Here is a 72,089-nt window from a genome sequence, read left to right on the forward strand (position 1 = left end):
GAAAAGACTTCATATAGATTGGCTTTTCTCAAAACATTGTCCAGTCAGCTGCTTGGAGCTTCCATCGTCGTGGTTTGGTTGGGGTGATTGCAGGTGAGGATGTAAGAGTGATTATGGCTGGTAGATGATCGCTTCCATATAGGTTATCTATGACGTCCCATTTAAAACCGTTAAAGATAGAAGGTGAACTAAAAGATAAATCAATACAGCTCATCTTTCCTGAGCTTGGGGAGCAGTATGTTGATTTGCCAGAATTCAACAAACAATATTGCTCAAAATAAAATCTTCTATAATTTGTCCTCTTATGTCTTTTCTCGCTTCCCCAAAAACCGGAATGCGCTTTAAGATCCCCAACTACCAGATAGGGCTCTGGTAATTGTTTGAACAGGTCCAATAAATCATGAAGGGTTATTTTAGGTGTGGTTCTAAATATACAGAGCACACCGTAATCTTTTTGTAAGAGAGCAACGTGGCTGCCGCAGCTTCAAATTTAGTTTTTATTTTCACTTCACGAGCTGCAATGCCACTTTGTACAATGATGGCTACCCCTCCTGAGAGCCTGTTTCCCTGCTCTCGGTCACGGCGAAAGACTTTATATTTTTTTAGTACACTTGTATGGTGAGGACCTAAGTTCGTTTCCTGTAGGCACATTGCTACAGGAGAGAAAGAATTTATGACCTCTGTTACATCACTAAATTTATTTAGGAGTCCTCTGCAATTCCAGGGTATTAGGAACGCATATTGATTTATGTGTGTGGGGTCGGGATACGCTTAATTGGTTTTCGCTCCGTGATTCAGGGCTTTTCTTTATTAGCACTATCCAAGGAGTTCCGCCGTCCCTGTGACATTGACGGCACGGAACAACCCTGGCTCGCCTCCATTACGTCATCAGAGGCGCTCTAGGGTCGTGCAGACTGGACGTCGGCACTTTTTTCAGACCTCGCCTCGTGGGCAGAGGCCTTGAGGCTTGCCAACTCAAGGGAAGGCATAGCCTGCTTTGCGGCTGGTGGGGCAGCGTGAGCTGCTACCACCGGGGGCGAGGATAGCTCCGTGCCAGCCTCACTATGTGTGGTCTGGGCAGGTGCGGGAGGCCGGTGGGGTGGATCGCCCTGTCGCACCACATCGGCGAAGTTCATGTTCGGTTTGAGTGAAAACTTGTGTTGGGCTAGGATGCGGTTTCTGGCCTCTTTGAATGAAATGTTCTCAATTGTTTTCAATGGAATGATTTCGTTTTTTCTCTTCCGTGAGGGACATGATCTAGAGTATGCAGCATGCTCTCCTTCACAGTTCGCACAGCGAGGTGCAGCTTCGCATACTTCAGAAGTATGGTCTTTGGATGCGCATTTCCCGCAGGTTTTGCGCCCACGGCAACTCTGGGAGCTGTGCCCAAATCTCTGACAGATCCGTGGGTTGAAATTGAGATGGGGATGTCTTCAAACGACACGATATTAGGAAGTTTGCACACTTGAGCTTTGCTTTGGATTTCTAGCAGTAGGTCACCGCTAGCAAGCTTTGTTACTTTATAGCTAGTGCCTATGGCTTCTTTCAGACACTTTGCTACTGAGAACGGAGATATCTTTCTAGCCGGTTTTTCCAGCTTTTCACTGTGTATCACATGGTACTTAGGGAAGTCTGCTTTGGTTGTTTGGAGAAAATCAGCAGTGACATTGGTCCGCCCTCTTTTCTGAGGGCGATCTGGTTTGGAGAGAGGAGGTGCCATGGGAAAAATGTACTATTAAGGCGCGGTGCCAGCCACCCACCATGGAGTCCTACAAGGGGGCGGGAGAGGAACTTGTAAGGAAGTCCTACCCACGCCAGCTGTACAGCGCAACTAAAACCAAATATGGCTGAACTCGGGACAGCTCGCCAGACAAGGTTAACCCTAGCCACCGAGGAAAAAAGGGAAAAACGCAAGAAGAGAGGAGGAGACAGGAGAGTTGTGAGAAAGGAGATAGGAAAGTAAAAGATATAGGGGAGGACAGGAAAAGGCGACTGCCGATTTCCCCCGGTCGCGTCAGGGCAGAGGTGCCGTCTACGTGAAGCAGAGGCCAAAGGAGTGCGTTGCCGCCGCCGAGGGGCCGTAAAGGTCCAAGCACCCGGCATTGGCTCAACTGCCAGGATCCCTGTTTCCCCGGACACGGCTAAGGCGCGCACGACTACACGCGGGAGGATCCAGCCCTCGTGTGCTCGGGTACGTGGTGTCGCAACACACCAAACGCCTGCAGGCGCAGACGCCCCTGCAGGGTTAAATCCGTTTTGATCTGCCCTCTTGGACACCTTGTTCCAGCCCTGCTGTACCTGTCTCTCGCATACTGTGATGATGATGATGTGTGTTGTTTTATGGCGCAAGGGCGAGGTATGGCCAAAGAGCACCATGACAAACGTAATGTTAACGGTGCTTTGTGAATGATGCAGGCAATGAATTAGACAATGAATTTCTCATGGTATATGTGATATGGCTGTAAAAAGACCTAAAATCGGTCGCTGTGGGTGGCGTATAATATATACTTGATAAAATAATGACACTGGTTAAGTAAGTAGTGCTGTGGGCTATGGTAATGGAGTTTCGTTAAAGTCATGATGCAATAAAACATTACATTCACACTTTAGCTTCAAGAAAGCATTTGAGTGCAGGGCTGTTATACGTGAGCTAAAAATTTCCTGGCCAAATGATCTCCAGAGTGTCTGTTTCAGCTGAAAACTCTAAAACTAGTTTCGGATTAAAATGTGGTTCATTGCTGAGAAAAAAATTTGGGTGAAGAGGAATATTTTCGCGATATGCGGAAATGAAATACTTTCTCCTCTGTGCTTCTATTGCAGGGCATTGAATAAGAACGTGCGGGACTGCGAGATTTTGGCCGGATGTGAAGCATATTTGTATATCGTCTACGTATACGGAATAAAATACGGCCGGTGGCAGTGAAGCACGTAGGGTGTACATCTTAACGATAAAAAGAGCGCAGCTGAGCACGCCTCGCTGGGGTACATCACTTTCCTGCGTAAAAGGACGTGACAGTGCATTACCGACTTTTACACGGAAGGTACGATTTGAAAATTAGCTTTCAATAGCGTTCAGCATATTTCCACGGATGCCCATTCTCGACAAGTCTCGCAAGATCCCGTATCGCCATGCCGTGTAATACGCCTTCTCCATGCCGAGGAATATCGATAGGAAAAACTGTTTATCAACAAATGCATCGCGGATATTTCCTCCAATGCGCGCAAGATGATCGGTTGTCGATCGTCCTTCTCTGAGGCCACACTGATTGGGATCGAGCATATTGGTGAGTTCAAGGAAATGTATGAGTCTGCGATTAACCATTTCTTCGAAAAGCTTACAGAGACAATTTGTAAGAGCTATGGGACGGTAACTTGCCGCCAAGGAAGGGTCTTTTCTCAGCTTCAGAACAGGAACTATGATCGCTTCCTTCCATGTGGATGGGAGGTATTCCGCAGCCCAAATTGTGTTAAGTGCGAGTAGTGTGACGTGTGTGTCCGCATGTAAGTTTCTGATCATGTCATACATGACCCTGTCAGGTCCCCGTGCAGAGCATTTGCATGTGTTCAAGGCAGCTCTCAACTCGGCAATACTAAAAGGCCAATTATACGGTTCATTCTGTCTGCATTTTCGCATGATTGCCTTACGTTCTTCTATTTCTTTATGTTTAAGAAAGGATTGGGAATAGTGCATTGAGCTCGAAACTCGCTCAAAGTGCTCCCCAAGTGAGTTTGCCTGATCTTGTATGGCCTTGTGTATTTACCAAAGGGAGTGAATATGTCTGTCGCCCTCTTATTCTATTAACCTTATTCCAGACTTTGGCCTCGTCTGCATATGAGTTGATGCCCGATAAAAACTTCTGCCAACTTTCTCTTCTGGGTTGTCGGTGCATTCTCCTGCCTTGGGAATTTACTTTCTTAAAGTTGACAAGACTCTCTGCAGTGGGAGAAGTGTGTAGCAGCCTCCATGCTTTGTTCTGTTTTTTACGAGCGATCCTACATTCGTCGTTCCACCACGGGACCCGCCGTTTGCATGCCAAGCCGTTTATTTCTAATATACATTTAAATGCGGCATATATTATGAAGGCTGTAAAATACTCCACAGCAGCATCAATTCCTAGCGAGGTCATGTTATGCCATGAAACACTAGTGAGAGTTCGTAATTTCTCCCAGTCAGCTGTATTGATCGTCCACCTAGGAGCCTGTGGTAGATATTCGTTTTCTTTATGTGGTTTTAGCAGTGTAGGGAAGTGGTATGAATGAATGAATATTTGATGTTTATTGGCGCAAAGGCCAGGTGTGGCCAAAGAGCGCCATGCTAATGTTAATGAGTTCGCAGTGGACTAATGGGTTCTGTGATCTTAATGTGCCGTTGCTGTAAAGTGGCCTAAAGAGTTGATGCAAATTCCATAAAATTTACGAGTAATAAGATAATGGGAATGACTACTGCCGTGTACTAAACACATTAAAATGCATTGAGAAAGAATGATGCAATATATAAAATATGTGATTGTTTGGATGTATAAAATTGTCTAGAGCACTTCTGCCTCACCGGAGCCCTTGAAACCCAAGGGCCTAGAGATATGTGCTATACAGATAATCTATCTTAGCGATATCCTCTGGAAAGAGGATGCGCTACGAAATGAATGGGCTTGCAACATGTAGCACATCTTTTATGAAAGCGAGGAGTGCTTTGGTCTTAAAAAGGAGGTTTTACACCAAGAAACATGGCCGGATGCAGAGGGACATGATGGCTGCATGCAAAAGGAAAATGTTTTCTCCTGTCTCTTTTGCCTTCCCGGCACTCCAAGAAGACGAGGAGGAAGGAAAGCCTGTCACCGCATCTACCACAGGTTGGTGGCTCGTTACCGGTCAGGAGAAAGTTATGAGTGCCGAATGTGTGTCCTATTCTTAGTCTAGTAAACAGGACGTCTGTTCTTCGTGTTTTCGTTGTTGGGTGCCAGAAATCTAACATAGGCTTAATTACGTGAAGCTTATTATTCGTTTCTGCGCCTCACAAGCCTTGTCAGTGGCTTCGCAGTTTGTTTCTGAGGAATGGCTTCATGTCTGTGGCAGGGACTGCAGCAGAACGAATACCCTGCGATGCCACTGATTTGGCCATCTCGTCAGCAAGCACATTTCCCTCGATTTCTCTATTGCCAGGAACTCAGCATAATACTACATGTCTATGTGATAAGTACAGGTTACATAAGTGTGTGTAGAGTTCATTGAAGACAGGCTTTGTATGCTTTTGTAAAGAAATGTGTGCTTTTAGAAGGCTTAACGAGTCAGTGAATATAATTGCTCTGTCAAGTTCTAATTCCTTTATGGATTTTACCGCAGACAGTACTGCATACGCTTCTGCAGTGAAGATACTTGTTTGGGGGTTTAACACGTCACATTCAGGAAAAGATCATGATTTGTGGTGTTTTATGGTGCAAGGGCCTGGTTTGGCCAAAGAGCGCCATGACAAGCGGTAATGTTGACGATGTAATATGGAAGATGTGACTTGGCTGTAAAGTGGCCTAAAAATAGTCGCTGTAAAGTGCGTAAAATCTATGTGCTATAAAATTATGGCGATGACTAATGACGAATACTATGAACATTAAAATCCATCGTAGAAGATTGATGTAAAATAGAAAATGTATAAGATGGTAAAATTACTTGGAGCACTGCGGCCTCGCCAGAGCCCTTGAAACACAAGGGCCTACAGGCATGTGCTATACGAAAGAGCTATCACAGCGGCACCCTCTGAAGAGAGGACCCGCTACGAACATTTGGGGCTAACAACATGCAAGACAACATCTTTCAGAAAACTTAGGACTGCGTTCATGTCAAATAAAGGTTCTGGGCCGAGTAGCATTGCAGGATGTAGGGGGATGTGCTGCCGGAATGCTAGAGAAAAATGTTTGCTTCTCTCAGATTCGGGTGCCCGACACTCCAGGGGGCGTGGAGGACGGTCAGCCTCTCCCCGCATCTACCGCAGGTTGTAGGATCATTTTCACTGAGTAGAAGTTATGCGTGCCAAATGTGTGTCCTATTCTGAGGCGACAGAATAGGACATGTCTTCGCCGTGATTTCGTTACGGAGGGCGAAGAACCTAACTCTGGCTTTATCACTTGCAGTTTGTTATTTACTTCTGCGTGCCACATACGTTGCCAGTGGTTTCGCAGTTTCCTTCTTAAGAAAGGCTTCAGGTCTGTGACAGGGACCGAAGCAGTAGGATTAACTGCATGCAATGAAATTGATGTGGCCATCTGGTCCGCTAGAACGTGACCCTCGATGCCCCTATGTCCAGGCACCCAGCATATAATCACATGTTGGTTAGATATATATGCTTTACAAAGGACGGAGTAGAGTTCGTTAATTACCGGATTTTTGTGGTTACAGAAAGACATCAAGGCCTTCACAACACTAGGAGAGTCCGTATATATAACTGATTTCTGGAGTTTTGATTTATTTATATGCTTTACGACCGACAGCAGTGCGTAGGCCTCAGCCGTAAAGATACTAGTTTCCGGATGCACTACGTCGGCTTCCGAGAAAGATGGACCGACGGCCGCCTAGGACTGTGACTTCGATGCGTCTGTGTAGCACTCCGTGCAGGAGAATTTTGCTGGAGTTCCCGGAAATGCATTTGGATTTCAATCTCTGGAGCGTGTATTGTAACTTGCATGAAAGATATATCGCATTGTATCAACTGCCACTCCCAAAGAGGTAGCAGCTTGGCTGGATGCATTAGGCGAAGCTCGAGGAGTGGAACATGCATTTCTTCACTAAGCTCCCTCACACGCAGCGAGAAAGGCTGTCTTACGGAGGGACGATTATGAAAGAGTGTAGCATATGTCATCTCGTTAACGGTATTATAACACGGATGTTGAGGATTAGAGTGGACTTTCAGAAAATATGTTTGGCTGATGTTTGTTCTCTGGATATGAAGTGACCACTCATTCGATTCTGCATATAAGCTTTCAACGGGACTTGTCCTGAAAGCGCCCGTGGCTAAGCGGATACGTAGATGGTGAAGAGGGTCTAGCATCTTTAGCGCACTCGGGGCGGCAGAATGATAAATCACGGCACCATAATCTAATTGTGAGCGAGGCTCGTACAGGCGTTAGTGGTTAGTCGAACAACGTGTGGATTACCGTACCAAATCCTGAACAGGGAGGAGGAAAAGCAGGCTAACACAATAATCCGAACCGCTTTCAAAGCTGTTCTGGGCATGCCTAAATGTACTTTAACGGAGCACATGTTAGCTTTGGGAGTGCACAATACTTTCGACGAACTGAGGCAAGCCACCCTGATGCGACAGAGGGAGCGCCTCAGGTTCACAAAAACTGGTAGGGCAATATTGGCTAGACTCAATATCCCAGCATACCCCATTTATGTCACAGAGCAGGCCGTTCCTCTCCCTCCTTCAATGAGATCCGAAATTACAGTAGCCCCAATTCCAAAGAATGTGGATCTCGAGTACAACAAAGAAAGGCGCAAAGCACGCGCACAACACATTCAGTCAGCGTACTCTAATAATCATAGGTACAACACGTACTACACGGACGCAGCTCTGTATGCAGAGGCGACTGGGCAGCGGTACCAAAGGAGCTACGGCCTGGCAGTCGTGAACGCTATCAGCCAACAGCAAGTTACCGCGTCGGCCACGGCGGGATCCCCTACCTCGGCTGAAATATTAGCAGTGGCGATCACACTCGCTCACGCGGAGCGTTCGCAAAGGGACTCGGTCGTGGTCACGGATTTCCAGGAGACATGTCGCATGTTTCTCAAGGGGCACGTGACTGCGGCTAGCCTCGCGATAATCCCCAAATCCTTCAGCCACCATCATCGCCTACTCTGGTGTCCGGGCCACGTGGGGGTACAGGGGAACGAAAAGGCTAACGCGTTAGCTCGAGGGTTCACTAACCGAGCGACGGCGTCCTCTTCTAACCCCAACCACCCGCATTATCCCTCACAAAATTCCACCAATTTAAATGCCAAAGACATCCTTGCTCATCAGAGTGGAGTCCGCAGAAAATACCCGCCACCTCACCCACAACTTAACGGGGAAGAGGCCGCCGATTGGCGTAAAATACAGGCCGGGGTGTTCCCCCATTTAAAATTGCTAAACGCCATGTATCCCACTCGTTATAGGGCCAACTGTCCTTGGTGCGGTGGTATACCTACCCTAATACACATAACCTGGGAGTGCACTAAGCACCCTCATAGGCCAAATACCAGTAGGACAATGGAGCAGTGGGAGGCACAGCTCGCCCGCTCCGACCTGGCAGGAGAAAAGTCCTTAATTAGCCAGGTCAGGCAGGCGGCAGAGGCCAGTGGGGCCCTGGACTGAGAGGCTGCGACCACCCCTCCTTCAAATCTTTACATTTGAAATAAACTTTCTCTCTCTCTCTCTCTCGACCTCCGGTATTACTTGTCCTCCCGCCCTCTCGACCATGACCTTGGGACGCTCGTACTTGACTTCCATATTCTTTCGTTTCCTGCCCGCTCCTGTCGGTGGAATTACCAGCAGTTCCGACTTGGCCGGCGAGCAAACGAGTCCAGACTCATCCAGCTGCTCCTCGATGGTGTTGACCGCTTCTTGCAGAGTTGTCTCTATGTGTCCATCGCTTCCTCCCGGTACGCATAGCGTACCGTCGTCGGCGTAGATTGTGTGCCGGACTCCCGCTACTCTTCCTAGCCGGTTGGCCACCCCGATCATCACAAGGTTGAAGTAGCGGGGAGATCACCGAGCCCTGCGGAGTTCCGATGCTGCCCATCTTCTTCTCTTCGAGCCGCATGTCTCCCCCGCAGATTTCGGTGCTACGTTCCGTCAGGAAGTCTTTGATGTACTGGAACGCCATCATCTTACTGAAGAACGAGATCATCGATGATACGACGGGCACCAATGACAACAGAACCATACTCGGGCTGGACTTTCAGAGCGCCTTCGATAAAGTGAGGCACTCGGCTATCCTGGCCCAAGTATCCAGGCTAAACATGGGCAGGAGGGCATCCACTGGTCCAGCAAAAATGGCTTTGGCATCAGGAAACGCCAAGCGTCCTTTCATTGCCTTGTAGTTTCGGCGCAGTCCCAGAGCAGATGTAGTATGTTTGTATTCTCGTTGTGCGCGAGCGTATATCGCTGCGAGAAAGAATTGCGAGCCCATAAATATTTGGCAACAATGATTCGCGTGTTCAGCCCACCGATTTGCATCCGGTGGAGCAACACCGTCTTTAAACACGCAATTCCTGCAGAGATGACGTAGAGGTTATATGGAAAGCGTTCATGGAGCATACGTTTTATTAGCGGATCTGAATGCGTGAGAAGTCGTCGCTGTCATGTGGCGATGTGGTTAGTGCTGCGTCGGATGCGTCAACGCTGACTCTACCCAATGAGTGGGCAGAGATTCTGGTATTCGGTTGTGATGATTTCGCCAGCACTTGTGCGCAGGTATTTCGAACGCGTGAGGAGAGTGCCATGTTTTGTGCCAAGTGTCGCATTATTTTCAAATTTCCTCTTTGAAACAGGCGCTTCGTGCATAGGGAGACTTGTGCGAATAATAACGATAGGGCAAGTGCCGGCCAACGAGAGAGTTTATTAGCAAGTTCGGCTGATACAGCCATGGAATGGCCTTTGCTGCCCTATAGGCCCACGGCCATGCCAGCGGGCACTAGTGGTCCTCTGCGCCATGAAGCCAAGAATTATAGGGTAAATGAAACCGGTGAAACTACGGGCAAGCAAGCAGATGGACATAATGAGAAGGAGAGTGTACAGAAAATGCTGAAGCACCTGGTAGAGACAATGGGCGTGATTGTCGGTGGTCTGAGAAATCCGGCCACGAAAAGTGCCCTGCAGATGCTCGCTGTGCTGGAGCTGCTTATCGCAGCTCTTTACCTGCTATAAAGGTTTTGTTTGGCGCTTGTGCTTATCGCGCATGCGAGGCCCACACACCTGCTTCGTCCCTCTAGCGCCTTTATCTTTAAGTTCACTTGAATTGGTGACTATAGATTGATACGGAACCTGATCGTGGTTTCATGGATGAGATTTCTGAATGTGTCTCATCAGAATGTTGAACTTGCTTTCACCGTTGCGCATCCCCCTTTCTTTGTCATCATCCTCCCTCATCACACCTTTATGTCCCCGTCCCCCTTTCCCCTGTGCAGAGTAGGAGGCTGGTGCGCGTTGGCTCAAGCCGACCTCTCTGCCTTCTTTAAAAAAATAAATAAATAAATAAATATATATATATATATATATATATATATATATATATATATATATCTGTGCATACTTAGCAGAACACGATGACGATGGAACTGTCCATCGCCTTTCTTCTTCCTTACATGGAGATCTTTAACTTACACCCAATGCACGGCTCAAGGGCGTCTTGCATTTTGCCACCATCGAAACGTGGCAGCCGTGGCAGGGACTTCATCCCGCGACATCATAATTAGCAGTGGAACGCCATAGCGACTAAGTGTACGTAAATAAAAGTGTTTTTCCCACCGTTAAAGAGGCCCGCGAATACACGCAAGATTGCAGTAAACTCTTCTTCTCTCTTCCTCCTCGGGGTTCTTCTTTCTTGGTGTTTTCGTTCGTTCTCGGCTTTTCCTAAGCCGCTGCACTGTTTTCTTCTTCGGTATTCCGGCACTAAAGATGCTGGATGTCAATACTATGAACCGAATTTATTTACAGTTGATATTAACGAATGCGGCTGAGCAAAGCCATCGGAGCAGTCTGTCGCTCCGATCGGGCGCTTGATGAGATTGGTCCATTGTCTCTCAAGTCTTAGACCACACTGGAAGCTCTCAGTATATACTAAACAAGGAAAAATTGAAAAATTGTTCATATTAACGAATGCGGTTGAGCAAGGGCCTCGGAGCAGTCCGTCGCTCTGATGGGGCACTTGACGAGATCGGTCCATTGTCTCTCAAGTCTCAGACCACACTGGAAGCACTCAGTATATACTAAACAAGGAAAGCGAGTTGATATTAACGAATGCGGCTGAGCAAAGGCCTCGAAGCAGTCCGTCGCTCCGATCGGGCACTTGACGAGATCGGTCCGTTGCCTCTGAAATCTCAGACCACACTGTACCATTAAAGTATGTACTAAACAAAGAAAGCGAGTTGATATTAACAAATGCGGCTGTGCAAAGGCATCGGAGCAGTCCCTCGCCCCTATCGGGCACCTGACGAGATCGTTCCGTTGCCTCTAAAGTCTCAGATCTCACTGGAACCTCTCAATATGTACGAAACAAAAAAAACGAGTTGACATTAACGAATCCTGCTGAGAAAGGGCCTTGGAACAGTCCGTCGCCCTGATCGGGCACTTGACGAGGTTGGTCTGTTGTCTCTCAAGTCTGAGGCCACACTGGAACCTCTCAGTATGTACGAAACAAGGAAACAGAGTTGATATTAACGAAGGCGGATGAGTAAAGGCATCGGAGCGGTCCGTCGCTCCCATCGGGCACTTGACGAGATCGGTCCGTTACCTCTCAAGTCTCATACCTCACTGGAACCTTTCAGCATGTACGAAACAAGAAAAACGAGTTGATATTAACGAAGGCGGCTGAGCAAAGGCATCGAAGCAGTTCGTCGCTCCGATCGGGCACTTGACAAGATCGGGCCATTGTCTCTCAAGTCTCAGACCACACTTGCAGCTCTCAGTATATACTAAACAAGAAAAAATTGTTCATGTTAACGAATGCGGCTGAGCAAGGGCCTCAGAGCAGTCCGTCGCTCTGATCTGGCACTTGACAAGATCGGTCCGTTGTCTCTCAAGTTTCAGACCACACTGCCCTCTCAGTCGCGCACATTCTCCCTCCCAGCCGCGGGACCATGTCTCCGGGCTGCGCAACCCACACCGGCGGTGACCGCTGCTTCTGTAGAAGACTCCCTTCTCCAGATGCCGCTGTAGCGGCGGCATGTGTGATTTATGGCGCTCGCAAAAACCAGTACGCGAGAACCGCTCCCTTTTTCTCGCCACATTGCATCCGGCCACCGCCTTCTTAAAGCAGGCGTCTTCAGGAAGTGGCTCGGGTGGGAGCCCACCGCACAGCATTGCAAGACAACAGCTACACAGACACCGAGAGAGCCCCAGAGAAGACGATCAAGCAGGCACTTCACCCAAACAAAAAGAATGCATACATAAGTTAACCAATGCGAACATTCACAACGACCTTACAGTTGCCTCGCGACTTGTCGCTTTAGGCATATTGCGTGTATTTCCGGGGCTCTTTCATGCTCGGAAAAGCACTTTTATGTAGCACGTATTGAGCAAAAGAAAGCGGCAGTTCTTCATGTTGCTCTACAATTTCCTCATTGACACGTTCAATGTAATTATAATACTTGAGCAGTTACTTAATTCATTAGGACTAATTATGTTATTAGGCGTAATGAAAAAAAAACAATCTCACTATCTCTAAGAGAGGGCGAACAAAATTACCTTGGTTGTGTTGAGCTACGCGGACATTGCATACCCTTAAACCTTGGTGCATGATAATTGGGACACGCTGTATGTGTATATATATTATGGGGACACCGACCGCATGGTGACACAGCGGTGCCACCATCATCATCATGGGAGCGGGGCTCATGCGCGCGGGCCACGCGCAGCGAGCCTGGCACGGGGAGCTGCTATCAGGAAGCTCGGCTTTGCGTTCAGCTGGTCTGCACTCCGGACAGTAAATGTTGCCCTTTGCATGTCTCCCGCACTCTGTCGTCTCTGAGAGCTTGAGCTGGCCACTGGCTCAGAAGCCAAGTCCCTGAGCCCACAATATAAGCACGAACGAGATAAGAAGGGAGCACCAGGTGCTCGATTTTTGTTAGTCTATAAAGCGATCAGATGTTGAAGCTAATAACAACATCGGGGAAATGATATATATTGCTGAAGTGCACTCTGCTGGCATACAACCGCCGGACGGCTGTTCTTGTTAGGTGATATTATTACCGAAAGCATATATAGCGTCAGCAAAACAAGGACGGACGGGAGACAACACCACAATGCGCTCCCTTCCGTCCCTTTCCGTCGTCTCCCTTCCGTCCTTGTTTTGGTGGCGCTAAATATGCTTCCAGTTTACCAACACGCCCAACAAATGGCAATGCTGATATTATTACCCCTGTGGTTAAGTTTGAATAAAATTTGTTGTGCAAATGGCATTCCGCTTAACTTGGAGCCTTCGCACTAATTATAATATGAACATCACGACTGACTTCCAGGCTACCACGGCCGCTACATGATTCGTGGAAGCAATTCCTTAAATTGTTTTAAAGCACCAATTTGCATGAATATCATACACGGTATAGCGTAGCAGTGTGAGACGCCAGCAGCGACAACTTAGCAACGTCGGTTGAACTTGCGCAAAATAACCTTCTTCACGTAACTTAAACGGCACCCAAGAAGAGATTGAAACATGTACGAAGGCGAAAACTGAAGTTTACGTCTTTGAATTCCACCAAAGTCATGTCGCCTAACATTATTCCATAAGTTACGTTCTTCTGAAACTGGGCGGTCAGTTCATTCAAAGGTGTTACTAGTAAGCGTATCGTATAGACTATCGACATAATGTTTGCATGCGACTTGGTAAAACGTTTTCGTTCCTTCAATTACTTGCCCCTTCTCTCTCGTAGGCCAAGGATACGTTGGTGTTTCCACAAATAAATGCTTTGGTAGCGTAAGGGGGATGGTCACTGAATTTCCATGTTCATCCTTTACTGCATTTGGTGACCCTTATATTTAGAGAGCGTTTCTATACTTAGTTTTTAACGGCTTGCGCAGCTAGTCATACGTGGTTGTTTCTGAGTCAAAGACTTACTTTTTGATGGTCGGATTTTCTCGTTTTGCCGCTGTCACGTGCATCAGGTATATTGCACTGTGCCTTCGGATAATGGCAGTAATAGTAGCATTGAGGGGCTCTCCACTGTCTTATACTCTATATTACAGTCATATTTTACTACCTTGACGTAGCGAGATTTGCTAAGCAAGGATCACGGAAAGCCTTTCTTACACCGAAGATCCGTGTATACGCTGGCGTGTACAGGTTCCCTCTGCACTACGCTTTGAAGGATTAAATTCTTCATCATGTTGTATTTCGTGGCGGAGATTATCTGGAATGAGAAGACATCATAACTTGAGATCGCTGAGTTGATTTTGCTTTATCTGTTACCATGGTGCTCTCCTCAGGAGTGTCGTTTCTATGATTCAGCCACAGAAATGCTTGCTCCTAATGCTAACACTATTTCGTCGAAATCATAGAATAACCTTGATAAGATGTTTATCTCTTTATTTTTGTTTATTTTGTACAGACTTTACGCACCATCAACTCTTTTATTTCTATCTGCGGAAGGCGAAAAGGTTGCCTCACTGCTTCTATTTGAGTTTGTGGTAAAAGATCGTTTCCTAGCCTTTCACCCATTGTGGGTACATAGGATGAAGTGAACAACAACAACTGGGCAAAATTACTGCAGCCAATAGCCTCATTATTTTCGTGATAATCATAGGCACTGGTGTTTTCGATGTGATGACATATTGAATAAACCCATACTGCACGGTGAACAGAGATTTACCATAAGACATTGTGTTTTTCGCGATTTTTGGTATTCCTTTTAGAGGAAGTCGTGAGTCGTGTATGTAGCAGCACCATTGTGATCGCCATCATATTATAACGCCAGCGAGCCGTGCGGCCGTCACACCTTCCTGTTGCATGATGCCAAAGTACTGGCCTTCATCCGACAGTCAGTCACCGCTTTCCGAAGGCAGCGATCGACGACTAACTAGGTGGAAGAAATGGGCCACGCACGACCCTCGGCGGCACGAAGCGGTCCACATGACGGCGTTTCGGGCTCCAGTCAGCCGAAGAGTCCTCCACGCCTCGCCCACCCGTCGGTCTCCTCGTCGACACCAGCAGCGAAGACGGCGACGGCCCCACCCGCCCATGCACCCCGCGTATGCAGCAGGCAGCCGCCGTGCTCGCTTCGCCGATACGTTGTTCCTCGCGTCCGATCTGTCCTCTTCGACTGAGGAGCAGAGTGAAGACGACGAGGTGCCGTGGGCGCGGACGCTGTGCGTTGCCCTAGTGGCGTTCGCCGCGGCGCTGCTGGTTGGCACCGTGGCTCTGGTCATCGTCTCCCGTGGTGTGCCGACTGAGCAGCGCCGTTCGGTCGGCTACGAACACCTGCTGCGCGCACCCGCTGTAGCAGGTTTGTCGAGAGGATTTTTCTTTCTAAAATATTAGGGGGGGGGGGGGGGGGAGAACCTAGTCAATACTTAGTCGTTCGATCTAAGGAGAAAGGCCGTGCGCGTTCGTTTCGCCAATGGGCATAAAGTATATTGTATTGATGTGTGGGCGCTTGCTGGATGTCTGGAACTGAAGTAAACTTTAGAGTACTCAATGTGCTGCTCCAGAAAAAAAAAGTTAAGGCAGTAGACCTAAGTTATTCTTTTGGCCCTGCAGTTGTTTACTGGCACAGAACTCTTCCACAATAAAGACAATTTTAGTTAGACTTGTCGACCTTTTGTTCAAATGAATGCGCTGGCCGCCTACGCGAGAGTAGACAAGAAGCAAGCGGTGACAGCGTTGTTCCTTGGCATCGGCGGGGGAAAGTGGTGCGGTCGTCAAATAACGCGCTAGTATCCTTAAAGGGACACTCAAGTGAAAAATGATTTCTTCTGCATCAGTAAATTACCGTTCTACAACACCAGAACACCACTCTTACAACGATAATACGTTTGGTAAGCCAGAAAAAGCGCAAAAACGAAATACGGCGGGCGACGCCTACTTGAGTTCCCGCACCTGGGGGCTGTGACGTCTTGGATTTTGATGGCATCTTCTAGGGCCTACTAACTATATATAGCGGTACAGATTGACTACATTGTGTTCTAAAGGAACCAAATATTAAACATGTCAAGTTTCGGGAACCTTTATTCAGCCAACGCGGCCCAAATGCGAAAACATACTTTGGAATCCCTGACGTCACGCTGACGTACGGCGCTAAGGTTTTGGCGCGAAATTCAAATACTCATACTTTGACCTTCATTTTCTCGTCTAATAATCAAACTATTTTTTTTTAAATGAATGCCTACAGGGTTCTCAAACAATGCTTCATTAGTCTAAACTGATTTATTGTTTTGCTATAGTGTCCCTTTAAAGGGTGCGTAACACACTTTCCGGGGACTATTTAGTTATGTTTGTATCAAACCGTTCTTGCGCCTACCTGAGTGACTGGGTAGGCCATGGCCGAATGGTTAGCTCCTCGGGCTGCTCAGTTGAGGAAGCATTGTTAGAAACCAAGAGTCGGCCCTACTTGGGTTACTGAGTAAGCGGCAATGTGGGCATGGGCCGTGTAAGGTAAATATAGTCCAAGCTGCTTTTATTCCACTCTGCTGGCGTCAAAAACATCGGGCGGTGAATGACAGCGTTGTTAGAACAGGCGAATAAAACGCTCTCGTTTACAGCAGGTCACTTTTGTTTGCTGTGCTTTTGTAGTTAAAAAGAGCATAGCTGACAAACACGAAAACACAGCAATATACACTGATTCACTAAGCACACTGAAGGCTCTACACGCGAAATCCGAATGTGAACCCCTGATAGGGGATATTTTAAACATGGTAACGTTAAACAAATACGGCCGGACAATTAGGTTTTGCTGGGTACCAAGCCATGTCGGTATACCGGGAAATGAAGCAGCGGATAGGTGTGCATGAATGGCAGCGCGCAAATACATAACAAACACGGCGCCTCCATATCGGAATAGTATCACTGCGATTAGGAAGGCCTTGACGGCCAAATAGCAACAGACATGCAACCATTGCTTAAGCAACAAGCTACATCTTACTAAACCCGTAATTGGTGAGTGGAAGTCATGCACTCAGCAGCAACGGTTCTATGAGGTGATCCTGTGTCGACTTCGGATTGGACACACGCATTTAACACACAACTTTCCCCTCCGAAAAGAAAACCCGCCTAATTGCGAAAAATGCAATCAACCTCTTACAGTAATACATATCCTTATAACATGTCCACAGTTTAAAACCAAGCGACGGAAGCTTTTACATAACCTATATAATTTAAACATACCTTTACACCCTGCCCTATTACTGCCAGAAGACCCGCTAGTGCCATTTACTAACCTGTTCCACTTTTTTGAGACAACTGGTTACTTACACGAACTATAATGCAATGCAGGTTTGCCTGCTCTAACCTTGCGTTTCCTTTTGTCTTGTGACTGGCGCAGCATAGCCTTAGTTGCCTTTGTGCCATTAAACCCCAACTAACCAACCAACCAACTTTTGTTTGCTCTAAAGCGAATCGCATTGCCTTAGTTGCTAGATCTTTAAAGCGAATCTTTTTTTGGCTCTCCTCCCGATTTTTCGGCCGCGCGTGCCGCTGGGTTTCTTGCAACACCACCAGATGGCACTCGCCTGCGCGCGTCCGAGCTGGCTCTGCATCGCCAGTGTTTTATAGTTTGTGCGCATTGCACGTGCTGTGCTTGCTTTCCTATCCCACATAAAAGCAGGTGCTGGGGCGTGGACGCCGCGCGCTAGGCTGTGATACTGTAAACAGTACAATCGTCCATAGCCCGAAGACAGCGCTTTGAGCTGGCCTCTTACCAGCGCGCTAGCCGCATATGCAGCAGTAGTACTTAAGCACGCGCCAGCAAAGTGGATCCAAAGCGTGTGCTCAGCGTCGAGGACTCCCAGCATCGGAAGTAACGTAGCGCAAACGTGGTGCCGACCGCGAAATATGCACAGAATTTATACATACAATTACAATATTGAATTAGCTACAAGCCCCTAATTAAAGTTTAACACTTCTAGCTCGATGCGATGTCCCATGTCAGGCAATGATAATGCTCAACCCTCTCAAAGATTGAGCAATGACGCACAACAACGCCTCAAGCAAACACGAGTCACTGGGTGTTCTGTAGACTACGCAGACACAGAGTAGTGGTGCTCGCAAGGTAACATTTTACATCCACTCGCCACTAACGTATTGCACTAAACACTGAAGAAAATACATATTCGCAGCCAACATCACTACTAATTATCGTACAACGCAGCATACAGCACACAACGCTTCGCATACATCGACTGCCGCCGTGCGTGGGATCGGCCAATTTTTCTTCTCTAATTGGCCAACCAGAGGTGAGGAGAATGCAGAAGAGAGGCCATCGGTGGGGTCATGCTAGCGCAGTGAAAGTAGATAACCGGATATGGAGGTTGGCCGGGCAGCAATTGACCCGCTTCTTCTCGCTTAGCTTTCGGTGTCTGCTTAAAGATCGCAGCGGTGTGGACCGAAGGGTAAAACTGCAGTTAGAACGTATCCTCAGGGAATAAAATTTGGCACAACGATGTCGTGTATGCCTTAAAAGTGCTAGACAACGTTATAATGCCACGCTAATGTTTTTTTTTATTATAAGCAAGTAAATCCATTCTCCCTGGCAGCTCCTTGTACCCAGTTCCAGAGAGAGCGGCGGGCAGCCATCTTCTCTTCATTTCGGTGCAGGAAAGTCTCCAGGTACTAAAAAAAAACAGAAACCAGTTTTGTTCGGCATATATTATTGCATGTTTACTGCGTATACGCCAATTTCACGCGCTGAGTTCGGGCGGTTTTGTGACGTCGCATGACAGACAGCAGAAATGGGCGCGGCCGGACCACGTTTATCAATCGCGGAGGTCACTAGGATAGGTGATGAAATTAGGAAATACGCAGGCGCGAGATGGACTCAATTGGTGCAATACAGGCGTATAATTGGAGAGATCGCAGTCAGAGGCCTTCGGCATGCTTTGGCTGTAAAATAGGCTAATGATGATGATGATAATAATGACGGTGGTGCTGATAATGGCGGTGGTGATAAATGCATAGGATCAGATAGAGCTGTTTTTCTTTTGTACGGTCTCGTCATGCATATTCAGAGGGTATACCTCATATCAGATGAGAAGCTTTGGCGGTTTTCCTGACGCAGCGTGAAAGACAATCAAAGTGGAGGTGGCCCGAAAAAATTCTGACCAATCGGGGAGGGTTGATTGCAAAAATGGACTGGAAAGGTTTCCAATAGCTTTACAGTATAGAGCGTCATATGCGCCGCGCTTGAACCAACCTCTTTCCCTTCGCCATGGGTCATCGTAGAAGCAGGACAGGGCTGCTGCCGTGGTTCAGTGAAACTCTTTGTCGCCGACTTTTTTCACTGGGCCTCTGCCAGCAGGTCTGTGTCTCTCTTCGAAGAACGTCATCGCTGGCAACATCGCTGGCTCTAGACGAAAACAGACCCGTGTAAATTTATCCGATGCTGGGCAGAATCGAACTCGCGTCACGAACGTTCCTCAAGGTGAACAACGCGACGGCTTAAAATGCACTAGTCATGTGCCACTCGCTAAGCCCTTCCCAACTTGGGTCACTTAGCATGAGCCACTGGGTGTGCAGAAAGCGAAGCACGAACAGTGGCGCGTGCATCTCGTCTCGGAAGCGAACCGCGGACATTTCGACAGTGCGCCACTACACAGATGGCGCTGCGTGAGCATGAAGAAGAGTGACGGTTGAGCCAGGTTGCCGCATGACGCGTTTCTCGGTGTTTGCACGCACTGGCGCGCCACGCTTTTCGGGGGTCCACACAGGGTCACACACAGGCGCCGGTATAGACGTTTAGAGTATTAGAGTAAAAAAAGTGATCTATACGATCTGATCGCTTAGAGGCATAGACCGCTGTACAAGATAGAAAGGGGACCTATACAATAATAGTAGCATGAAAAGTGTGCATAGCCTACCTCAGTGGGTAAAGCGGGATAGGTGACTATTGCTCACCGCCTTGTTTCAAAGGGAATGCTAATAAGTAATGATCATCATCATCATAAGCGCAAAACAAGAGTGCCACTGCAGCGCACACCACATATGTAACTCGTTTGGAGCATGACGATACGTTGCGTCGCTACGTCGTTTCAATGCTAACGCGTCACCGGCGACATCCATCGTGAGATGTCAAAAAAGATTATTTCTGAGGTGTTACGTGCCAAAACCCAGATATGATTATGAGGCACGCTGTAGCGGGTTACGCCGGAATTATTTCCAACCCCTGGGTTTCCTTAACGTGCACTCAATGCATGGTAGACGGGTGTTCTTGCCCTTCGCTCCCGTCGAAGTGCGACCACAGTGGCCGGTATTTGATCCCGGGCGTCCAGACTTAGCAAGGGAACGCCGACGCCACTACACCACTACGGCGGGTTCGAGAAGAGTTCTGCCAAATTTTAAAAGAGGAACACATAGTGACACACGGATGTACGAAGTAGGAAGTACGAGTGCTTCATCCTGTCAATTCCATGTATGCGCGTATCAATTTGCGCCCTTCTCTAACAGCTTTCACCAACTAGCCCAACAAAATGCGCTACTTATCACTGTAATAACCGAGGGGCCCGATTTTTATTAGTCATATCATAAGAAGCCAACAAACACTGACACTAAGGACAACATGGGAGAAATTACTTGTGCTTAATAAATGAAATAATGAAACGATAAATTATTGGAAATTAAAGTGGATGAAAAAACAACTTGCCGCAGGTGCGAACCGAAACTAGAAACTCTACCTATGCTCTACCAATTGAGCAACCGCGGCGCTGTTTCCCATACACTTTCTTGGGTATTTATGTGTCCTAGTAGAACCCTGGGAGTGTTAGCCAGCGCCACCACACCCAGACCTAGGCGGCGGACGTGGAACGTACTTTCTGCCGCAGGCGTCACCAGAACGTGATCATTCTGGGTGAAGGCGATTGGTCAATAAACCCACATATGCTACCTGAAGGCATCAATGTAGCCGGATTCGAGACTCTCGTTATGTAATAAACGAGAAGAAAGGGGGTTAACCGAGGGGCCAGATTTTATTAGTCATATCATAAGAAGCCAACAAACACTGACACCAAGGACAACATAGGGGAAATTACTTGTCCTTAATAAATTAAATAATGAAACGATAAATTATTGGAAATTAAAGTGGATGAAAAAACAACTTGCCGCAGGTGGGAACCGAATCCACAACCTTCACATTTCGCATTTCGCAATTCATCCACTTTAATTTCGAATAATTTATCGTTTCATTATTTTATTTAATAAGCACAAGTAATTTCCCCTATGTTGTTCTTGGTGTCAGTGTTTGTTGGCTTCTTATGATGATACTACTTATCACTGTGTAATCGGTAATTTCCCCGAAGCCTTTTTCTAACCACAATGACATATTAAACCTGCCTCTGGGAGCCTGCTTTCTATTTAGTTATAAAAAAACTGAACATGCCAATGCAATGCAAAAAAAAAAAAAATGTGCGCACACACTAAAGTTGGGCTTGTTTAAATCCATGTCAACATAGCCAACAGGCATGGTCAAAGATCACCACCACATATTTTAGTTTTCTTAAATTATTTGTACAGATGTAGGAGAATAAGGAAAGACCTCACACAGATTAATTGCCATTAGAGAAACGCAGGTCTCGCCGATATTACGACTGGCAGGAATGTCATTCGCAGTAGCAGTGACCAAACAATCGGCAATATCCTGGTGAAAGCGGAGATCAACTGGTGAGTTGATGGCTGCCTTTTTACGCAATCTTGTCTAAAAAAAGAAATACGCCCTATCTATCTCCCGTGAGATTACCTGGTGCATCGATGGCTGCGTTAGATTGACTGTTAATGCGAAAGCATCATTTCCATCATTACGCGAAAATCCGCCGTTGTCGTCGGCAGCGTCACCGAAAGATGGTACCAAAAATGGCCGACAGCGCCAAGGGTCATCATCATCAGCCTGGTTACGCCCACTGCAGGGCAAAGGCCTCTCCCATACTTCTCCAACTACCCCGGTCATGTACTAATTGTAGCCATGTTGCCCCTTCAAACTTCTTAATCTCATCCGCCCACCTAACTTTCTGCCGCCCTCTGCTACGCTTCTCTTCCCTTGGAATCCAGTCCGTAACCCTTAATGACCATCGGTTATCTTCCCTCCTCATTACATGTCCTGCCCAAGCCCATTTCTTTTTCTTGATTTCAACTAAGATATCATTAACTCGCGTTTCCCTCACCCAATCTGCTCTTTTCTTATCCCTTAACGTTACACCTATCATTATTCTTTCCATAGCTCGTTGCGTCATCCTCAACTTAAGTAGAACCCTTTTCGTAAGCCTCCAGGTTTCTGCACCATACGTGAGTACTGGTAAGACACAGGTGTTATATACTTTTCTCTTGATGGATAATGGCAACCTGCTGTTCATGATCTGAGAATGCCTGCCAAACGCACCCAAGCCCTTTCTTATTCTTCTGATTATTTCAGTCTATTGATCGGGATCCGCAGTCACTACCTGTCCTAATTAGATGTATTCCCTTCCCACTTCCAGTGCCTCACTACCTATCGTAAACTGCTGTTCTCTTCCGAGACTGTTAAACATTACTTTAGTATTCTGGAGGTTAATTTCTAGACCCATCCTTCGGCTTTGCGTCACCAGGTCAGTGAGCATGCATTGCAGTTGGTCCCCTGAGTTACTAAGCAAGGCAATATCATCAGCGAATCGCAAGTTACTAAGGTATTCTCCATTAACTCTTATCCCCAATTCTTCCCAATCCAGGTCTCAGAATACCTCCTGTAAACACGCTGTGAATAGCATTGGAGAGACCATATCTCCCCGCCTGACGCCTTTCTTTATTGGGATTTTGTTGTGTTCATTGTGAAGGACTACGGTGGCTGTGGAGCCGCTATAGATATCTTTCAGTGTTTTTACATACGGCTCATCTACACCATGATTCCGCAATACCTCCATGACTGCTGAGGTTTCGACTGAATCAAACTCTTTCTCGTAATCAATGAAAGCTATATATAAGGGTTGGTTATATTCCGCACATTTTTCTATCACCTGATTCATAGTGTGATTATGGTCTGTTTTTGAGTAGCCTTTACGGAATCCTGCCTGGTCCTTTGGTTGACGGAACTCTAAGGTGTTCCTGATTCTATTGGCAATTACCTTAGTAAATACTGTCACGTGGTCGTGACGTTGAATAACACAGTAGCAGTACTGTGAACGACAAAACTAACTTTTATTGGGCGAACCTGTGCCCACAAAACAGGCTACACTTATAGCACAACGATAGCGGCGAACACGCTCGGCGATCGTCGAAAATCTGCTCAGCGGGTCAAGCGCGTCGGCTTTTATACAGCAGTCGTCGAATGTTCCAGACTAATCGCTGGGACCCGCGCGTATTCCACAATGTTCTACGCCATTCGCGTCAGGCGATGAAATCAGATAACATAAGGTTCGGCGACAACAGACAGCCGGGTAGAATCATCGATAACTTTCCAGAAACGTCGGATACATGCAGGCGCGTCCGTCGCTGTGCGATTACAGTTGTTAAGCGGCGAAACGTGGTCACCCGATAAAGATAAGTACACGTGTCATTACCCCCCTCTTAAAAAGCATCGCCCCGATGCTGCTAACAAACGAAAGTAACAAAGAAAAGCACTCGTAGCAAAGAAAACAACAAACTAAGGAAGTTCATCAGCGTCCGTAAAATGGTTTAAGGCGCACCACGTGGACCACTTCAGATCGTGCGCGGCGCCGCTGTGAGGGGGAAATGCCGTCTGGCACGACCTCATAGTCTAGTGCGCCAATACGTCGGATGACCTTGTAGGGTCCGAAATAGCGTCGCAGCAGCTTCTCACTGAGTCCTCGCCGGCGTATCGGGGTCCATACCCAAACACGGTCGCCGGGCTGGTACTCGACGAAGCGTCGTCGGAGGTTGTAGTGTCGGCTGTCGGTACGCTGCTGGGTCTTGATCCGTAGGCGGGCGAGCTGTCGGGCTTCTTCGGCGCGCTGGAGATAGGTAGCGACGTCAAGATTCTCCTCGTCAGTGACGTGCGGCAGCATGGCGTCGAGCGTCGTCGTCGGGTTCCTGCCGTAAACCAACTTGAATGGCGTGATCTGTGTTGTTTCTTGCACCGCCGTGTTGTAGGCGAAGGTGACATACGGCAGGACCGCGTCCCACGTCTTGTGCTCGACGTCGACGTACATCGCTAGCATGTCGGCGAGGGTCTTATTCAGCCGCTCCGTAAGACCATTCGTCTGCGGATGGTAGGCCGTTGTCCTCCTGTGCCTTGTCTGACTGTAGTTCAGAATGGCTTGAGTGAGCTCCGCTGTAAAGGCCGTTCCTCTGTCGGTGATGAGGACTTCTGGAGCACCATGTCGCAACAGGATGTTCTCGACGAAAAATTTAGCCACTTCGGCTGCGCTGCCTTTCGGTAGAGCTTTAGTTTCAGCGAAGCGGGTGAGATAGTCCGTCGCCACGACAATCCACCTATTTCCGGAAGCTGATGTCGGAAACGGTCCCAACAAGTCCATCCCGATCTGCTGAAAAGGTCGGTAAGGAGGCTGGATCGGCTGTAGTAATCCCGCTGGTCTTGTCGGGGGTGTCTTGCGTCGCTGACAGTCGCGGCATGTCTTGACGTAACGGGCGACATCGGTGGTTAGGCGCGGCCAGTAATACCTTTCTTGTATCCTCGATAGCTTCCGGGAGAAACCGAGGTGCCCAGCGGTCGGATCGTCATGTAGGGCGTGCAGTACTTCTGGACGTAGCGCCGACGGAACAACAAGAGGGTAGTTGGCGCGGACTGGTGAGAAGTTCTTCACGAGTAGGTTGTTTTGAAGCGTGAAAGAAGATAATCCACGCTTAAATGCCCTTGGGACAACGTCGGTGTGCCCTTCCAAATACTCGATTAGGGCTTTTAGCTCCGAGTCTCCTCGTTGCTGTTCGGCGAAGTCTTCCGCGCTTATTATTCCAAGAAAGGCGTCGTCCTCGTCATCTTGCGGCGGCGGGTCAATGGGGGCGCGGGATAGGCAATCGGCATCTGAGTGTTTTCGTCCGGACTTGTAGGTTACAGTGATGTCGTATTCTTGTAGCCTGAGGCTCCACCGTGCCCGCCGTCCTGAGGGGTCTTTCAGGTTAGCTAGCCAACACAACGCGTGATGATCGCTGACCACCTTGAATGGCCTGCCATATAGGTAAGGGCGAAATTTCACTGTGGCCCAAACGATGGCGAGGCATTCCTTTTCGGTTGTAGAATAATTGCCTTCTGCTTTTGACAATGATCGGCTAGCGTAAGCTATCACGTGTTCATGTCCATCTTTTCTCTGGACTAGGACGGCACCGAGGCCTAGGCTACTGGCGTCAGTGTGTATTTCGGTATCGGCGTGCTCGTCGAAGTGCGCAAGTACGGGCGGTGACTGCATGCGTCGTTTGAGTTCTTGGAATGCGTCGGCCTGTGGCGTTTCCCACTTGAACTCGACGTCACATTTAGTTAGCTGTGTCAGCGGCTCAGCGATGCGTGAAAAGTTCTTGACAAATCGCCTGTAGTAGGCACACATGCCAAGAAATCTACGCACTGCCTTCTTGTCGGTGGGCTGCGGGAACTTTGCAATGGCAGCTGTTTTCTGCGGGTCGGGGCGTACTCCGGATTTGCTGATGACGTGGCCTAGGAATAGAAGCTCATCGTAAGCGAAGCGGCACTTTTCTGGCTTCAGAGTGAGCCCTGATGACTTGATGGCCTCTAGTACTGTGGCAAGCCGCCTAAGGTGATCGTCAAAATTTTCGGCGAATACAACGACGTCATCCAAGTAGACGAGACAGGTCTGCCACTTCAATCCTGCTAAAACAGTGTCCATCACGCGCTGGAACGTTGCAGGCGCCGAGCACAGTCCAAATGGCATAACCTTGAACTCGTAGAGGCCGTCTGGGGTGATGAAGGCGGTCTTTTCACGATCTCTTTCGTCGACTTTTATTTGCCAATAGCCAGACTTGAGGTCCATCGAGGAGAAGTATTTAGCGTTGCAGAGCCGATCCAGTGCGTCGTCTATCCGTGGGAGAGGGTATACGTCCTTCTTCGTGATCTTGTTCAGACGACGATAATCGACGCAGAAACGAAGGGTTCCGTCCTTTTTCTTCACCAGCACAACAGGAGATGCCCACGGGCTTTTCGACGGCTGGATGATGTCGTCGCGCAGCATTTCGTCGACTTGTTCTCTTATGGCTTCACGTTCTCGCCGCGAAACTCGGTAAGGGCTCTGGCGAAGTGGTCGAGCGTACTCCTCGGTGATTATGCGATGCTTGGCGACTGGTGTTTGTCGAATCCTCGATGACGTCGAAAAGCAGCCTTTGTATCGCCGGAGCAGACTTCTGAGCTGCTGTTGCTTAATCACGGGGAGACTTGGATTATTGTCGTAGTCTGGTTCGGCAACCATGGTCGTCGGGGTAGATGCGGCGGAATCCGAGAGGACAAACGCATTGCTGTTTTCCAGAATTTCCTCGATGTATGCGATCGTCGTGCCCTTGTTGATGTGCTTGTACTCCTGGCTGAAGTTTGTCAGCAACACTTTCGTGTTTCCTCCGTGCAGTCGAGCGATCCCTCTTGCGACGCAAATTTCACGGTCTAGCAGTAGACGTTGGTCGCCTTCGATGACACCTAAGTCAGCGGGTGTTTCGGTGCCGACCGAAATAACAATGCTGGAGCGAGGCGGGATGCTCACCTGATCTTCGAGCACACTCAAGGCGTGGTGACTACGAGGGTTCTCCGACGGTATCGCATGGTCTTCCGACAGAGTTATTGACTTCGACTTCAGGTCGATGACTGCGCCGTGTTGGTTGAGGAAGTCCATGCCGAGAATGACGTCTCGTGAACACTGTTGGAGGATAACGAAGGTGACAGGGTAAGTCCGGTCGTGAATGGTAATTCTTGCCGTGCACATTCCAGTCGGCGTTATGAGGTGTCCTCCGGCGGTACGAATTTGAGGGCCTTCCCACGTAGTCTTAACTTTCTTCAACTGGGCGGCGATGTGTCCACTCATGACGGAGTAATCAGCCCCTGTGTCGACTAAGGCGGCGACTGCGTGGCCGTCGAGAAGCACGTCGAGGTCGGTGGCTCTTTGTCTTGCATTACAGTTCGGTCTTGGCGTCGGATCACGACTGCGTCGCGTTGACTTGTGGCTGGTATGTGACGTCGTCAGGTCGTCTTTCGTCGTCGGATTCTTTCCTTCCAGACTTCGTCGGGACGGCGGCGTGTCGTTATGTCGTCGAGGTAGTTTCTTCGGCGTCTTCGTCGGCGGCGGAGGATCTTCGACAGTTCGACGGACAGCAACCGCACCTCCATCGGTTGCTGCTTTTAGTTTTCCGGATATGGGCTGACGGACCGGCCCCGGGCTGGGCCAGTGTATGGTCGGCGCTGTGGCGACAGGTAGCGGCCTGGTGACGGCGAACGGGACGGTCGTCGAGGGCTCCACTGAGTAGCCGCGAGGTAGTCAGCGATATCGCGAGGGCGTTCACCTTGCTGCGGGTGCGGAGCGTTGACGGCGAATCCTCGCAGTCCCATTTCCCGGTATGGACATCGTCGGTAGGCGTGACCCGCTTCCCCGCAGTGGTAGCAGAGCGGGCGGTGGTCAGGAGCGCGCCAAACGTCGGTCTTCCTCGGGTAGCTCCGCTGGGCGACGGGTGGGCGCGCTGTCGGCGGCGGCGGCGCTGGTCGACGGAATTGCGGCGTTACAGGGCCCTGGCGCGGTCGCTGAGGAGGGCCTTGACGGCGTACGACGGCGGCGTAGGTCATCGGTTCGGGTTGGGGTAATTGAGGTTGCACCTCCGGAACTCCAAGCGACCGCTGAACCTCATCTTTGACGATGTCAGCGATCGAGGCCACTTGAGGCTGCGACGACGGGAAGATCTTCTGAAGCTCCTCTCGTACGACTGCCCTGATAGCCTCGCGCAGGTCTTCGGAGGCCAGTGATTGAACTCCGGCATAGTTTGTAGCGTTGGTGCGGCGGTCGAATTGCCGGTTTCGCATCTCGAGTGTCTTCTCGATGCTAGTGGCCTCGTGAAGAAACTCGTCGACAGTCTTCGGTGGGTTTCGTACCATACCGGCGAAAAGTTCCTCCTTAACACCACGCATTAGTAGCCGGACTTTCTTTTCCTCGGACATTTCCGGGTCGGCGTGGCGGAATTGGCGGCTCATTTCTTCTGTAAAAATCGCGGTGGTCTCGTTGGGCAGCTGCACTCGGGTTTCCAGTAGTGCTTGGGCTCGTTCTCGGCGTACGACGCTTGTGAATGTCTGCAGGAAGCCACTTCGGAAAAGGTCCCAGGTCGTTAACGTGGCTTCTCTGTTCTCGAACCACGTCCTGGCAGCGTCTTCCAATGCGAAGAAGACATGTCGCAGTTTGTCGTCGCTGTTCCAGCTGTTAAATGCAGCGACCCTCTCGTACGTCTCGAGCCAGGTTTCCGGGTCCTCGAATGTTGAACCGCGGAACGTGGGGGGCTCCCTGGGCTGCTGCAGCACGACGGGGGATGCTGGGGCTGCCATTGGGGAGGACTTGGTGGCAATCTTCCTGCACGTCTCAGGTAGGAGTCCGTGCTCTGGGGGCAGTCCTTGCAGCCGGCGGCTAGCTCGCTGGTCTTGGGCGACGTTGGTTTTGTCCTCGGGCTTCGGGCTTGGATCGCGGCTTTGCGGGGGCGTTCGGTACATGAACGCACAAGCACCTCCACCAGATGTCACGTGGTCGTGACGTTGAATAACACAGTAGCAGTACTGTGAACGACAAAACTAACTTTTATTGGGCGAACCTGTGCCCACAAAACAGGCTACACTTATAGCACAACGATAGCGGCGAACACGCTCGGCGATCGTCGAAAATCTGCTCAGCGGGTCAAGCGCGTCGGCTTTTATATAGCAGTCGTCGAATGTTCCAGACTAATCGCTGGGACCCGCGCGTATTCCACAATGTTCTACGCCATTCGCGTCAGGCGGTGAAATCAGATAACATAAGGTTCGGCGACAACAGACAGCCGGGTAGAATCATCGATAACTTTCCAGAAACGTCGGATACATGCAGGCGCGTCCGTCGCTGTGCGATTACAGTTGTTAAGCGGCGAAACGTGGTCGCCCGATAAAGATAAGTACACGTGTCAATACTTTGTAGGCAACGGACAGTAAGCTGACTGGTCTGTAATTTTTGAAGTCTTGGGCGTCCCTTTTCTTATGGATTAGGATTATGTTAGCGTTTTTCCAAGGTTCCGGTACGCTCGAAGTCATGAGGCATTGCGTATACAGGGTGGCCAGTTTTTCTAGAACAATCTGCGCACCATCCTTCAACAAATCTGCTGTTACCTGATCCTCCCCAGCTGCCTTCCCGTTTCGCATAGCTCCCAAGGCTTTATTTACTTCTTCCGGCGTTACTTGTGGGATTTCAGATTCTTCTAGACAATTCTGTTTTCCATTATCGTCGTGGGTGCCACTGGTACTGTATAAGTCTTTATAGAACTCCTCAGCCACTTGAACAATCTCATCCATATTAGTGATGATATTACAGGCATTGTCTCTTAACGCATACGTCTGATTCTTGCCTATTCCTGGTTTCTTCTTCACTGCTTTTATGCTTCGTCCGTTCCTGAGAGCATGTTCAATTCTATCCATATTATATTTCCTTATGGCAGCTGTCTTACGCTTGTTGAGAAACTTTGAAAATTCTGCCAGTTCTATTCTAGCTGTAGGGTTAGAGGCTTTCATACATTGGCGTTTCTTGATCACATCTTTCGTCTCCTGCGATAGCTTAGTGGTTTGCTGTCTAACGGAGTTGCCACCTACTTCTATTGCAGATTCCTTAATGATGCCCATAAGATTGCCGTTCATTGCTTCAACACTAAGGTCCTCTTCCTGTGTTAAAACCGAATACCTGTTCTGTAGCATGATCCGGAATTCCTCTATTTCGCCTCTTACCGCTAACACATTGAGCGGCTTCTTATGTACCAGTTTCTTCGGTTCCCTCCTCAATTCTAGGCTAATTCGAGTTCTTATCACCCTATGATCACTGCAGCGCACCTTGCTGAGCACGTCCACATCTTGTATGATGCCAGGGTTAGCGCAGAGTATAAAGTCTATTTCATTTCTAGTCTCGTCATTCTGGCTCCTCCACGTCCACTTTCGGCTATCCCGCTTGCGGAAGAAGGTATTCATTATCCGCATCTTATTCTGTTCTGCAAAGTCTACTAATAACTCTCCCGCGCGAAGGGTAAGGCACGTCAAATATGCTCATCTTCAGGTCAAATTTGTCGGGCAGATTTCTATAAGCGAAGTCAATTAATGAACAGAAAAGAAAATTTGCTACATGTCAGTCTGGGTGGGAATTGAACCCGGGCGCCCGGGGTGCGAGACTAGCCCACTTCCACGACGCCACTGTGGCTCCACGGTTATGGTCGACTAAAGTTGTGCGTAGTGCGCGCGTCATTGCACACGTCAAGTCACAGCTTCCATTCCTACCTCACACTTGACACTTGCTCTTCGGATTTCATCGGTGCTGTATGTACTGGGATGCTCTCTGAAGCGTCTACCTCAACGGCAGCTGTGAAACGTGGTCGCCACGAAAGCACGCCTCAGAAAACGAAGCAAGCAAACAAAGCAAAAAAATCATCGTTCTACAGCAAAATGGTCTGCATGCGTCCAGTCTGCGGATAACGCACACGTAAGCAAACACACTGATTCAGCAGAAAGAACTTTTAGTCCATGTCAAAAATATAAATCGAAAACATTTGACCTAAGCGATTATACTGCTTTCGAATTCCAACACTGAAGCAGTTGTAAGCGTTTCTGCTGAATGTTTTCTTCTGTTTCTTAAGGTTACCAACACGTTATTGCTTTCTTTCTTTCTTTTTCGTACGGTCTCCATGCATCCCTGCGATATATTGTTTCGGTGTTTAATTCTTTTTCTCGTGCGTCAAGATGAGACGTACTTGTGAGATCAAATTTTCAGATACTCATCTGTACAAATATCCACATACGTAAACTAAACATCAGATGACAGTACAGCGCACGTCATCTTCACTTCCTGCTTGCTCCACAGAAATAAAAAAGATATGGTGCGCAATTTCTCCCGTAACGCCACATTGTGTGCCCATGCTTTTTGATATTAAGGCAATTGTTCATTCCCTTTGTTTATTCAGAGCCTTATCATCTGGTTCCTTGCAGCTCCAGCGTGGCAAGTCAAAGGTGGACGGTTGGTGGGAGCTTTTGACGACAAACCGCGTCTCCAACGCGTTCCGCACGCTCCCGCCGTTGCTGCAATCGAAGGAGTCGATGCGCGCAAGCCCACTGACTTCAATTCGGACATCTTACGTTCCAACAAGGTGGGCCTTACCATTGTGGCGTCAAAGTAGTTTATTGAGAAGCGGCACGTGCGCCGAGGCCCCAGGGGCATGTATGCTCTACGGAAACGTCCCGCAAGTTTCGACTCGAGTGTCTTCGGCCTGCTTAATGCTGAGACAGCCGAATTGTGTGTCGCGCTGACAGCAGTTAGTTTCTCGGAAGAGCCTTAACACACGTCGTGGCAGCATGGGGTGCACTTTGGCGCTCTTTTGAAGTAACTCGGGATGTTTGAATATTCAAAATTTCGAATAAGCAATCGAGTAGTGTACTACTCGATTGTGTCTTTGAGTCGAATGGTCACTATTCGTAAATGCGAATAGTTCACGAATACTTGAGAACGCTAACTGCGTCCAAATAACCATGACGTTGGAGCAAAAAGGCATTACATTTTAAGTCCCGCGGTCATAGTACAGACAGAAAGCTTGAGAACCTGCGTAGGGAAGCAGGCTACGTCACATAGGCGGCCATACTTTACAGTCTATATAGCGATTATTCGCACTTTGTGAAGAGCCTTGTGCATGTGAAGAAACTACTTGTTTGCTCCTAATGTTTCATTTGTGATATTAATAAACAACTCATTTTAACTTACCATGTAATGAAAGAAACTTGCTATCATCAAGAACCATTTTATATAATTAGCCACAACGGCTATTCATTCTTCGAGAACTGCTCGAGAAGTGTCGTATTTTCGATTAGATTGGGCTTGCTTCCGGCACTGTGCAATTCGTATTGCATTTGGTCTCAAAAATCACTCACACTCTTGGCACGCCTCTAGAAGTCGCGTATAGGATGCCTGGCCAGTGTCCGGTTTCAGGATAGTGAGCAGCAAGTGTGTGCGTCCTCTCTCTGCTTCTGCTTTCAAAGCCGTTAGTATTGCACAGCCGCTCGCTGAAAGAGGTTCGAGGCGAGGAGGCCTAGGTGTGCAGCGACAGAATTGCCTAGATTTGATTGGTAACCTAGTTAGGCTATACGGGAAGTTGGTGTCAGGAAAGTTCATTCAAGAGCGATACATACATAGCCAGTGAAACTTAAGTGGCACACTCAAGTGAACAAGCCACATTCACGTCACATCGGCCAAATCCGGTAGCACATGCCCAGTATCCCCTGGGGCAGATGCTCGAGAGAACAGCGACATTACCCAGTGATGCCAGTTGGCGTCAAAGACATTCGTCGAGTGGCGGCTCATACCCCGTCACACCTGCGCAAGGATCCAAGAGGCACGTAATACGTTACCCCAGGGGAACATACCCAGTGCCATCGGGATCGGCCCACATTTTAGACTGCACTATCTTCGGGATGGGCCCAAAATAACGGCCAGATTGTGACCAGGTGGGCATTGCAGAAAAGTTGGCCGAAGTCGTCGAAATTACTTCGCATTAAAAAAAAAACAGGCGATGGCCACACCCGCCATTTCCGATACGTCTCCATCGACCGCCAACACTTCCTGGCCTATTACACTGTCTGTGAACAACAGAAACGTTGACATAGCTTCAAGAATCGCCACGCCTTATTTATCGAATGTCCCAAGGCTCCGTTTCTGCATCGCTTCAAAGGGCAGGATATTTCGGCAAAAGTGGATGCCAGGGGTACGGTGACGGATGCCCGAAGTTTCTTGGTCGCCCGAGTTCGCTCGATGGTAGTCAGTGATAAAAGATAGCGTGCAAAGCTCGAAAGGGGCCGACAACAAAACGCCGAGGTGAAGCCGCGTATGCCAACAGAAGCGCATCCTGCGCACGCCGCTTTCTCGTTTCAAACATGGAAGATAGGACAACGCTTACGCGCCAGCGCTGCTGACTGTTATCAATGCAACATGGCAATATTTCAATAGCGTGACTGTCCCGCTATCGATCTATGCACTCGGCACAAGCCGCTTGCCGCACCTTTCTGGGGAGTGTGACGGGGCGCGTCTCCTGTTTTGTGCATTACCTCTTTATGCACCCTAGAATCCGAACAGTTCAGACATGGCGCCTTCTTACGTCCTTCTTTCCAATACGTTAAGACAATGCAATTTTCGCTGGGTTCTTTGCATACCTAAACTTTCTTTATCGTCCCAATGGCTCGAACGATAAACGAATGAAAGAATGCACCGATGATTTGCCCACGTGACTCCTCCTTTTGCGGCTGCCTTTGAAATACCACCGAAGTGATTATAACGCAAGAGTGAATCCAGATAAGCCAATCAAACTAGAGGTGTGCCCATGTTTGTACTTCATGTCTCGATACCATTAGCTCATTCAACTGAGGGCATCGCCAGAGCTTGCGGAGATCCCGAACCTTGCCAAACACGGGACTTGCGGGAAAGCACCCCAGGGCCATTGTATTCGACCTGTCTTCGTTGCTGAAAGCTTGTCCATACCTTTTGTTTGTTTGCAGCAGCAATCGTTTGTTTCTAACGTGTTTGAGCGCCTAGTGCTCAAACTGTGCTTACCGACAGCCTAGTGTATGTATGAGCGTCTGGTGTATAGGTGGCACGTAAGGGACAAGAGATGTGGAGATGTGGAATCTCGCGCACTTTCTTCAACAGCATCAAAAACTTAACACCACAGCAGCTATCATAGCGGAAAGAAATAATTTGGATATTTGTCAATAGTTGGAGCACTACAACTCATTTAAGATTTTACGCTTAGAGCAAAATATTCAACCTTGGTTAATGAATTATTGTTAGCTATTGCGTAAGCACATAATAAAACAAATGCTGTGAGTAGTTCAAGAGGACAGTGAACTATACTAAGTTAGTTGCATTCTCGTGACGCACCCGTCCATTTTTCGAAGGTAGTCACGAGGTGGCTCAGACACCCTGTAGAATTAATACGCATCTCTCAGTGCGTTAAAGCACCAGAAGTATAAAGTGATCCAACGCTTCCTGTTTATGAGGAACATAAAGGCTACGGCAATTCTTATGCTAACGACTACAATGCGTTGAAGTAAACTTCCAAAATAGTTCCCACTAAGCCTAAATACTTTTTTTACTCGCGTCAACACGCCTCGATGGGAAGCTGAAAACCTTTTCGTTCCGCTGTATGTTTCGAACCCCGATGTATCATCGCCATTCATACTTTTCCAAGATCTAATATATAGTAACATAAGCGATGGTTGCCTATATAAAATACACCTCAACATTAACGCACCTACTTGCCTTGCCTTCAGCACCCTCCAGCACCATTGCTGAGTTGGCATTCACGTTAACCTGAACAATCTCAAAATTTGTGCCGGTGTTATAAAGCACCGGAAAATTTTTGTTTCACCCTTATTTTATTTATTATTTGTTTTGCAGAATCGCTACCGCTGTATCGCCGTCTTCTACAAGTTCTGCGCGACGCCTAAGCGCGAGTACTTCTTTAGCCGTGCCGCCAACGCCTGCGTACCCGTGGGTGCTATGCCGGGTGTCCAGTTGTGCAACCACGGTGCCAACCGATACGCGTCGATGGATGACTGTTCCCTGCAGTGTGTGCGTACACCGCACCAGAGCAGGAGGTGCTTCCAGACAGCGCTGTTCACCACGTGCAGCAGGTGAGGATTCCCGCAAACTCAAAGTACGTGAACTTGTTTTCATTAGAGATTCAACGAACTGTGTTTTCAGAGGCACCTTAATGAAGAGCACTGGATAAATTACGACAACTTGGGTTTCTTTAACGTGCACGCAAAGCCCGACATATAACCGTTTTTGCATTCTGTCCCCATTCCGTCCACACTGAGGCACCGTGCCTAGTCGTGTAAATTTCTTAAATTAAATTTGTTGAATACGGTCAAGGGGTTGTGAAGCCGACGTAGTGTAGTCGAGACCAAACTGAATGAGGTTCGTCATGGTCTTTATGCCTTACTCAAGGACGTCTCTATTGCCGCACTAATATTCAATAGTAAACACTCTCGTATTTATTTAATGTCTCCCTCTTTGTTTCATATGATGAAACTTTAGCTCGGCGCCAACTCTGATTTTCCTATACAAATACGTGTACTACGCAGAAACGCTTTTATGTGACAACCACTCCACTTATTTGAATGTCACGTCTTGCACTTGAGAAAGAAAGTAAAACTTTTGCAACTCGATGAATCAGAATTTTCGTTTAGGAGCACCACTTTTCTGGCATGAAATGGCGACAATTGCTAAGTTTTCGAGAAAAAAAAAATAGAAGCACAAAGTATACGATTCTGAATCTCGCCGGCAAAAAAGATATAGCATGTGTACAAATTGTATCTGTTAGGGCATCGCAAGCGGAGAAGTTAGAAAACGGAATATGCAGCTTGCATGATGTGACAATGCTTACGACTATATTACGAAAGTACTACTCCTAAATTAGTGGTATATTTAGGAGTGGCGTATACTCAATTGTTTTTCTCCCCTTAGATGTACTATTTGTTCAAGTTAGAGAAGTGTGATATTGTTTTTGTGGTTGCCTTTAGTTTTCTAGGTCTTTTCTTATTTATGGAATCACTGAAAATGAGCGCCCAGATTCACAAAACCTTCATAATCTAAAATTGTTGGTAAGATAAACTTTCAGTCAATCTGGATGCAAGCCATTGTGTTAGCGAAGGCAGCCGACCAATGGGCAAGGAGCCCTTACGAAAGAAATTCTCTACGAATTCGGTCGCAACTTCCGAATGCTGCTAAAGCTTATCTTTCCTTTGAAATTCAAGAAACGATATCTAAATTGGCGTGGTCTATTTTGAGAAAATCTATTTCTCTGTTCCTATCTGTTTACATCGAAGTACCCGAGCTATTGCCTCCTTTCAGCTTGAAACTGCATGATCAGCAAGCAGCGGTATATTCCTTAGCATTATTAACGTCTGGTCTAACGGATGGAAGCAGACATGATAGCTTGCCGCATGTCTCTTTTTTTTTTACCCACAAAGTCAGACGATGGTTTCAGGGTTGAATCCTTGTAATCGCGTGTGACAAATTATTCCTACGAAAAGGCAAAAGTCTTAGCTTGCGTTTCCCGCTAGATTCCGAAGGTTTCTACGAGGGCGACGCAGTTCCGCCTCAAAAAAGAGCGTGCGCGTTTAAGAGATGCATTTGTTTTTGGCGTGCTCATTGATTTTCGTGGCAGATTGAAAGATAGTCGCAGTTTGGGCCGAAAGGCGAAATATCGATTTCGATAACGAATCATTAGATAGCTTAGTAAGGATAGTACCTTTATCGGCCGTATAAACTTGGAAATATGAGCTTTGCTAAAGGAATTATTAAGCGCAGTGTAAGCGCGCACAGGCAAACATGAACACGTTACAATCGATGACCGTGGACACTCGCTGGTAAAACGCTGGCACGAGCAAGCGCTGCAGCAGCAGCAAGCGAAGTGGCTTTCGGGCTGTCTATCACTTCAACGCTAAAGCAGGGGCTACATGGGGCGTTTTTCTCCTGCGATTATCGCGCGCCAAAAAAAAAAAAAAAGAACGAGCTGGCGGGACGCCAGCCAGGCTACATGAGGCGTACGAGCGGCGAACGCCGCCGCAGTGTGGCCAGACAAGGCAAAAATATTTTGGCTACCACTAAATGAACGAACAATGCTTATATGTTGTTCGCTTGTGCTATAATTGATAGATTATACAATAAATACCCCACTAATATCTCTATACACATTACCAAGTATGTTTAGTATTGTATCGATATTTTTGTGGATGTTCAGTGGAGAGAGTTGGCCGGAAATGTTTCGTCTGGCGACCTTGTGCGACTGAAACGGGTGTGCGGATTGCGCAGAGTTTCTATCTGAGCTTCGTTCTGTACATTGCTTGTGGCTCTCGTTGCTGAAAACTAATTTTAAAACGAGTTTTAAAAACTCATTTCAAAGAGTGATGCTTTCGCCGACGTAGCCATGGTGCTGACCAGCGCACGCGCGCGAAGTGTTCAAGGGACGGCAAGGAACGCCGAGACGGCTGGCCGCTCCCGCCGAAAACAGACGCAAGTGACTCCGACAGGCACTTCCGGTAGCGTCAGACGCGTGCCCGCCGCGTCAAGGCCAGAATACATGGAGCGAATATGCGACGAATAGTCGGCGTTCGACGCCCGGCGGCGTACGCGCGACGCGCGGCGGCGGCGAAAACGTCGTTCGCCGCCGATCCTGCTGGCGCAGAAAAGTTCGTCGGGCGGCGACGATACCGGAAGCGGCAAACGAGCGGCGCCCCAAAGCGAGCCAATCAGGTCTCACTATCCGCCCAGACTTCCGGCTAGGCTTCCCCGCTTGTCCGTGTATCCCGATCCCGCTCTATCGTTCACGCCGGTCTCCCGCTTTTCGTATTCATGGTATCCAAAGAGGCGCGGCTGGAATTTAACAAGTTAATAACAGCCATGGTTAGACAAGCTCACGTGCGCTACTTTCGGGTCTGCTTGCTTCGGCCGCGCGCGCGTTGAGCCACAGAACAGAGCAGCGGAGTTGGAGGAGCCGAAAGTTGTTTACCCGCCCAGTGTTGCCACAACGCATAGCATCGCCGCTTTCTTTAAACTACATCGGCACATTAATGTCTCAAACACATAAAAAAGACTAGAAATCATTTCTAAACAAAATTTTACGCGTTTTTAGAGTGTTCCGTAATTCAAAAGCGATAATAATTGTCGTTAAAGTTTTTTTTTGTCATGTGTTTCACGACAGCGCATTTGCCTCGTCTAGCCACACTGATAACAATGCAGCGACTCGCCGGCGGCGGCCGGCCTGTCTTCGCTCCATGTAGCGCAGCCCGACGATCTTACGGCGTCGCGCCGCGGCAGATTTTCTGTCGCCCGAGCTTCGTCGTGAAAGTTCGCCCCATGTATTCTGGCCTTCGAAATCTAGCTGGTCCTGATCGGCGGCAGCGGGCGTTTTTCCCTACGCCGGGCGTCAAATCGGCGCCGTGACGCGAAAATCGCCTCAAAAACGCTTCATGTATTCCGAGCTTAACTGAGCAGCGAGAACAGCACACACGAAGGCATGCGCCGTCTAAAGGTCGCTTTCAAGTTACGGTGCGCGTGACCGTGCAAACTGCGCAGCTGCAGGTGGGGTATGCTGGTGGGTCAACGCATTGTGAAATGCGGAATATCGGTAGCAACCTCATAGTTGACATCAGTGAGCCATCGAAGAACTTTATATGGACCGAAATAGTGCTTAAACAGGTTCTCCGGAAGGCCGCGATGGCGAATGGAAGTCCAAACCAAAACTCTCTCTCCAGGCTCGTAGGAGACTGATCGGTGACGAAGGTTATAGCGCCTCGAGTTGTAATCCTGGTGCCTATGAATACGTAGCGAGCAAGTTGTCGCGCTTCTTCAGCACGCTCCGTGAAGTCTTCAGCATACGTTTCGATGTCATCGCATTCATGTGCCTGCATCGCATCTAACATAGTTGTGAATTCACGACCATGTAACAGGCGGAACGGTGCCATTCCTGTTGTCTCTTGCTGAGCCGTCTTGTATGCGAAGGTGACATACGGCCAGATTTTATCCCAGTTCTTCAACGTACATCCACGTACATGGAGAGCATACCACGAGCGTTCACTCGGGCGTTCATCAGTCCGTTCGTTTGCGGGTGCTACGTACGGCGTCCTTCACTGGTGAGCTGTTCCACTAAGTCTTAATACTGTGTCCAATAGCTCGGCTGTAAATACACTTCCCCTGTAAGTTAAGAGTGCTGTTGGAGCGCCGTGACTCAGTACAACATTCTCTATAAAAAATCGGGTTGCTTCACTTGCCGTGCTACGCTTCAGAGGCTTGGTTTCGGCGTAGCGAGTAAGGTAGTCTGTGGCTACGATAATTCATCTGTGACCCGCAGCTGAAGTTGGGAATCGGCCTAGAAGATCCACTCCGACTTGAGAAAATGAAATTTCGAGCACTTCAACAGGGTAGAGGAAGTGTGCTGGTCTGACTGCTGGCACTTTTCGCCGCTGGCATTCAAGGATGTACGTCCGGATGTATTGTTGAACGGCCGCCGTTAGTCTTGGCCAATAATATTTTTGCCTCGCCCTACACAGTGTTCCTGTGTAGCCCAAATAACCGGATGTTGCTTCATCATGGCATAACCGTAATACTTCACTCCTGAGAGGTGTTGGGACGACAAGTAAATAGGTGTTTATGTTCGCAGAGATGTTGGCCCCATACAAGACGTCGTTACGCAAGTAAAATGATGGTAGCCCTCTTGCAAAAAGCCTTGGGACAACGGAAGTGGGACCTTCCAAGAAACTTATAATGGATTGCATTTCCGGGTCGTGGCATTGCTGCTGTGCGATTGTAGCTGTGTTGACAACTCCGACAAAGGCTGCATTGTCGCCATCTTCCACATTGGCAGATTCGAATGGGGCGCGAGAAAGGCATGCCACTTTCCAGGCTTATAGACAAAAACCACGTCGAATTCCTGAAGCTTCAGGCCCCAGCACGCCAATCGTCCTGATGGATCCTTTAAGTTCATCAGCCAACAAAGGCAATGGTGGTCACTGTCTACATTAAAGGAGTGGCCGTACAAATACGGGCGAAACTTCATAACCGCCCGCACGACGGCAAGACCCTCCTTTCTGTCGTGGAATAATTCACTTCCCTACGGGAAAGGGTTCTGCTTCCTTAAGCTATTACTCGTTCAGCGCCGTCTTGCCACCGCACAAGTATTGATCCTAATCCGACATTACTGGTGTCGGTGTGAACCACTGTCAGGTCGTCTTCGTCCCAGTGTTCGAGGACTGGGGGCTTTTGGAGGCGTTGCCGCCGCTCGTTGAACGCTTGTCCTGTTCTCCACTCCATACGAATGCGATGTCGTCACTGGTGAGGCGTGTCAACGGTGACACAATTCGTGAGAATTCCGAATGAAGTGTCGGTAATAGGCGCACAGTCCTAAAAATCGTCTAACTGCCTTTTTCTCAGACAGCACCGGAAAATTTGCAACGGCAGCTATTTTGTCTGGATCAGGCCGTACACCTTCATGACAAAGGAAAAGGTGCTATTCAAAGCCAAAGTGGCATTTTTTCCTGCTTTAGCGTGAGACCGGCAGATCGGATAGCTTGAAAAACCGCGTGTAGTCGCCTCAGGTGCTCGTCAGAAGTTGCAGAATATACAATCACATCGCCCAAGTATACTAAACACGTTTGCCAGTTGAGGCCTGACAGTACTGTGTCCATTAGCCGCTGAAATGTTGCCGGCGCAGAGCACAAGCCGAAGGGAAGTACCTTAATCTCATAGAAGACGTGAGATGTCACGAAAGCAGTTTTTTCTCGATCTCTGTCGTGAACTTCAATTTGCCGGTACCCGCTCCTTAAATTCATCGACAAGAAATGGCAGGCCTGTCGCAGTCTATCGAGGGAATCGACTATAAGAGGTAGTGGGTAAACGTTTTTGTGATCTCATTCAGCTTGCGGTAATCAACGAGAAACGTAAGCAGCCATCCTTTTTTTAACGAACACCACTGGCGACGCCCAAGGACTCTTCGATGGCTGAATAACGTCGTCTTCCAGCATTCTTTTGACCTGACTTTCTATGGCTTCGCGTTCCCGTGGGGTCACCCGATACGGGTTCTGCCGTATGGGCCGGGCTGCATCATCAGTGACAATTCGGTGTTCGGTCAACAGCGTTTGACCAACCCTCGACGTCGACGAGAAGCAGTCCAGATACTGATGTTCCAGCTCCAGGAGGCTTTATTTCTCAGCAGAGAGTAAGCTTGGGCTAACATCGATGGGTAGATCTCGAGGCACGGGAGGCAGGCTGGTTGATACCCCTTGTTCTACAGTGAAACAGTCGATGACCTGAGTGTACTCTTCAACGTGCGCGACTGCCGTGCCTCTTGGAAAATGCCGGTGCTCATGGCTAAAGCCTTTCATAAGAATTTCCGTGCCTCCACATTAATGTTGACGACGTCTATTGCAATGAATATGCGATGGCTGAATAGCAGCGCCGGAATTCATTCGGCTACAGCGTCAAAGTTGCTCGGTATGTTTCATGTCACCGACACAAGGGTGAATGCAGCATGAGCGCGGTGAGACAGGCACGTCATCAACGGTGACGCGTAAAGGTCTACGTCGTTGCTGTGTACAGAGTACAACTGTATCTGGGCCCATGCTAAACGTAACCGACCTGCCCGGAATGTTTATAACGGCGCCGTATTCACGCAGAAAATTCATACCCAAGAGCAGGTCTTTGGAGCACTCCGGCAAAACGACAAAAGTAGCAACGAAGGCTGACACACCAATATTAATTCTTGTAGTAGCTTTGCCTGCGGGCGTCATCAATTGGCCCACTACTACAATTTATAACTATTAGTTTATCTGGGTGGTCCCAGGTGGTGTCACGCAAAGCGACGAAAAACGAAAGAAACGACGGGAACAGTGGCACACCTTTCAAGATACAACGACATTCCAGTCGCTTGCTGGCACCCAATGACGGGGTCTAGTTTGACGCCCAACAAATATACTATTTGTTTCGAGAAACGAGAGCGACGCCGGAATTGGCTTTCTGCCACTTCTTCAAATTCGTTTTGAACCTCCACAGCTCTTGTTCCTCCTCAAGCACCAAAGCAACCAATGTTCCCATCGCAAGCGCAAATTTCTCGAATTAAACTATGGATCGGATCCAAGCGTGCCGTTCCGCGGCCGAAGCCGCCTTGTGGATCCAATGCAATCCCCCAGACGCGCTATGCGAAGCCGGTATCGTAACGAGCACATGATCACTCCAAACTTCCCAACTCCTGTCGCGTTCGGCGCCTACCAGGCGACGTACTCCGTTGCAAGATGATTCACGGGAGCGTGTCATTTTGACGTCACCAAAAACGTGGCGGCGCCCCGCGGCTGGCGACGTCGGCGCGGAGTATGCCAATAGCACTCACCGGTAACCGAACGAATGCGCCTAACAACGATCTCTGATCGCACCCCTGTTAGTCCATTCGTTTCTGGATTGTAGGTTGTTGTGTTTTGATGGGTAGTGCCACTGAGTATTAGGATGCGATCTAAAGGCCCGGCTGTGAATGCGGTGCCTCAGTCTGTTATGACGATGGTAGGTGCGCCATCTCACAGGACAACATTTTCAATGAAAAATCGTGCCACCTCTTATGCTGTGACTATCTGGGTAGCTTTTGTTTCGGCGTAGCGTGTAAGATGGTCAGTTGCTACAATAACCCAGCCGTTAGCCGTAGTAGAGGTAGGGAGTGGACTCACGAGGTCCCTTCCGATCTGGTCAAATGGCGTTTCTGGTATTTGAACAGGTTGTAGCAAACCAGCTGCTTTAATTTTAGGTGACTTTTCCCGCTGAAAATCTAGGTAGGTCTCAAAGTGGCGTTTCACGGCAGCGGGCAGTCCTAGCCAATAGTATCTTTGTTGCACTCTGTTCAGAGATCGCGTGTATCCTAGATGCCAAGAAGTGATCTCGTTGTGACATGCTTCCAGTACTTCAGAATAAAGAGCAGTAGGTACGACGAGCAGATAGCCGCATCCGCTCGAAGAGAAGTTCATTTTGTATAGAACTTTGTTGCTTCAGGAAAACGATGACAACACTCTTGCGAAAGCCTTAAGTGCGGTCAGATTTTGTCCGTCCAAGAAGTTAATCAGGCTAACTAGCTCACGGTCGGTACGCTGTTGTTGTGCAATGGTATACGTGTCGAGAAGACCGAGGAATGCTGTCTCCTTTTCATCGGAAGAAGGAGCCGACTCTACGGGTGACCGAGAGAGGCAGTCGTCTTCGGTATGGCGTTTCCCCGACTCGCACATGACCGTCATATTATACTCTTGCAGTCTAAGGCTGCAACGTGCTAATCGCCCGGAAGGATCTTTAAGATTTAAGAGCCAGTAGAGCGAATGATGGTCGCTGATAACTTTGAAGGGGCGACCATACCAATATAGGCGAAAATTTGTAACCGTCCATACGATGACGAGGCAAACTTTCTCAGTCGTAAACTAGTATGCTCCTCTGCGTGACAGCGTTCTGCTTGGACATGCGACAACTCTTTCTCTGTCCTCCTGGCACTGCACAAGCGTGGCTCCAAGACCAACATTCCTCGCATCAGTGTGAAGCATTGTAGGCGTTGTCTCGTCAAAGTGGGCAAGCACAGGGGGCGTTTGTCCACAGTTTCGCAAATCGGTAAATGCAGCTTAATGTTCGTCCACCCTATACAAAAGCAACGTGGTCCTTCGGGAAGCCGGTTAACAGCAGCGGAATGCAAGCAAAGTCTACAATAAAGCGCCGATAATATGCGCAGAGGCGTCCTCGAGTACTGAAGAGCAGCCACGAGCATCAGCGACGTGATCAAAATAGGGCAAGGCCGTACCCCTTGGTAGGTGCCGTCGCTCTGTGCTAAAATTGGTTAACAATAGCTTCGTGCGCCCATCCGTGACACTTAGGATGCCTCGTGCAACGGAGATGTCGTGAGTAAATAACAAAGAGGTTACTTGTCTGCAAATTCTTAATAATCAAACAGTACGTCACATGCCACCGAAACAAGGATAGGTGACCGAGGTTGGACGACCACATTGTTTTCGATGAGATAAAAGAAGTTGTGTTGTGGGGATAAGCCGGGATTTAAATCAGGACGCTTATAAAACATAACCGAGTGGTCTGGCATGTTGATTATGGCGCAATATTCCCTTAGAACATCGATGCCTATGATAAAATATTTAGAATATGTTAGAAGAATGACAAAAGTCGCCATTGAAGAAGAATCGCAGATGGTGATTCTCACAGTACAGCTTCCAAGAGGCATGAGTGCTTGGCCACCTGCAGTCCTTATACGGGGTACCGTCCAAGGCGTTTTATACGGGGTCCCGTCCACGGCCTTGACGCATTAGGCCTTGACGCATTATGGAATAATCGGCACCACTGTTTAGTGCTGTGGCTTGCTATCCGTCGACGGTAAGAACAATACTTGCGCTTACAATTTTGTCGGTATTAGCGTTTGCCGGTTTCACGGCGTCCTGCAGCGGGGTTATCGGGGGTTTTTAATGGCCTTGTTCTCGGCCCGCAACCTTATCCCCAGAGGTCGCCGCCATTAGTTTCCCCGGCGAGCGCTGGGCGACCGTCTTCCCTGAAGTCAGCAAAAGGGCGTTAGTTGGGTGAAGATTAATGAAGAGGGGACGGAGAGGGTGATTGTCGGCCGAAATTGGTTTGGTAATTAGGCAGAGAGTCCTTGTTCATAGTGCGCGTTACCGTAGGACCTTGAATAACAGCGTCGTCGCGTTGTAGCATGTAGTCGTCACAGGTCGGTCGACCGTCAGACCAGAATTCACCAGCTGAGAAAGAGGTGTCGCGATACCAGCAAAAGCAGGGAATATGGTCGATGCTTCCGCAGTTATAATAGAGCGGACGCCTATCGACAGTGCTCCACACATCCGTTTTTCTAATTTGCGGAGGCCTGGAAGCCTCGTCTTTTGGCGCAGACCAGAATGCAGCTGACGGCGGCTGGCGGTAGGAAGGAATCGGAACAATGGGCGGACGTGTGAAAGTTTCCTCCGGTGGTGATGACCAAGTTGAGGCTCTCTGCGGCTGATGGTGCGACCGCGTGGGCGTAACAGAGGACTGACGTCGGAGAGCGTCGGCGTTACTGACGGCACGCTACTCGTCACTAGGATGGCCTGCCGCTTGCGAAATTTCATTACGGATGACTTCAACGACTGACGCCACGGGTGTGCTCACTGCCGGTGTCCAGAGCTTCTGAAGTTCTTCGCGAAGAATCTCCCCATTTACGTCACGAAATGAGTTGTGATTGCTGACGGTTGTTGCCGCGGCGTTGATTGGAGTGCTGACGGGCAAGCGATCGTGCTGCTTGCACCTTAGATGCAGTGCGCGTTCAATACCAGTGGCTCCCTTTATAAAATAAGCCACGGTACTCGGTGGATCGCGCACAAGTCCCGCCATAGTTCTTTTTTGACTCCACGCATAAGGTATCGCAAGTTCTTTTCCTCGGGCATGTAAAGCCTGTTTCACATGCAAGCGTAAATGCTCGCGATTGCGGCGAGGTTCGGGCAAGTTGGAATTTCCTCGCGGCGGCAGCGCGGCAGCACCGCTTCCGAACCAGTGACGGCCCGCCTGACCACGTGACCAGTAGAGGAGTAGTGCGGGAAAGTCTGCGCATAAGATTATGTTTATTTACTAGCTAATTGCTAATATCAGCTGTGGAGGTTCGCATTCTGAATACCAGGGCAACATCCTGAATTTGCATCACCGATGCCATGCACCTAGAAGGAAGCGCAGAAGTAAAACTGGCGTACTCGGATCAGCGATTTATCAATGAAAGGCAGCGAACTACCTAGTACATCAGAGTCAATGTGAGTCTTGCGCGTGACGCTATGGCTTGCCGCACAACGAAGGGCTTCGTGAACGGCCCTTGAACGAGGGCATGGAGCTCCTTTAAACTTTTCTATCATCACCTTACAATACTCCTGAAAACACTCGGTTTCGGCGTTCATGAGCAGCGGCATCTGTGCAAAAATATTGCAGAGTCATCATCATCATCAGGCTGGCTACGCCCACAGCAGGGCAAAGGCCTCTCCCATACTTCTCCAACTGCCCCGGTCGTGTGCTAATTGTGGCATGTTGTCCCTGCAAACTTCTTCATCTCATCCGCCCGCCTAACTTTCTGCCGCCCCCTGTTGCGCTTCCCTTCTCTTGGAATCCAGTCCGTAACCCTTAATGGCCATCGGTTATCTTCCCTCCTCATTACATGCCCTGCCCATGATATCGTTTTATTAATTTCAGCCAAGATGTCATTACCTCGCGTTTGTTCCCTCACCCAATCTGCTCTCTTCTTATCCCCTTAACGTTACACCCATAATTCTTGTTTTGCGTAGCTCGTTGCGTCATCCTAAATTTTAGTAGAACACTTTTCGTAAGCCTCCAGCTTTCTGCTCCGTAGGTGAATACTGGTAAGAAACAGCTGTTATACACTTTTCTCTTGAGCTATAATGGCAACCTGCTGCTCATGATCTGAGATTGCCTGCCAAACGCACCCCAGCCCATTCTTATTCTTCTGATTATGTCAGTCTCATGATCCGTATCCGTGGTGATCACTCTGATCACTCTGATTCTCCATAAGATTAAAGTACTATGTCTGTGCAAACACAGCCCACCGCGGAGTTCAACTCCTTCCTCCTTCTGATTCTCACAGAGAGGTCTCACCCACCAGCACCGTGGAATTTGGAGTTCGAGCAAAGCCTTCTCTATTTTTTAAAAGGCGAGCAAAAGCAGATGCGTGTAAGAATGATCATGTGCCTCACATAAATCCATCTCCGCTGACATGCTAGCGACCGTTATGGCAGAGTACAGGGCCGCTCGCGAGTTTGTGCGCCGCATATGCGCATTTTACAAAAACAACACAATAGATAAAAAGTAAGCACAGTTAAGATATTTAGAACGCAGGATATGTATCTACAGAATAAATGTTTGAGAAGCAGGGACCAAACAATGCTTATGTTGGCAGTCGCGAACTACCGAAACTGGCTGAAAGTCGCCTGTTTCTTGCCAGCAACATTGATATTTGCAGCGGCGGAAAACGCGCGGCGGCAATGCATGTGAAACGAAACATCGCGAAAAGCTTCGCAGCCCCGCACCGCTGTTCGCGCCATTCGCTCGATCGCTTGCATGTGAAACAGGCTTAAGCGTCAGCTCTACGACACAGGCGGGTCGTGGACGGCCGCGCGCGCGGTATCTTGAAATGTGTTTGCAGACTTGGTGCGCGCTGTGTTCTGGACGCTCTTGCGTTGAAGCCAGAGACCGCACGAGGGGCACTTCGGCTCGACGCTGCAGCCGCGCCTGCTCACACCAGCGTTTTGACAAGAAATGTCTGCGCTCATCGAAAGTGATGTGTTTACGTTTGCTGGTGCGCGCTCACACCATGCTTTTTAATTCAGTTGGTAAGCGAATGTTTCCAAGGTGATACGGCCGATAAAACTACCAGCCTTACTTTGATAGCTGCAGAAAAATTTGTTGTCGCAATTGATGCTTCGCGATTCTGGGGAAACGGCAACTTTTTTCGCACTCTTACGTAATTCCAATACGGTTTGCATCCCTTTATTATATAACGTGTTTTCTAAAGTAAGGGACGTACAGATGTGGTCAGCTTTCTTAATGTGGCTATATGGTAACGCGGCTGCATAGGCACAGCGGAAGTGCAAGCTGGGCGAGTTTGCATCGTATCCTTCCTCGAAATGCAACTGATATCACGCATTTAGCGCTCTGATGCCAAATCGTGGTGATATTTATAGCTCGTGGTGCACATAACAAATGCACATTCCGTATTGGATTAGATGACACATTTATGTGCGACTCATGCGGTTCAAGATATACTATTGAGCACCTCATATACCCGTGTACTCGGTACGACATCAAGCGCCGCCCTGTTACGACAGCAATAAATCGGCTGCATTGAAGAACTTTTTTCACACGCCGATATGCATATATGCCTACATCCGATTAGATAAGTGGACATTCCTTGGATTTGCTTGCATTTGAAAACCACCGCTGTTGGTTGATCTGTCCGTCCAAGTAAACGCACCTCGACAAGGCGCCGGCTTCGTCTAATCCATGGCGACATTTGCCCGAAAGTTCTCAGTTTTAAAAAAAATCTGATAAGAATTTTCTAAATATCTGAAGGTCTATTGCGATCATACAGATAACCTGCACCTCCTCTGGTAAACCAACTAAGACAATTATATTTTCGCAAGGTGTTTTTAAACCTGTTTGAACAAACGATGTCATCTGACATAATGGCGCACGGTGTCAGAAAGGAAAGACGCATCAAAGAGGCTCTCGAATGAAGACCTGGTGAATCAGACGAAACGCAGCCAAAAGAAACAACAATGCACGCGCCTACCACCTGGCGCCATTGGATATAAAAGTTCCTGCCATTCTTTTCAGTTCTGACCAAATTCAGACGCACTACACTGAACAGTGATGAAGATGACTTTATCGTATTAGGCGCACTAAATATATATATATATATATATATATATATATATATATATATATATATATATATATATATATATATATATATATATACTGAGTATCCCCAAGCGACGCCAAATAAAAGTACCTAGGTGCTGTTCAGCTACGTAGAATTTGCGCATTTTTAAAGTTTGGCTCAAGTTAAATGAAACGCCGTGTACATAGGGTCAGAGCGGTAGAGGTATAATAAGCCCAAGTAAGAAGGTTGCGAAGCGCTACTACTAAACACGGCACCTGTTTCGGACCAACCGAGCAAATTTAAATTCGTTACCCTATGTATGACACGTTTCTCCTATGTCCGAAAAGCAAACTTCGTGCAAAAATGTTAAGCGGACAAGAGGTGACGCTATGAACGTGGGTGCCCATCAAGTCAACACTTCTGTACCCACCGCGGTGTTCTTGGGGCCGTCGAGGTCGCCGGTTCGATCCCTAACGCGACAGCCTCATTTCGACCGGGGCGAAATGCAAGAACGCTGTTGTGCTCAGAATTAGGTTAAATAATCACTGGATTCATGCGATAAATATTTACACGTCGAAGAATCCCGCGTGATCAAAATTAAACTGAATCCCGCCACTGCCGCGTGTCTCGTAACGAAATTCTGCGCTTGGCACGTAAAGCCGTATAATTTAGTTCAGGCTTAGCACTTGTGCCACGACGCGCTGTGCAGTGTGAGGCAATGACAGTGCTAACCTTCTCGCCGGCTACGAATGATGACGCACAACAACGCATCAAGCAAACACGTCTCGCTGTGTTCGTTGTTCTACGTAGGCGAACACAAGTGGAGCACGCATGAAACGTTTAATATCAACTCATCACTCTAGCATTGTACTAAGAGCTGAAGAACTCAAACATACCCCGTAAAAATCACCGCCAATTATCGTCAATTAACGCAAATAGCAAATATTGACTGACATTGATACGGACATTGCGTGGCATCCTAACTTTTTTTCTTCTTTTGCAGCGACGACATGGTGAACGGCAGCAGCACGTGGTTTTTCGATGGCACAGGATGCCGCATGTGGCAGTTCCCTTTGGGTCAGTGCCCCTCTCTGGACGGTGATTTGTTCGCCAGCCGGGAGCTGTGCACCACTAGGTGCCTTAGTCGCGTGGTCGCGAACTCTGACCTCGTTGGCGCCGAAAGTGGCAACAGCATCTTCACTCGGGACCCGACGGTGTGCCGCGTTCCAAGACCGAGCGTTTGCACGAGCCAGCAGCGTCGGTTTCCCGTCTTCTTCCAGCGCGCCGTTGACCCTGGAAGCAGCCCTCGATGCCAGCCGGCGACGCTGGTTGGAGACACGGGCCATCGGTGCCTTGCGGGCACCAATAAGTTCCGCTCGCAGAACGAGTGCGAGAGCGTGTGTGTTCACGGCGTGTAAGGGGCAGGCCGAACGTGTCGGCGTTATTCGAGTGAATAATAAATTGTGGCTCGCGTGAGAGCCGCGGCCAACTCCGTGCACAGTGATTATTCGATAAAGCGTCTTTAAGTACTGATGCATCAGAGCATTATTCATATTTGCTGATTTTCTACTCTGATCGCCCGTAAGAGTCGTCAATTGCGTCTTTTTTTTCTTCTTTTCTCAAAAGAAGCTTCTTTTGTGTAGTGCACCATGGTTTCGCATTCGTAGACCGGTCGTTTAATCCGTTACTGCCTTGCCGGATAAATAAATATTTACAGAGTAGCAATCACTCTGGCCCCTTAGCAATAACTTCTAATAGTTCGACGTACGTAGGTATTTCAAAGTATGTTTCTGTTGCTTGGGCTGGTGGACTAGCCTTTGTAAAAGTGACTGACACAGGCTTCTTCCTTAGCCGAAACACACACACACACTTATTTATAAGTTATTTCAGTAAATTAGGAGCTTTAGTGGCTTTACTCGACGCTTTCATTAGTGCCATTGTTTGTTGGCTTCTGGTGATATGACTAAAAAAAATCGTTGTTCTTTCACACACACGCACACGCACACGCATAAACACACATCCTATATATATATATATATATATATATATATATATATATATATATATATATATATATATATATATATATATATATATATCCTAAGAAGGCAACAAACACTGGCACCCAGGGCAACATAGGCGAAATTACTTGTCCTGAACAAATGAAATAAAGAAGCGACAAATCACTGAAAAACAACTTGCCGCAGGTGGGAAACGACCCAGAACCCTCAACTTACCACTACATTGATGCCTTCAGGTTGCATCAAAGGTCGATCCAAATAGGTCGCGAAGCTTTGGGCTAAAACCGGTTCAGAAAATATTGTCAACGACACCAGCAAGGGTGGATATGGCAGCCTCGATTGAAGCGCGACTTTGTTTGGAGGGAACAAACATCGGGAAAGAAAAAAAGCGTTTTTAATTAAACTGAGCCATTGGAAAAATTGTTCAACGAAAACAAAATTCCCTGTCAAATACATATATGTATGACGAGTAAACAAAAGTATTTTATTTTATTATTATGAATAACTACCCTTTTCCGCGCCCAACGTAAGAGGGGGCTTTGATGTCGCTATCACTTGCAATGCAGTGCAGCTCTTGAAGCGTGCAGAAAGGCGCGCTCGTAAAGTTCACCTATTAAAAGACGCCCTCCTCGCACGTTGCGCTGTTTTGCTTACCGACGTTTGTCTGAATTTGGTGACGCGTGTAGCTTCATCGTTTTTGAACCTATTTAGTGAAAAGTACTGAGTTACGACCACCAGATAATTGTTTGCTTTCGTTGTTTTCGTGCAACTGACTGCGCTGGCCGACGGGCTTGGAGTCCCGACGATAGGACCAATACTCTACCCATAAAAGTTTTATTGACCTCCAAAGAAAGTAGCTTTTGTGCAAGGGTACACTTTCGACAGCCGTACGGGTGGCGTTTTCCTGCATCGCTTTCCGCGCTGAATGCTCGAAACGGCCATCCAGTGGAATGGCGGGGCCTTTGAATGTAGAGCTCTAATGGCAGGCTACCAAAACGAATTTCTCGCCTTCGAAAACAAAGTGACGTCACTTCTCTTTCTAACGGATATGGCGTCACACTATTTTCACTTTCGCCGGAAGGGTTCCCTCGTCACACAGATGGCACTATGCCCCATTAAACCGCCGATGAACCGGAATGTTCTGAACGTATAAGCTGCTATGGAAGCTTCGCTACCAGGTATACTTACCTTGTAACATGTGTGGGTTATTGAACGGTTGTCATTACCCAAAAAAGGTCACATTCTCGTCGCGCCTGCGGCAGAAAGGTTGGTCCACATCCGCCGCCATGGTTTGTGAGTGGTGGCTCTGGCTAACATTCCCAGGGTTCTAATAGGAAACATACATACCAAGAAATTGGATGGGGAAACAGCGCGGCGGTAGCTCAATTTGTAGAGCAACGCACGCCTGATGCGAAGGTTGCGGGATTGTTCCCACCTGCGGCAAGCTGTTTTTTCATCCACTTTTATTTATATTAATTTGTCGTTTATTCATTTCATTTATTAGGTACAAGTAATTTCCCCTATGTTGCCTTGGTGTCAGTGTTTGTTCGCTTCTTATGATATGACTAATAAAAATTGGGCCTCTCGGTTAACTTATAGATTCTGGCGCATCATCAATCCGAGTTCCTATCCTGTTATAGTACTAATTATTGGTGACGGAGAACCAGTCACTGAAACTGAGTGTTTGCAGCTTCTGAACGATGCATTTTCATCAGTGTTCACCAATGAAGATGTAACTTTTTCGCCAATATTAGAGCCATTGCCCAACATTGCCATGCCAGAAATTGTTATCAGTGAATCTGGTATTCTTGCCCTGTTGAATAACCTCAACATTACTACTAGCTCTAATCACATTGGTTTAAATAATAGGATACATAAAAATGTTTCTTTAGACATTTTCAAGTGTTATCAGCCCTGTTTTGACAATCATTATCATCTGGAATTATTCCTCATGACTGGCGAATAGCCCCAGTAATACCAATTTTTAAATCGGGTGATCGCTTTGGGTGTTGCACTTAACTATATTCCTATCTCATTACCTAGCAACATACGTAAACGTCTCGAGCACGTCATACATACACAAGTCATCAACTACCTAGAAGACCATAATATCATTTTCAAGTACAAGCACGGTTTTCGCAGGGGTTATTCATGTGACACTCAGCTCGCCCGATTTACTAACGATATATTTTCCGCATTTAACGAATGATTCCAAGTTAACGCAGTGTTTCCTGACCTCTCTAAAGCTTTTGATCGCGTTCCTCATCACAGGCTTCTAATCAAATTACCAGCTTAAATATTCACCCAAACGTTCTTGCACGGATTAAAGATTTCCTCTCCAACAGACAACAATTCACCTGTAACTGAAGAGCTGTAACTCTTCTTCTGTTCCATTAACATTTGAAGTCCCCCAAGGCAGTGTACTTGGTCCCCTACTTTTCTTAATCTTTATTAACGATCTATCCAAATGTGTCTAATCTCTAATTCGATTATTCACAAAGGATTGTCTTACATATCGTAATATTAGTAATGACACTGACCGACTTTCCTTACAAACTGATCTTGATGCGGTGACCACCTGGTGCTCATCGTGGTTAATGTCTTTAAATACGTCTAAAACCAAACTTATGTCATTTACCAACCATTCCACTCAAATTCCTAAGCCTACTTTCTCAATAATGCCAGCGTAGAGCTTGCGCCAACTTACAATTATCTTGGCCTTCATCTTCTGTCAGACTTACCTTGGCATTACCATATTAACACCGTCTGAGCATCAGCTAACGGAGCACTCGGTCTTAAGCGTAACTTCAAGCACGCACCTTCACACTTAAAAAAAACTTGCTTATATTACGCTGATCCACCACAAAATTGAATATGCTTCTGCCATATGGGATCCCGATCAAGCATACATAATCAAAAACATTGACTCTCTGTAAAACCGTGCTGTTCGCTTCATGTTTTCCGATTATTCACGCTTCACCAGCGTCACATCTTTAAAACGACGTGCCGAGTTGGAATCACTATCACGTCGACGCCAGTTTGCTCGCCTAAGCTTATTTCAGAAACTTTATCACCATTCCACGCTTCACGATGACTTCTTTTCACCACCCCCTGCAGTCTTCCCGCGCCGTGACCACGCTACCAAAGTAAACCGCGTAATGTGCCGCTTATCGCTCTGCGCGAAATCATTTATTCCTCGCACAATAATAGAATGGAATAACCTACCACCACGCATAGCTATTGAAGTTAACTTACCATCTTTCCTAACCTTGTTGCAAGAAAACGGTTAGTAGCAGCAGATTAGTTATTACTTTCTGTTTATGTACATATCAACATATATAAAAAAAAAGTTCTTGTGTTTTCATGACTTAGTGCATATACCTCTTGTTCATATCTGTTTATTTTATGTTCCTTGTGTGTGGGGTGTTTATTTGTGTATATCTTATGTTTGTGCCCCCCCCCCCTAAGTAATACCCTCGAATGAAGGCCCTTAGGGGTAATGGAAATAAATACATAACCATGTAAGCTGTACCTATTCTTCAGAGAACTGCCTTCTCTCCGTTATATGTATGTCGTTTGTTTTGTGTCGAGAAAGCGTGCAACATTGATTTGTTCTTATTTTCAGAAAGCATTGATTACACACAATTCCATTATTTTTTACGGTATAGTTCCCTGTGTAATCTACGTTTCTTCTTCTGGCGAAGGTAGTTGCCAGCGCTCAGTATTTCTATTTCATAGAACCGTACCAAAGCTTAGGCGCTCAAGTCCTTTAGATTGAAAGCCTTCAAAACACGAGACATGGTCAGTAATTGAAGTAGGACGGACATTTATTTCGATTCATGAAAGCACTGTGCAACAGCATGTCGAAGGTGATAATTTTTCTCCTTGATGCTTATGCTTTTCGATTTTCACCCATAGCTTTGCAATAACCATGTTATAGTTCGTGGAATCGAGTGAAGAAAAATAAGAACACCCAATAATAACGTCGTCTATTGGGTGTCCGGTGTAATAAGCGCTTTTTGTGCGACGAGAATATTTTTCTGATCACTCGCTATTACTACCATGGGATGTGTTCGAATAATATTCCATGTAGCGTACGCACTCGCCACCTTTGAGCGCATTAGCAATAATCACAAACGACGCCGAAGTTGTTGCAAACACTACTTCAAGTGAATTAGTGTCATCAGTGCAAGCCACGTCATCGTTGCGTAACCAGTCCTGGCATGGAACGCTTTATAAACACTTCACACTTGGGCAACTTGTGGTCATGAAGTTACCGCGGACAGTAAAACAGCGTATGTATTTTAGGACGCATTTACACAAATACCCTAGGAAATGGGTCGCGAGCAAATGTATCGCAATCAGCCCTTGTAGCCGTAGCCGCCGTATCCGAGACCACCATAGCCGAGGCCTCCGTAGCCGAGGCCCCCGTAGCCGAGGCCGCCGTAGCCAGCTCCATATCCACCTCCTCCAAGACCAGAGTGGGCGAGGAGGGCTCCCCCTCCGCTGACCTTGTTGACGTGGTGCACTGTCCTCACCAGGAAGGCCGGCCCCGCCACGGCCTTGGCGAACGCAGGTCCTCCGCTCAGGAGGGCAACGCTACTACCGACACCGACCCCGCTCAAGCCGTATCCACCGCCATATCCGAGACCGTAGCCGCCATAACCAAGTCCGTAGCCTCCAAGACCGTAGCCGAGGCCATATCCGCCAAGCACTCCGCCAGCCATAGCACTGGCCAGAGCGGCACAGAGAACGAGGGCGATGCTCTGCACAAGAGAGAAGAACGTCGTGTGAGTTTAGATGAAGTTTCGTTCGATTTTACATGTTTTTTCGAAGAACGATATGCGAATGTATGAGACGCTTTAAACAACGTCCGTTCTCCTGTCAATTTAAGCCACAAACACAGATAAATTGGTCTTGCACTGCAGGGCACTAAAACAAGATAAACCAACAGGGATTTTCCTGTAACGCAGTAACAAGAACAAGTAAAAACTGAAATCACAGCCGGATCAATATCGACAAAGTGAACGTTTGCCTCTTCTCTGCAATGTGCTTCATTGTACGCCCTCCACATGCCATATTCTTTGTCACGTTTTCATAGACGCTCTAGTGTTGTAGAAAGCACCGTGTGAACTTTGATACAACGTCGGCCAACACTTACTTCTAGTCTAAATTTGGATTTCAAAATTGGGATCCTGAAGATGCTTTTCGAAATTATTACAGATGGAGGGTTGTGTTCTTATGGTATTGAGTTATGAATACTCACCTTGGAGACAAGAAGATCATCTTCAACCCAAGTAAGTGCGAAATGACAGGTAATATACGGAGAGTCGTAAATATGACGTCAAAGCTCACGGTTGAATATTGTTCTTGCCATCACGATGAAGAACATCCATGTCCCCGATAATCAACTCATAGGGGAGAGAACGGATGTAAGGGTAAATTGTCAGAATGCAATCTAAGGTACAGAAAATCTAGTTCACAGTAGCAACATTATAGTTGGAAATGAAAGGCTGAAACATTTAGCTAATTATTCCTGCAAACCAATGTTCTTTTGAGCGCAAATCGACGTTAACTTTCTGCAATGGCCACTTTACCTGTATTTTTTTTGTGTGTAAGTCTGTTTACAGGGAACTTTGCTTTTGTGCTTTAAGTACATCTTATGTAGTAAGGAATCGTTATATCAGAAACATTCTTTTAAACACTGTTAGTCGAGTGGCTTTCAATAAGGTACCGTCGCTTCTCTAAATATTCAGTACTGTTGCAGGCACCAAGCTACTCGAGATAACAATAACCAAATACAAGAGACTGTAAGAAAAAACGTTGTGCAGACTAAGAGAATTGTGTTACCGAACAAGCGTATCGGACACCCAGTAATCAAACTTCATCACGCGCTATGACATATACAACGTACAAGTTACCGCCCCAAATACGGAACAACAAACACAATCTCAGAAACGTTACCACCTTCTGGCTGTCATCTTGTTCTCAAAGAATACTTGTCATCTGTCTTGCGCACGTCTCTTTTCTTGAAAAATTCTGCACTTGCTACTCTCCTGTCAAGAAGGCTACGTCACGGTGAAAACGCGTATGCCGTTCATGACCTGCAACTACTGGGCTCACAACATTAAAGAAAGGAAAAGCGCAAAGGACAGATGACAGTTACGGTTTGGTAGCATAATAAGACACAAAGGGAGCAACGTTTTACTACAGAGTACACGAAAAATGGTCTGTTATATTAATCTGCCATTTCCACCGGATAGAATGAGACTCGAAGACAGCCACTCAAAGTTGAATAAATTCGCAACTTTGCTACAATACATATGTTACTTACTCAGCGCAAATAGGAAAAGGTCACCGCTTTCTCATTACTAATTTGTGCACCTTCATCGCTGAAAAATTTGACGAACATGGGTGCAATGGTGCAGTGCCAGTTTTCTTTAAAGAAGCGAGCGTCTGTGCTAAACGTGCAGTCGCATGAAATGCATTTTAACGTACCTTAGTTGTGCTGTTTCCACGTTTATATACAGTACAATGCTCGTGATGCAAGAACAAGTAAAATGCACCACATTTTTTTTGCACAACTTGAAACAATATCCACACAGATGAGATTTTCTCCCCTGTTATAAAGAGTTATTCGATGAGCGTCGCGAAAACAGCGACGCCACGCTGAAAATACAACTGGAATGCTTTCCAAGAAAGGATACTTTTCTTTGCGCCGACTTGAAATAAAATCTACCGTAAAGCCAACGCGCACTTTCGATCTGCGTGTTCGTCTTGGACCTCAACTTGTTCGTGTGGCTTGTGCGCCAGTATTCTTCCAATAGAACACTTAAGGGGGCATACCAGATACTTTGAGGGCCCGTCCATTGTCTTCTACACTATTGGGTGTTCTGTGCCATGCGCTTAGAACGACACTTACCAGGGCGTTCATGGCTTCGGCTGTTGCGGCTGCTTGGGCGGCTGCTGCTCCTACCTTCGAGATTCGATACCTTTGCCTCTCAGTTTACGGTGGATCCCTTTTATATGCGCAGCCAGATCGCTGCACGAGCAGCGAGCACGCGTTCTTTTTGGCGGTTCGGCTGAGGTAACGTACACGCCGAGACGGTATCGCGCGGTCGCTCAACGAATCCAAAAGCGAAGAAACAAAGAAAGAGGGGAAATGTAGACCGGCCACGCCAGCGTAAGTCGAACGCACTGCAGGGCGTTTCCGTGACCGGCGCTGCGCTGCTCACCGCGAGGCGCAAGCGGAAACAAAGGTCCCCGTCCGCAACTGCAAGCGCCACAGTGAAGTGCGACAGCATCGGTATCTGTGCCCCTCGTGCCGAGAGGGCAGCACTACTCGCGCCCCGAAAGCACGGTAGCACAGATCGTGCTGCGTTATGCGCTTCCTAGGCTTGGTCGTAGCCGGAAGAGTGGAGGTGGCACGCGGACGCCTGGTGAATCCGAAAGCATGATCTGATGAAAGCTTTAAAGCCGCCGCAGGTTAGGGACTAAGGAAGGAGGGGGAAAAGCACGAACAGAAAGCCGGACGGCACAGCAGATATAGGTGCAATGATGAGGACACGGACATTTATTTATGTGCGTCGACCCGCGACTTAACTGTTGTCTCTGAAGCACCACCAGTTGTTGTATCATGATAACTGATTATTGTAATCAATCGCTGAAAGCTAATAAGATCGAGTGGTCAGACAAGGGGACGCTATCTCTCCAGTGCTATTGACTGCATGCCCAGCCTAAGCGATCAACCCATTAGATTGGGAACATCAAACAATACGGATGAAAAAATAAAGAAGAAAAACACTATAACGGTGTCATCACCGCTCACTGCTCGCGCTGCCATTTTATAAGAATTCGAGCTCCCTTCGCGATAAGGCCTGGGATGGCTAACGTATGCACAGGTATTCTTCGCGCGCCATGCTAGCTGATTCGACAATGATGCGCGTTCGATCATCCCTGTACGTGAAAAGCCCTTTTTTTCTTCAAACAGATTGATGCATCCACATGCGCTGCAATGCAGGGCTAAGAACCCTTGCTTTCCATTCTTAACATTATTCGCATGTTCACGCAGGCGATCGTTCAGACACTTCCCTGTCGGATGTACGTAGCATGCGCCGCATTTGAACGGGATTCTGTACGCAACCCACTGCACATACAATCCACGTAATGGTTGCGGTGCCTGACTTAGCACTGTGCATCTTGTTTCTTGATAGTGGTGCTTTTGCTTGATATCGAACAAAGTTTGTGGGCGCAGAAAACACTACACGTACACCAACTCGCTCACCGATTCTTTTAAGTCGATGGGCCATTTCATGCTTGTGTGGAATCACCGCGACCTTAGGGTCCTTTGCTGTGGGCTACTCTTCGGTGACCATGGTTTCGCCATTAGGTTGTCTTCTTTTTCTGTGGATTGCGTCAGCTACTGAGACAAGTAATCCGTCAGTATGGCACGAGGTTTTCAGGCGTGCAATATGAGCTTGAAAACTGCCATTTAGTCTGTGGTGGCAGGACCAGTCTAAAGAGTTAGAGAAACATGCCTGAACAATAGCCATCTTTACTAGCTTTCTCTGTGCTGAGATGCGCAGGAGACGTTTGTGCGCACGGGTTCATATTGCTACACGCGTGTGGCAGTTGATTGTTTGAACGAGGCACGTGTGTGACATCACCCGAGAAAACAGAAGGAAGAACGAACTTAGCTCGCGCGGTGAATCTAACCGGTCAGCGCTGCAACCGCTTTTGTAAATATGACCTGTAAATAGTTGCTCGCCTTACTGACTCGTCCTTCGCGTAACAATATGTCCAGCGAACTTGATCATTAGAAAACACAAGCTTGAGGACGAGGAAACGCATGGAATCATCTTGTGGCATTTCCTGTGTTGAGACCAGGGGGGATAGACATTCTTAGAATATGCCGACAAGTTGTGACGAAGCGGGAAACAACTCCGAGACAGCACAGTGCAAAACTACCGAAAAGTCGTCCATGTATCTGAAGGTTCTTAGAAACTTAGTTCCTTCTAGTAGTTGCTCCAAGACTCTGTCGAATTTTGCCTAAAGCAGGTCGCTCAACAAAGGCGCAATACAAGACCCGATGGACACGCCTTTGTTCTGAAGATAGATTTCGTCATTGCATTTCCCGTATGTGGATTCAAGGTAAAACTGTACCAGGCTGAGAAAATTTTCCGAGCTCAACTCTGCTCGGTTTTCATAGTCAACCTCACCTAAATGTAACACGCAGTTCCATATAAAGCAACACTGCCTCCCTGCGAAAACCTACTGCACGACAGAATAAGGACGCACGTCGCATAAAGATATCAAATAAGCAGTTCAACAAAGGTGTTATTAGTGTTTATTAAAGGGAGTCAATATTTTCGGAACCTCTGTCCAGTTATCCCTTGTAGTTCGTATTTGCTATCAAATTCCAACGATTTGCACTCTAATAAATAAATGATACGGTTTAATCCGCTGGTACGTTGTTCAAATTATACCCGCCGTGGTTGCTCATTGGCAATGGTGCTAGGCTGCTGAGCACGAGGCCGCGGGATCGAATCCCGGCCACGGCGGCCGCATTTCGAGGGGGGCGAAATGCGAAAACACCTGTGTATTTAGATTTAGGTGCACGTTAAAGAACCCCAGGTGGTCGAAATTTCCGGAGTCCTCCACTACGGCGTGCCTCATAATCAGAAAGTGGTTTTGGCACGTAAAACCCCATAATTTATTTTACGTTGTTCAAATTATGAATTCTGTCTACGCGTGAAAACGTTGCTCACCGCCACCACAACCCGTGCATGAGCTATGCGCATATGTAAAAGGCGCGAAGCAGAAGCAGCCCTGCGGCTAGTAACGTATGCTGCCTACATAGTTGGTACATGGCTTTTAGAAACGGTTCTAGGTGCAAAATATAGGACACGGACAATGGACAGGCGCACACTCGCAAGTGATGTTTATTTTCCGCGGTGCTTCACCTATATACCCTAAGGCATGCGCACAAGAACATACACAGGTGAGGTCACGTGAGATACAAACCAAACCTAATAATATCCTATCAGCCAGGAAACTAAACTCGTATCGTGAAGGGACAATGGCTTTGCTGAAACAAAGCTTTGTTGAAGAAATTTTGGCGTGAGCCTAACAATGCTTCAGAAGAATGTGAAACGAAACAGAAAACGCGCCTTGCTGCCGTTCCCTATATACACAAAGTTGCTCATTCGCCAAGGAAAGCAGCTTCTAGGTTCGATGTACGGGAAGTGTTTTCGGCGCCTCTGAAACTTTCGCACATTTGTGTGTACCTGTCTTCCGTAAATATGGTCGAGTGTGTAAAGAACCACGTAGAGTGTTTCTTGAAAAAATTTCTTTAGACTGCGGCAAGGTATACGTCAGCCAAACTGGGCGTTGTATAAATGATCGCCTGCAAGAGCGTGTGCTATCACTGAAGAATGGGACTGGCTCACATATTCCCTATCACTGCTATGTGTGCAAGTGCGAACCTTTGGTTGAAAACACATGCATGTGACGAAAATTAAAGATACGATGGCACTGGAACTAGTAGAGGCGAAGTATGTATGAGAAAGTGTCACGACCAGTGTATCAGCATCGCCCCAGTGTCTCTTAACGAAAGTGACTTTAGTTTCCTGGCTGATAGGACATGATTACGTGTCGTTTCTATCTCATGTGACTTCAACTGTGTACGTTCTTCTGCGCATGCCTGAGGGTATATAAGGGAAGCATCGGGGAAAATAAAATTGACTTGCGAGTGTGCGCCTGTCCGTTTTCAGCTCGCATTTTTGAACGTCGCACGCTTTCATCCGCCGGCCAACCAGGACTATGATGCAGGTACGTGAATGAACCTACGAAACCACGTACAGTCGCGATCAATTTGAAGGTGATCGCTCGAGCTGCGACCGGCGGGCCTTCTAAGCAGCATAGCGGCCGATTTCGGAACTGCGAAGATAAAAATTGCGCTGCCTTCTTCCCCCTTTACGCTCGTACAGGATGCAACCGCCACCCCCAAGAATAACTCGCCACATTTTTGTGTTTGTTACCGTTTCATGGCAATGATGTGTGCGCGTCCCTGCCTCATGCATACATTGGCTAACAATGACGCCTCTGTGCAATAGATGATAAGGCAATCGAAATGAATTTCGATTGCCTTATCGTCATTGTATTTTAGCAATGGAAACAAATAAAGAAAGAAAAGAAAGGAAAGAATTCGCAGGTTATCTCGTGAAGGGCGACGAAAAGCTGCCAATTTCTAGACGGGAGTGACACCTGCTCAGGGAACAGCAAAAGAGAGAGAGGGAAGCTATCTGATGTTTCCCTCTTGACTGACGGTGATGACGCAACGTGGCGCTGCTCCTAGTTTCGGTCGCCGTTCGAGCGATCACCTTCAAATTGATCGCGACTGTACATGTACTTTCACGCAGTCAAAAGCTGAAACTAAAGTAATTACACACTTGTTTGAGCACACCGTAAGTATGCGCCGAACTCTCAACGTACGGGCGTTTACGCTTTAAAATGTACTCCTTTTCTCTATATTTTTCGCGGAATTCCAACGCGAAATAATTAGGGCGATTTACCGACTGACGCCGCAAAGTCTCGCCCCAAGTGCTCCGCAGGGCTCGGACGAACTTTTCCGCCGATTTGCTCCGGTAACCCGTCAGTCGTCATGCGCTACGGTAGGGACAACATAAGCGGCGCCATTGTCGAGGTTTCGCCAAGCGCGACAGTGGAGCGGAGATGGAATGTGGTTGCCGCTAAAACCCCACAAGCTTCGTAATCTAGGGACATCCTCCACCTTCACTACCTTCAGTTCTCCTCTCGTTCATGCTGCTTCCAAGACCACGGGGCCGCTTTAGCGTAGCACACGGCACTTCGCAGAGTAAATGCACGCGTGGCAAAGCGGTGCGCTTTAATTATTCGCGGTGGCTTTCTAGCTCCGAGTAACTTCGTGTACAGCATATATTTTCTAAAGAGACGGTTATGCAAATTAAGTGACGACAGCTTTTTCTAATCTTTTGAGAGCTATTTTTCAAAAACGAAAGTATCCGAACGAGCATTCAAGCTATGCTGCGAAGACTCCGAATGTATCGCGCGCGCTTCAATTCGGTAACTAACCTCTGTGATGTACTTGTCGCAAGATTTTGTTTGGAATAGTTGTGAATAACACATGCACGATCGAATGCCAACCTCCTGACCTACAGAAAGCCCTCAGCACCCTAAATATTCCGCGCCATGCTTACCGCACGAATTCACAGTGCGTATCAGCTATGACGTACAAAGGACGACAGAAGGCACGAACGAAAGCTGCTCTGCAGGTTCGAAAGAGTATTACAAGCTACAGTGCCGCAAACGTGCGTGCTTGCCCATCTTCAGAGCGGTCAATGGCCATTGGCTCAGTGGCGCTACCTTACGAAGTTTAAGGGGTTTTAGTTGGCACTACTTTTACAGATCGAGGGGTTTTAACAAAACGCACGCACGAGCGCAGCAGACAAGTCGATTGTTATGACGATGTGCAGATGGGCTACTTGGTTGCCATGGCGTTCGGGCTCCTGCGATGGCTTTTCGCCGCCGTGGTCGCAGCGCTGCGGTTCGGGTTGCGCGGCGCCCGCAGCGACCCCTTCAACGTGGCAGCCGAAGGCCAGCTGTCGGCGCCAGCGAACACCTGCGACGCAACTGAGGAGCCCGATTTCGAACTACTAATCAGATTGAACAAGCACAACAAGAGAGCCCTACAGTACCTGCGAAATGCCATCGCATACGATGAGGAGAATGGCGGTGAGTCTGAAAATGCTGCCAGCGTGCTTTGTTTGTGCTGACCTGCGAGCAAGCTGCCCTTCGGAGGGCAAACGGGCGCGTCGGAGCGTAGGGCTAGTCTTTAGCGGGCCACTTTGCTCGCACGTTGATAAACACTCTGTTATAAGTTGGCTGTCATATTGCCACGACCAACTTGGTGACATTTAAGTTGCGCGCCCTTTGCATTGGGCACCGTGCACGCCGTACAGTGGTGGTGTTCAGCAACCATAGGCAGCGATCTTCGTGGCACGGGCAGCCAGTTGGACTCGGCTCGCATGCGCCACGCGCACGAGGTGTCACGCGAGGCGAAGAGGAAGACGGTTCGAGCCCAGTTTGAGAACGCGACTGCCGCGGATATTCTTCACGACCGCAGTGACTTTTACTAGTGGGCACAAGTTCGCCTTTAATAAATATCGTTCTTTTACTAACATCGTTACATTTCTGGTGGAGGTGCTGGGTATGAGTCGAAGCCCCACGAACGAAAGTCAGCGTAGCCCCGACAACCTGCGAGTCCATCCCGTGGAACTGACACCTGTACACCACCAGCGGACCAGCCGCCGTCTTCGAGGCGACTCGCCTGAATTCGGCCCTCTTCTCTTCGTGCCAAGAGAAACTCCCACAACGGACGCCGCCACAATGACTACCCAGGTAACACCGGCACAGCTAGTCGTAAGCCAACCTCGCAAGCCGCCAACATTCCATGGTGACTCGTTCGAAGACGTGGAAGATTGGTTGGAGCTGTTCGAGAGAGTGGCGAGCTTTAATGAATGGAATGAGAGACAGAAGCTCCGTAACGTATATTTCGCTTTGGAAGACTTCGCAAAAACGTGGTATGAAAACCACGAACCCTCTTTGACCTCTTGGGAGGAATTTCGACGACAACTGCTAGCAACGTACGCCAGCACGGATCGTAAAGAAAAGGCGGAAATCGCACTTCAAGCCAGGAACCAGCTCACAAACGAGAACGTGGCGATGTACATCGAGGACATGTCCCGCCTGTTCAAGCGGGCTGATCCCACCATGAGTGAAGATAAGAAGCTACGCCATCTCATGGGTGGAGTAAAGCAGGAACTCTTCGCAGTTCTCGTCCGCAACCCACCGCGCACGGTGGCCGAGTTCAGATGTGAAGCAACGACCATCGAAAAGACCCTGGAACAGCGGGCTCGGCAATACAACCGTGAGGCAAGCTGCGCACCTGTCCATGTCTTCCCTGGAGGCCTGCCAAACGACCTGGAAGCCCTGCGGGAGCTTGTCCGGTCAGTGATCAGGGAAGAGCTCAACAAGTTGCAGATACCTCAGGCTCCAGCTGCACTATCTATAGTCGACGTTGTCCGGGACGAACTCAGGAACATCATACGGGATCCAGAGCGTGAGCCACAGCCGACGCGGCGCACCCCAACGTACGCCGACGTACTCAGGCAACCCGCGGTGCACAGTAGTGGAGCAGTTGCGACGACCGTTCCCTACCCGCCTACAGTACGCAGTGCACCTCGTCTACTGGAACCACCGGCTGCCTATCAGCCTTTAGCACGTAGTGCACCTCATTTTGCGGAACAAAGGCCCCGGAAAAGTGACGTCTGGCGTGACCACGAGCGCAGGCCTCTGTGTTTCCACTGCGGAGAAGCGGGTCACCTGTATAGGTTCTGCCCGTACCGTCAAGTTGGGTTAAGGGGTTTTCCCTTAAGCGCACCATGCCCCCGAAACGGTGAACGGCCAGCGGAGATCGAAGAATACTTGTCGACGCGCCAAAGCCCCGTGACTCCTCGCCAACGTCAACCACGATCACCGTCGCCCATGCGCTACCGATCGCCTAGCCCACGCGCGTCTCCAAGATTGCCTAGGCGTCGTTCACCAAGCCCACACCAGGAAAACTGAAGCAAGCGACCTGTGGAGGTGAGGCCGCTGATAACCAGAGTTACGAAGATCCTCCAACGCGATTCCAGTGCGGTGACGAGATAATTCCAGTCTACAGGTGCAGGAACGAAACGATTACGTCAGATTTGCCGTTGATAATGGACGGATGCGAGCTGAATGCCTTAGTCGACACCGGCGCTGATTATTCGGTAGTAAGCTTCAAGATGGCGAAGCACCTTAAAAAAGTTGTGACGAAGTGGACTGGTCCGCAGATACGCACGGCAGGCGGTCATCTTATTACGCCCCTTGGACGATGCACCGCAAGACTTACGATAAAAGGCTTTACTTACGTTTCTGACTTTATTGTACTGCCAGAATGTTCACGGGAACTTATATTGGGAATGGATTTTCTACAAGCTAACGGCGCCATAATTAACCTACGTAGGTCCAGTGTATCTTTCTCCACAAAACAAGCTATACCTGTGGAAGAATCCGAGGAGCGACGTCTCGCTGCACTGCGCGTCGTTGACGATGACGTAACTGTGCCGCCACGCTGCAGTATAATGGTTCTTGTGGAAAATGAAAGATTTTCCGACCGCGAAGGCATAGCGGATGGAAACATAGAGCTCCTTTTCAACAAAGGTATTTGCGTGGCTCGAGGCCTTGTTCAGTTAAGCGATGGCCGTGCACATGTCGCACTTACAAATTTCGGTAATGAATTCCAACACATCGCACAAGGAACAGCTATTGCCTATTTCCGCGAGTTCTGTGCAGCGACCGAATTATGCAGCCTAACTACGTCAACTGCCCTTCCAGGAACCTGCAGTGTCGACAGATCAATTACCGTCAACCCGAGACTCCCGGAAGCCCAAAAGAAACAGATATATGCCCTGATAAAGCATTTTTCTGACTGCTTCTCCACGTCCTCGAAGGTACGGCGCACGTCTGTTGCGAAGCACAGAATCATTACAGAGGACGCCGCAAGACCAGTATGCCAGCACCCGTATCGAGTTTCACCAAAAGAAAGGGAGATCATCAAGAAGCAAGTAGAGGAGATGCTTTCAGATGACGTTATTCAGCCTTCCAGCAGTCCATGGGCGTCTCCGGTAGTGCTCGTTAAGAAAAAGGATAACACACTTCGATTCTGCGTCGACTACCGTAAACTGAACAGCGTAACCAAGCGGGATGTGTACCCCCTTCCGCGTATCGACGATACGTTAGATCGGCTCCGATGTGCAAAGTTTTTCTCCTCCCTGGATCTCAAGAGTGGATATTGGCAAATAGAGGTGGATGAACGGGACCGTGAAAAGACAGCATTCGTAACCCCTGATGGCCTCTACGAATTTAAAGCACTTCCATTCGGCCTCTGTTCCGCGCCCGCAACTTTCCAGCGAATGATGGACTCTGTGCTTGCAGGATTGAAATGGCAGTCATGCTTAGTGTATTTGGATGATGTGGTCGTATTTTCCACCACATTTGACCAACATCTCGAGCGCCTGCGACTAGTATTAGAAGCTATTCGCGCAGCAGACTTGACAATTAAGCCGGAAAAATGTCAATTCGGCTTCGATGAACTTCGGTTTCTCGGACACGTTATCAGTGCTGCAGGCGTTCGTCCAGATCCCGAAAAGACAGCAGCTGTTGCGAGGTTCCCGACACCCACAGACAAAAAGTCAGTGCGACGTTTCCTGGGTTTATGCGCATACTACAGAAGATTTGTGGAAAACTTCTCAAACATTGCTGAGCCCCTTACAATACTGACAAGAGAAGATCAACCTTTCATGTGGACAAGCGAACAACAAGACGCATTTGACGAGTTAAGGAAACGCCTGCAAGCTTCTCCAATCCTTGCCCATTTTGATGAGACAGCCGACACTGAAGTTCATACCGATGCGAGTAACGTCGGCCTCGGTGCCATACTAGTGCAGTGGAATAAAGGCCAGGAGAAAGTAATTGCTTATGCCAGCCGTAAGCTCTCGAAAGCAGAGGCAAACTACTCCGCAACCGAGAAAGAATGCCTTGCAGTCATTTGGGCAATATGTAAATTTCGGCCCTACCTCTATGGTAGACCATTCAGAGCGGTCAGCGATCACCATTCGCTTTGCTGGCTGGCGAATCTCAAGGATCCATCCGGACGACTAGCAAGATGGAGCCTTAGGCTTCAAGAGTATGACATTACTGTCGTATACCGATCCGGGAGGAAACACAGCGATGCCGACTGCTTGTCCCGCGCACCCGTCGAGACAACTGTGTCAGAAGAAGAGGATTTCCCGTTCCTTGGCATTGTTGACGCGTCACAAATTGCTCAACAACAACGAGATGACCCGGAATTGCTTCCCCTTATACAGCGCCTGGAGGGACTCGACGTTCAACTCCCGCGTATTTTCTCTAGGGGGCTATCTTCGTTCTGTCTGCGAGGCAGTGTCCTCTACAAGAGAAACTTCGAGAACAGCGAGACAAAGTTTTTACTTGTCGTACCCACATCTATGCGAGACGAAATTTTGCATGCATGTCACGATGAGCCGACGTCTGGACACATGGGCGTGAGCCGTACAGTCGCCAGGATTCGTCTGAAATACTACTGGCCCAAGTTATTAGCATCCGTGCAGCACTACGTCAAGACTTGTCGCGAGTGTCAAAGGCGCAAGACTCCATCCGTAAAACCGGCCGGCCTCCTCCAGCCAATAGAGCCACCAAAAGCCCCATTCCAACAAGTCGGTATGGACCTCCTTGGACCCTTCCCAACATCATCTTTAGGCAAAAAGTGGATAGTTGTGGCCACGGACTATCTGACCCGTTACGCAGAAACTGATTCCCTGTACAATGCAACGGCTGTCGAGGTTGCAAAATTCTTTGTCCACAATATCGTGCTCAGGCATGGCGCTCCCACAGTTGTTATTACCGATCGTGGAACGGCCTTTACTGCGGACCTAATGAAATGCTTGTTGCAAATGACACATACTGATCATAGGAAAACTACGGCGTACCACCCGCAGACAAACGGTTTAACTGAACGCCTCAACAGAACACTGACCGACATGCTTTCGATGTATGTCGACGTTGAACATAGGTTGTGGGACGAAATTTTGCCATACATCACCTTCGCATATAATACGGCCGTTCAGGAAACAACACGAGTCACCCCGTTTGAACTTGTATTCGGCCGAGCAGTAACCTCAACTTTGGATGCTATGTTGCCGTTAGATGAAGAAAACCATAACTCATCTGACCTAGATGATTTCTTGCAACGAGCCGAGGAGGCACGACAGATGGCAAGGTACCGAATACGCCGCCAACAACGCATCGACTCCAACCGGTACAACCAACGCCGTAGTGAAGCTCATTACCAGCCCGGTGACAAGGTGTGGGTATGGACCCCAGTGCGACGCCGTGGACTGTCTGAAAAGCTTCTGTGCCGATACTTCGGCCCCTACGAAATACTTCGTCGCATAAGCGACGTCACTTACGAAGTCAAATCGGCTGGACACGAGAGCCCCAGACGGCGCAACTCCACGGAAGTTGTGCATGTTGTCCGCATGAAACCCTACCAGGAGAGGTCATGAACAACAACAACAACAACAAAAAAAGTGAGAGCCCACAGGAACCCCTACTTCCTCTCACGCATCGGGCCGATGACGTAAGGAGGGGGATAATGCCACGACCAACTTGGTGACATTTAAGTTGCGCGCCCTTTGCATTGGGCACCGTGCACGCCGTACAGTGGTGGTGTTCAGCAACCATAGGCAGCGATCTTCGTGGCACGGGCAGCCAGTTGGACTCGGCTCGCATGCGCCACGCGCACGAGGTGTCACGCGAGGCGAAGAGGAAGACGGTTCGAGCCCAGTTTGAGAACGCGACTGCCGCGGATATTCTTCACGACCGCAGTGACTTTTACTAGTGGGCACAAGTTCGCCTTTAATAAATATCGTTCTTTTACTAACATCGTTACAATATGCACGTCTCTTCCTTTTCGCTTACTCGCGGTCCTGTAGCCCGTCTCGGTTCTTTGCCTCAAGGGCTGAATCTGCGCATGGCTGCCATTGGCTGTTTTTAAGCAGACGCTCTTTCGATGCTAGTGCCAAGGCCCCCTTCAGTTACGGCCCTAGGAAGAGGGCGATACTTTGGCCAATTGGCGGCGCACAGGAGCCGCGAGTCGCTTCTTCGCCCTAGGGCTGTTTTTTCTTTTTGCTTTATTATTACGGCCAGCTACGTTCCCTTTCCCCCAATACCATGCCCCTCTCCTCATTACTTTTGCTTTCTTGTTGCCTGTCAGCGGCGCGTATTGTTTTATGTCACGTGCGCGCTCTACGCCCGGCACTGGCATGGTAAACTGGTGCGTGGTGCGCCACTAGTTATTTATGTTGTCGCGCGCATGCAGCTTTGTCCATAGTTTGAGTATGCCAGCATGTGCACCAACAGTCATTAATTCTACTTCCAGCATAACAGATCTTTGGCCTCATTGTATTGACCTCCGTTTCGGAGAACAATATTTTTTCGCATAGCTTCGTATGATACACCCTCCGAAAATGAACAAAAGGGAAAATGCATGACATGTACATTATAAACACGAAAGTTCAGACAGGAAAATAGGGAAAAAAATAACTCAAGCAAACGCGAAGGCCCTTTCCTGTACAAAGAAATAAACAGAACATTTTTCATTATGCCATAAAGACAAAAGTATAGAAGAGCTTCCGATGTTCTCTCGATATATTGCAGAAAACTGGAAAAAGTTTAGGACATTCATGACACCTAAAGAAAAAGAAATCACTTCTAATGGCGTAAACAACGCGCAAAATGCAACGACTGTCGTACTGACAGCTAAAAAGAAAACAGGAACTTACACACGTTGTCGCTCATAAACTGAGCCAATGTTCTAAAAATGACAGGCACTACGGACGCGAATGGAACCGCATGCGTAATGATTGCACTGGCCTAGAGTTCTGTTTATTTTTTATTTTCCCTTTAATTAAAGCATTATAGTTTTGTTTAACTAGCAATTTCAGTATTGGCTGCAGACCCCAAGTGTGATAGCAAAGTTGTAGAGCACCTTGAGAAACATCTGCATAAATTGTTTCTATCACGATATACATCACCTGGTCCTCTCTTCCGCGTTTCAAGGAAAACCGAGAAATATGAACTTACCACGGGACGGGCGATTGTGCACTATGGTGCTGCTCTCTTGCGTGTGATGGATGAACAAGGTCGGCTGCAGCGAGACTAGCCCGGGCCAGGGCGTTATGCCTGGCTTAGGTATCTGGACATGCAGCTTTTATCGCATGACGGCGCAAATGCGTGCTGCTGGCCCAGTGGCAGGGTTGCCATGTTTGGCGATTTTTCTCCAAATTTACTATTTGAGGGGCTCCTGGTGACTGAAAATCGTGACTGGCAAATTGGCTACTTCCTGGGAACATTTGGAGGTGGTAATTAGTATAGGTAGAGCCCTAATCACACTCCCCTGACGAGCAACAGCCGCAAACACAACAGGAAGGTCGTGCCTTTGTTTATTGGAAGCGCCTGAAGCAAATTCAGGAGCTGAAGATATATCATAGCCGCCGTGTGGTCTGCCCTTCCTGGGCTGTCCAGAACTGCCCAAGATGCGACATATGCAACACTCGTTGACTGACATCAACATTTCGTGCAGTGCTGCGACTGTTGTGGACGCATGAATTGAACAGGCCCAAGCAGACTTAGTCTTCAACGAAATTCTTTGCGTCCTTCGTAAGACTGAAGTCATAAATGGGGTACTAATATAACTCCAAGTGACTCTTACATCTATAGACTACCTCGAAGACAATGGTTCTTAGTGCCAGCAGCGGCTGCAACCGGAAACGCGTCAAGGTAGCTATGACTTTACAGATGTCGATCTCTTTGACTATGCGACTGTGTTCAAGGGATAGAAGCATGTGACGTCACACGCTTCACACGGTGACGATTGAAATCAAGTCGTAGGTGTGTCATCATTGAAGCAGGAAACTACAGATCTTTCTCGCTTTTTTTTCATTCTTCTATTGTGGCAAATTGGCAATTGTTGGTTTTTCGCTCCAAGCCTACTTCTTTGGCTACCAATTAAAGCTTTACTGCAGTAGACCACTTTTCTGGCTACTTTTCGTAATACTTCAGCACCTTTTTCTCCCGAAGCCCTTGCAGCCCTGCCGAGCAGTTCCTGCCTGGTAGTACAAAAGCGATAAAGCGTCTAAGGAGGCGAAATAGAACAAGAACATAGCTTTATTTCTTGGTCGTTGAAATGGGCAGTAGGTGGCCGCCTGCCGACGGAGTGTAATGGGGGTTGGGTGGGGAGGCGGCGTTAGGGCTGGAAGGATTTTCCAGTGATCTTAACACTGCAGCAGCAAGCGAATCAATCTTTGTGCATCTCTCGCTTCAACGCGAACAAAACGTTGGAAGCACAGCGCATACGAAGCTACCGGCACTACGCGCATTCTGCAAACATCGCAGATCGATTTGAAGATATGGCCCGCGCGGGCGCGCAATACGGCCACGTTTCAGATTGCTTTCAAGACACACGAGCGCCGGCAACGCTTCCCTACTTAAATCCGAAAATCGCCCTTTGATGACAATGTGTCTTCGAAGGGATTCCCATCTGCTGCAATGCACATTTCCGGGACATTTTCCGGGACAATGCACATTTTCCGAGGACTCCGTGATCGTGGTATCGTGGATGGAGTTGCAGACTTGTTTTATTTTCCTTTTACGTTATCTGATGTTGTGGTTGGCGTCTGGTACACTTGATACATGACGTAGCCCTAGAGAAAGAAATCGCATGCAATTAAATCTGGTGACCGTGCCGGCCAAGCAATGGGTCCATTCCTTTCAATCCACTGCTGTGGGAATACTTCATGCAGCCATTGACAAGCTTGGCTGCTGCCATGCGCGTGAGCACCTCCTTGCTGATACAAAATATCCTCGAACCTAGCCAGTGGAACTTCACAAAGAAAATCTTAAAGCGCACCATCAAGGATGTGGTTGACGTATCTTTCGACCGTAAGCACGTTATCAAATAAAGGAGGTATCGGGAGCCCGTATTCCTGAATGCGTTACAGTTCACTGGGATTCGTTTAAACAAGGAACATAACGTATGGACTACAACCGGTAAACTGGTACATCCTGTGGGCGCACTCTGTCAGGGACTGACGCACCGGTTGCACTGCAACAAGTGTGAAGCCAGACGCGGCCACCCGATACTGCGACTGCGAAGCGATGCGGAGTGCGATATCAAAAAGAACGTCTGGTAGACAGTAAGTGTGGGAAGCAGAGCAGATGGTGCCAGTGCGAAATGAGTCATCGTGGGAAGGCATGCGTAACCTTCTTTGAATATGGCCAAGATTTTTTTAGCATTAGTTAGTTTTGTCCCCGTGGTATTATGCGCCATTATTGGAGTCTTAAGGTTTAAAGTTGTAGCATC

At 48.1% G+C, this 72,089-nt stretch overlaps 2 protein-coding genes across 2 annotated transcripts; one reads left to right on the forward strand and one right to left on the reverse strand.

The window, feature by feature from the left end:
- The first annotated feature begins 14,713 nt into the window (after positions 1-14,713).
- LOC129382925 (uncharacterized) lies at positions 14,714-49,482 on the forward strand. The gene is made up of 4 exons (XM_055067143.1): positions 14,714-15,186; positions 31,003-31,160; positions 34,454-34,689; positions 49,009-49,482. Exons 1-4 carry the CDS (start codon positions 14,814-14,816, stop codon positions 49,421-49,423), a joined length of 1,182 nt encoding a protein of 393 aa, XP_054923118.1. The 5' UTR covers positions 14,714-14,813; the 3' UTR covers positions 49,424-49,482.
- A 4,353-nt stretch (positions 49,483-53,835) lies between these two features.
- Positions 53,836-57,300, reverse strand: LOC126524082 (uncharacterized). Its single transcript, XM_050172447.2, has 2 exons — positions 56,949-57,300; positions 53,836-54,792 (listed from the first exon to the last, which is right to left on the reverse strand). Exons 1-2 carry the CDS (start codon positions 56,958-56,960, stop codon positions 54,388-54,390), a joined length of 417 nt encoding a protein of 138 aa, XP_050028404.1. The 5' UTR covers positions 56,961-57,300; the 3' UTR covers positions 53,836-54,387.
- Positions 57,301-72,089: the final 14,789 nt, after the last annotated feature.

Source organism: Dermacentor andersoni, chromosome 3 (genome assembly GCF_023375885.2).
Source record: "Dermacentor andersoni chromosome 3, qqDerAnde1_hic_scaffold, whole genome shotgun sequence".
Taxonomy (NCBI): Eukaryota; Metazoa; Arthropoda; class Arachnida; order Ixodida; family Ixodidae; genus Dermacentor; species Dermacentor andersoni.

Coding starts and splice junctions, on each gene's coding strand:
- LOC129382925 (XM_055067143.1), top strand. CDS start 14,814: ATGACGGCGTTTCGGGCTCCAGTCAGCCGAAGAGTCCTCCACGCCTCG. Junction 31,161..34,453: donor ACATCTTACGTTCCAACAAG/GTGGGCCTTACC, acceptor TTTGTTTTGCAG/AATCGCTACCGCTGTATCGC. Junction 34,690..49,008: donor CTGTTCACCACGTGCAGCAG/GTGAGGATTCCC, acceptor CTTCTTTTGCAG/CGACGACATGGTGAACGGCA.